The 72089-nt window shown below is 37.0% G+C and overlaps 1 protein-coding gene across 1 annotated transcript; it reads left to right on the top strand.

Moving 5' to 3' along the window:
• Positions 1–7152: 7152 nt before the first annotated feature.
• On the top strand, positions 7153–51745 carry LOC113075903 (collagen alpha-1(IV) chain-like). The gene is made up of 52 exons (XM_026248556.1): positions 7153–7520; positions 31707–31766; positions 32120–32209; positions 32865–32909; positions 33111–33155; positions 33266–33328; positions 33484–33537; positions 33728–33754; positions 35031–35108; positions 35244–35306; positions 35405–35440; positions 35541–35579; positions 35870–35959; positions 36074–36109; positions 36811–36870; positions 37391–37426; positions 37540–37584; positions 37691–37724; positions 37867–37926; positions 38024–38059; positions 38160–38306; positions 38512–38589; positions 38675–38758; positions 38839–38909; positions 39091–39282; positions 39449–39617; positions 39706–39798; positions 39900–40004; positions 40215–40312; positions 40408–40558; positions 41463–41576; positions 41661–41828; positions 41931–42020; positions 42136–42288; positions 42568–42666; positions 42780–42869; positions 43049–43188; positions 43271–43397; positions 43534–43614; positions 43818–43916; positions 44440–44490; positions 44653–44838; positions 45034–45167; positions 45274–45346; positions 45464–45535; positions 46190–46318; positions 46405–46503; positions 46623–46835; positions 46927–47104; positions 47193–47307; positions 47949–48121; positions 49392–51745. Exons 1-52 carry the CDS (start codon positions 7452–7454, stop codon positions 49471–49473), a joined length of 4920 nt encoding a protein of 1639 aa, XP_026104341.1. The 5' UTR covers positions 7153–7451; the 3' UTR covers positions 49474–51745.
• The last annotated feature ends 20344 nt before the right edge of the window (positions 51746–72089 follow it).

A 72089-nucleotide genomic window follows, 5' to 3' on the forward strand; every position in this document is an offset into this window, starting at 1 on the left:
ATAAGCCAACACGTTTTTAGACCCTCTGCATCTTACAAAGTCTACCAAAACCCCTTACTTGTGGAAAAATCACTGTAACACATGGCCTTTAGTGCTTTTTTTGCATAATTCTCAGTAGCTCTACTTTATTACATTTCAAAGTACCATAGTGTTTACTTGAAACTAGACTTTACCACAGGCAAGTGCTGTAGAAACACTGAGTCACTGAGGCAGGAACATTTCGTTTGTCAAAGGTCCATATTCTCTGCTCAGACATGTGACATGCACACGGCACTGCACTAAAACAAGGATGTTTATGCATTCTGGATGGGCACACATGCACAGAAAAGTTACAAGCAAAGAGGATGTTGGGGAATGTAAATATTTAGGCTCAATGAGGGAATAAATCATTCAATGTTGTAAAAGCACACCAGTCACTTCAGAACAGTAGTGCCTCAACACACTTGTTTCCAGGCAATGCCAAAATGTTGCAACCAGAGATCACCAGACATTCATAATTCTGATAAACGGGGATGATAATAGGCCGGAAATGATGAAGTGGTAATAAAACGAATCCTAACATTCTTAAGAGAGCTGCACTTTTGAAAGTGATGTAGAGTGCAGAGTAAATTCCTGTGGACATTTCAGAATTGACCTCTGCTGTATGTCTTAACTTTGGTTATTTTAATTAACCATTTGTGATCCATGAAAGACAACATGTCAAGAGCAGAAACGTTTCCATACTTTTCCTTGTGAAGAAGAATTGAAATGAAATCAAAATGTATTATAGTTTAAATTCATATTAAATGCAGTTAGTTGAACTGAAAACTTGTTTTTATTATTATTATTATTATTATTATTATTATTTTAACTGCCTATGTAAGACGTTTTTGACTACCTATGTAGAGTAGGACTTAAGTACATTTTTATATCTAATTTCAAAATTACTTCTATTGTCTTTGAGGGGTTAAAGTGTACTTCCTAATGCACTGACAAGCATTTATGGTAAACTAAAATATAGTTTAATGCCATTTCTATTCACACTTGTATGTCATGTATTTCTAATGATGGCATTGTTGTAATTTCAACATATCTTTGATGTGATATTGAATAACACTAGACTTAAAATTAGAATCAAGTACTTTACATGTGTTGTAGTATGTTATTTAACACATCAAAATAAGTGTACTTCTTTAAAGCAGGACAAAAGCATGTTTATTACAACAATTTATTAAAGTAAACTTAATTTGATGTTTATTGTTTTGTATTTAAGTGTACTTGCAGTGAATGTGTGAAAACTACCTGAAAGTGTACTCTAAGTATACTTAAGAGGCCTTTTATTTATTAACATTATATATATATAATGTTTTCCAACATGGTGTTTAGCAATTTAACACCTAAAAGCCTCATGATTTGCAAAAAAAAAAAATGAAGATTAAATGTCTGTTTTTTTTATTTTTTTATTCAGTTGTGATATTTAAAATAGATGTACAGTGTGTTTTACTGTTTTGTGCGTGCTGCTCTTTCCCAGCTTTGGGAAAAGTTCACACAAGACAAAAACTTCATACCAGTATAAGGTCAAGAGGGTTGCTTTTTGACACAGGACATGGGTGGAGCCACTACAGCTCTTTTTGGGAGCTACCCTTTCAGTGTGGGCCAACTTCACACTCACTCAGATGCATACACTATGTAGATCTAAAGAATGTACATCTGCTACAAAACCAACACATCCCAAAAATGTCACAGACTGTGCTACTTGCAGTGTCACTCAGACTGAGAGCTTCTCAGCATAGGTCTTCCCCTCTGAACAATTTTACATCCTGCCTCGATCCCTCTAATAGAACACAATAGATTTTACCCCGATTGTTTTGCTTTTTTGACCAAGCAGATCATTTTGGAAGCATTTTTCCTGTCATTATGACCAACAGACATCTTTTACGCAGTGCTGGTCCACCCATTCAAACCAGAATAGAGTGCACACTTTTACTTCATGTGCACAACCTCAGAAACCATGCTGTGAACACATCCATTTCCTCTTCCCTTATATGGGCGAAGGAATTTCCAACAGAAGACACTGCGGAATTACATGCAATGCATAAATACAGTTTTTTTTATTTTTTACTGCAATTATTTTTTAAAGCTCTCTTGCTAAATTAACTAGAAAATCCTTGCGGCACTTTTATATTAATTTTATTTGTGCTGTAAATATTTCACTTTCCTTAATTTTCTATTCAAACATAGGTCAAACAACAAGAGTAATTGACCTCAAGGGATGAACATAATATCATAAAATCTTTCCACACAATCAACAAACAAAAGATGATTCAAATGACCATATTTTGAACTTCCTGACAATCAAACTTTCCCATCCCTTCCCAAAATGCTATTCTTAAAATGTTTCCGTAAGAAAGGGGTCAAATAAAGTGCTTAATATCCATGACAGACAATATGGTATAACTATAAAACATATTTAAGGGTATCTAATGCTGTAAAATAGCTCAAAATGCTTTTCAAATGACAGATCTGAGCATTGATAAATTATGTCAGAGCTTTAATTAAATCATTAATCATGTGTGTATGGCAGGCTAACAGCATAAATACTGAGATAAATGCAGATACATCTGTTTTACCCGCACAAAACTCACACCAGCTGCCCTCCATTACACATGGAAATCATAATATCCAGCTCTCAATTAAAAAAAAAAAAAAAAAGTCAGAGACTCAATGTGTTTATGGGTGTGATCATGTTAGATTTAGACTGAATCCAAATATTTGGAAAACTTCCAAAATGTGCAAAACTGGGTTTAGGAAATTGAATTTTCTTCATCATGCATCATATATTATTTGCTGCCCAAGTGAGGTCACCTACAATGACCATACCCTGCAGGCCGGATCATTGCCTGACTAAAAATAGCTTGGCCTGCATGAAACCTGAAATCATTACACTCCTTGTTCCAGTATAATGCACAACCTCAGCCTTCTGCTGTCACAAGGTTTTGATCAGGGAGGCAGACAATCTGATAAGGATTTAGACAAGGAGGCATCTTCTTTTCACTGAAATTAGTTTAAATTAGTTGTAAAATATTTCTACCTTGTACAGAGAGTTCCCGGCAGAAACACATGTTGCATTTTTTTAGAATGGCTGACCTAAAGACCAAAAGGGCCTCTGAGTAATGAAAAAAAAAGCGATCAGTTATGACCAACTTAATACCATATAAACACTTAAATAGATAAATGTTGACTAATTAAATTAGCAAAAAAAAATCTTTAAAAATAATTGTTACTTTTATGTTCTTTTATACTTTCTTCCAAAACTTTGTAACTACATTCTCTATTCATATGGCTTTACACAATTTTTGACATTTCATCTATGGTATCACTTTGCTGTGTTGTTAAAACCATGTAAAACTTATGAAAACAGCTTTTTCTGAAAGAAAACCTTTCACTGACTGCATCACAATCTCTTTTAGTGCAAACTGCCATTTCAGATGCTATTACTGTTCAAAATAAACATTTGAATCAGCAGACAACCTTGGAATGGACCTGACTGAAACTTGAGAGCAAACTAATACTGTGAGTCTGGGAGTGACTGAATTATGTGGCGTTATTTTTTAGTCAAAAGTTATAAGCGTGTAAGACATGCTCACGAGCACATTGTTATTTCACACGTGCAAAAATTAACCTTCAGCTGGCATGATAAAAGTACTCGCGCACAAATTCAACAACCGAGAGGTGTACATGTAGCTGCGAGCGCAATAGGCTTCTGCTCACCGAGTGCTGGTTTGCTTGCGCAGTGGATTTCTGCTTTCTCGAGTCTACATGGCTTTTAACAATTTGGGGGCGGAAACCAAGGACGGTACTGACCCTCTCATGATTGGTCACTTTCACACAGGGACATCCTTGTACCTTGATTGACAGCTCTCATTACAGGAAGAACAGAGTTGGGCTAAGTTACCACGGAAGAAGAGTGGGAATGAATAATAAAGAGTTTTTTAATATACATAAAATGTCTCTGCACGCATAAAATGCTGTGCAGATCATAGTTACATCAATTACCGTTTATGAATATATTAGCGAACGAAGAAGCCTACGTTTTGTTAAGTAAGTTACCATTAACGTTACATATTTTTGAGCAACAAGTAACGTAACTAGCTAGCCTATTCATTCTGTAGCTAACGCCTTAGCCAACATAACATAATTGTTTTCACATGTAAAAGTACATGTGAAAAACAATTATGTTATGATTCAGTTAGAAAATATGTAACGTTAATGTTAACTTACTTAACAAATGTAGGCTTCATCGTTCGCTAATATATTCATCCATGGTAATTGATTTAACTATGATCTTCACAGCATTTTATACATTCAGAGTCATTTTATGTATATTAGAAAACTCATTCTAATTCATTCCCACTCTTCTTCGTTGGTAACTTAGCCCAACTCTGTTCTTCCTGTAATGAGAGCTGTCAATCAAGGTACAAGGATGTCCCTGTGTGAAAGTGACCAATCATGAGAGGGTCAGTACCGTCCTTGGTTTCCGCCCCCAAATTGTTAAAAGCCATGTAGACTCGAGAAAGCAGAAATCCACTGCGCAAGCAAACCAGCACTCGGTGAGCAGAAGCCTATTGCGCTCGCAGCTACATGTACACCTCTCGGTTGTTGAATTTCAATTTTTGTGTGTGTGAAATAACAATGTGCTCGTGAGCATGTCTTACACGCTCATAACTTTTGACTAAAAAATAACACCATATAATTATTATATACTGGTCTTGTGAACTGAGCCATTGGAATTATGAGATTATAAAATCACCTTATGTAGTATGCAATCTCTTCTTTAAAAAAACAAGGTGCCAAGATGCATACCACAGCTAGATCTACAGCTAATAGAATGAGGTTACAGCTGAAGGAGCTTGTACAGGCGGCTGGAAAACTATCAGCTCTTTTGAACTTGCTGTGTTTGCTGCTGGTGATGGCTGGTTGCCAGAAACACATATGAGCATGTGGATCAGGAAAAGGAAGATGTTTCATGTTGAAATCATCCTCAAGACTGTAAGAAGAGTTCACACACTCATCATAACTCATGTGGAGACTGCTGTCCAGTGGTAAAGCTACTACTATATTGTCCAGAGACAGCAATAAGTCTGTACAAAACATAATTAACATTGATTATGATAACCTATTGAACAACCTATAATCTATACCGTCCAAATGAGAGTCCAAACAGCTGATAAAACATCACAATAAACCAAAAGTAATCCACACGAGTCCAGTCCATCGATTAACATCTTATGTAGTGAAGAGCTGTGTTTGTAAGGTACAAATCCTTAGTTGAAGCATTTTATCTTTTAAACTGTGACTTCAGAACAAAATATGAGTCTGTAATCCATAATGTTTCCTCAAGTGAAAAAGTAAATTCCCTGTTGTCCTCTCATATCAAAATCCACCGAGATATATTGTCTTAAACTGTTTTTCTAGTTAATGGTGCTTGATCTGTGCACATTTCATTCCTGATTCAGACAAGATTATTATTATTTTTTTTCACAGGGAAAAGCAATATCATAGAACAGGACTCATATTCTAGGCCAGTGCAACAGATTGATGTTAAAAAAGTCTTAATGATTTATTTATTTATTTTTTTTCAAACACACAGCTTTTTACTTTACAATATGTTAATTGATGGACTGGAGTGGTGTGGATTATTGTCATGTTTTTATTAGCTTTTTGTACTCTCATTCTGACGGCACCCATTCACTGCAGAGGATCCACTGGTGAGCAAGTGATGCTATGCTACATTTCTCCAAATCTGAAGAAGAAACAAACTTATCTACATCTTGGATGGCCTGAGGGTGAGTCAATAAAAAAAAAAAAAAAATTGGGTGAACTATTCCTTTAAAGCTTGCATTCATCTTTCTCCATTTTTGAGTGCAACACCCACATCTCGACATCCAATTAATAACCGATGCATAAAACTAATTCCTATCCTACAGGTTTTATTTTTCAACAATCCATTATATACTCGGATATGCCTCACAACACAGAAGAAAAGATCTGTCACTATATTATTTTAACAACCTTCTTAGAAATTATTTTTTTAACATTAACATCGAGATTCTAGAAACCAGTTGATTATATTACCACCAACAACCATCGGCAAAATTAAATGTGGCTTTAAAATCAAACAAGCTTTGAATGAAAGGAACATGCACACTGAAAAGATCTGTAAATGGCAAACATTTGTGAATTGCACACGAGGAACTTGTAATACAAACAAGGACACTCCCACTAATCTTAAGGTTTCGTTGAGCGTGTAGGACCATAAATGATACACAAATCTGACAACACAATCTGTACTTAATTTTGTCCACTTCATATAGTAAAATTAAAAGCACACTTACTGCATTGACCTCAGTTGTAAGAATAAGGACTGCAAAGCACAACAGAAAACACCTGCAATATGAAAAAAGTGTGACTTAATATACAAGGGAAAACACATGATTCTACAACACCAAGAAAAAACAGATTTTACCTGAATGTGTTCCAGTGCTGTAGATGGTTCTCACCCTCCATGTGAGCCAGAAAACAGATGAAATCTCTCCTTCTGCCAAATTCCGGAATCTGATCTGAAAGTTGCAGATTTATGATCTGAAAGTTACAAGTTAATTCTCACTGTTCTAAGCCTATCTGAACAGCAGCATAATCCTTGTTCATATTTAAAGCAGTAGATAATTAGTTCATATTTAAATTTTATGTCCTGGTATCTTTGTAGCTCTCATGTTCCTTGTTAATATGCATAAGGCGGTGTTTTGGAACATGCTAACTGATCTCTATCAGGTCAAACATGTCATTAGCTTAAAGACATTTATGGACCAGCAACGAACATACTAGCTCAAGGCTATCACTTTATAGTTGCTAGTCGTTTCTTATAGCTAACATGTTCCAAAACACAGCTACCATGTGTCAGACAGTCTGTTTTGTTATTATTTAAAAGTGTTAAGTTAAAAAGTACACATTTAAACTTCATATTTTTAATCTTAAGCCAACTACTGTCCATTATTGAAAGTGAAGTAACGGCAGAAGTTTACCTCACATAGCGCACGCTCCAGTCTCAAGCGCGCAACCCCGATGCGTCTCGCGCTTTGGGAAAGTTGGTTGTCTAACCTAAAATCCACCGTGCCAAAGCTGTTTTAAGAGAATTACTTATCTCCAAGACTTAAACTTCCCCTAACAATGCTGAAACGCTCTAAACAGGGTTGTCTCGGTGCGTGTTGATGGGTGGTTGTTGTCCTGACAGGGGGTGTGGTGGCTCTTCTACAAGACATTACTTTCCAGAATAGTCACATAACGTCTTGAGCAAAGATGCAGACAAACGTATAGTTCAAGCTCGGGGGAAAGAGAGGCAATTAATAATTGCTCGGAACGGAGAAGAATCCGTCAGCAGCGCGTCCGTTTGGACATTATTCATAGCTGTGAAGATGCGGCTTCCACGCGTCACTGTTTTTCTTCTCACGGTCTCTTTGAGCATAGACAAGGGTACTGCTAAGGTAAGTCCATCTAAAAACTAAGAAATGTTAAGTTTTATGCGTTTTATTAGGAATGTCGTCGGTTTGGACATGAGGAGTTCCGTTATACGCGTCTTACGCTCAGCTTCCACTTTAGATTTCACGTGAGATCATTGACTAAGCTAAAGGCTGTGATATAACTTTTGTGTCTAACGATTCGAAATAGCAAACAGCAAACCAAAATGCAATTTACGGAAGAAACCCTAAAGATTTGAATAGCCTACGACCTACGCTGTAACTACAATAATGAACATTGGTCTCTACATAATTGTCAAAGGCATGTTGCCTATATTAATACTATTTATAGCACGGCAGTTGTTTTGACAGTTTAGTAGATTCATGCACTTTTGTGGTTTGGTAGTTTTATTAGTTCAGCAGTTTGACACAGATTCGATCTTACTTATAATGCCGAAGTATCTTGATGTGTTGTCATGAGGTAAATTTGTTCTGTGGCGTTTCTCAACAGTTTATATTTGCCACTCCTCTTGGTTTCGCCTGAGAGTTGTTAGCCATACCCCACCCTCTCAGTTCACTTTCAAAATACTTTATTGGAATGATTGTTTAAGATAAAATATTGCCAAAACAAATAAAACCGGAGACTGGGAAAAAATTATAAAATAAAACAAAATAGGGTTCCAGAAATGTTTCAGAAAAAAAGAAAAGAAAAATGCATTGTGCAGTAGACCACAATAGAATGACAAATATATTCAATAAGACATTACTGTTACACCAGTAACACCTGCATTTGATCATGTTTGTCTGAATCTGACTTTTTCTTTGGCTAGACCATGGTTAACAGCAGACAAACATGGCTCCTTCTTTCATAGTGTTTTATGCTTGTGTGCACACTGCTACACTTAACACAAATTTGTAAACTTATTTTTAACCATCTGGACCTTGTGTTCTATTTGTTAAAGGCATTTTACCACTCATCTAAGAAATCAGTATAACGTATGAATGAGATCCATTTTTAGCCAAGCCAAAATTTTGTCCTGCATATAGTTGCATTAGGATATAAATGCATTCATCAGAAAGAGCTATACCGGACATGTGCTTTTATTGGGGGAGTGCCTGTGGATGGGTCTCCAGCGTGAAGCACGATCAGATTGAGGATTCGGGAAGTGACAGGTGTGGGCGATAAGACCTATCCTATAGGATTATTTATTGTGAAGATAATGAATTCACAAATCCGTTACATCTGGTGATGATGTGGAATTTCTGAATGCATGGCACATCTGCTGGATGAATCAGCTACCATTGATAATGCAGATATTTGCATGACTATCTCATATTCCAGTAGAATTTGTTGATAGATTAACACATTACTACAAGCAATCTAAACTAGTTTGATTTAAACTGGTGTGTCACATAGCTACAGTATGCTGAATAATCTACACTCACCTAAAGGATTCTTAGGAACACCTGTTCAATTTCTCATTAATGCAATTATCTAATCAACCAATCACATGGCAGTTGCTTCAATACATTCAGGAGTGTGGTCCTGGTCAAGACAATCTCCTGAACTCCAAACTGAATGTCAGAATGGGAAAAAAGGTGATTTAAGCAATTTTGAGAGTGGCATGGTTGTTGGTGCCAGACGGGCCGGTCTGAGTATTTCACAATCTGCTCAGTTACTGGGAGATTGCAAGATTTTGAAATTGCAAGAGCTCACCAAAGTTGGACCGTTGAAGACTGGAAAAATGTTGCCTAATCTGATGAGTCTCGATTTCTGTTGAGACGTTCAGATGGTAGAGTCAGAATTTGGTGTAAACAGAAGGAGAACATGGATCCATCATGCCTTGTTACCACTGTGCAGACTGATGGTGGGGGTGTAATGGTGTGGGGGTGTTTTCTTGGCACACTTCAGGCCCCTTAGTACCAATTGGGTTTCGTTTAAATGCCACGGCCTACCTGAGTATTGTTTCTGATCATGTCCATCCCTTTATGACCACCATGTACCCATCCTCTGATGGCTACTTCCAGCAGGATAATGCAACATGTCACAACGCTTGAATCATTTCAAATTGGTTTCTTGAACATGACGATGAGTTCACTGTACTAAAATAGCCCCACAGTCACCAGATCTCAACCCAATAGAGCATCTTTGGGATGTGCTGGAACGGGAGCTTCATGCCCTGGATGTGCATCCCACAAATCTCCATCAACTGCAAGATGCTATCCTATCAATATGGGCCAACATTTCTAAAGAATGCTTTCAGCACCTTGTTGAATCAATGGCAGAATTAAGGCAGTTCTGAAGGCGAAAGGAGATCAAACACAGTATTAGTATGGTGTTCCTAATAATCCTTTAGGTGAGTGTATATACTCCAGATTGTTCTCCGGCATGATCACATGCAACCGTCTGTCTGCCACCTCAGCCGTATAGAGTGTAATTGATGCCATTTGTGAGTGGTGTAAAAGTCAGGCTTGTGAACACGGTTTAAACAACTACAACAACAATAACCCTGAGAACAATAATGTTTTTGCTCTGAATTGCGTGAGGCCAACACCAAAAGGTGAAACCATTTGTTGTTGTTGGCTTGTTTTGGAGACAGGGTTTCCATGCTCATTGAAACCATCTTTCTATCTATCTATCTATCTATCTATCTATCTATCTATCTATCTATCTATCTATCTATCTATCTATCTATCTATCTATCTATCTATCTGTCTGTCTGTCTGTCTGTCTGTCTGTCTGTCTGTCTGTCTGTCTGTCTGTCTGTCTGTCTGTCTGTCTGTCGGTCTGTCTGTAAACCTTTATAATTACAAACGACTGGAAAGGTCATGATAATCCTGTAAAGGAAAGAAAAGAATGCAGTAAATTGGCATAGACTATTAGGTGAAATGGACTGAAAAGAATCCTTTCCAAATCCTCTCTTAATCTTTGCAGCATCAGTTGTATAGTATGTGTGGCCCAGCATAAATCATATGTTTGTTTTCTCTCTTGAGAGATCTCTAAATATTTGTCAAAAATTAGTTCATGATGACCAAAGATCGGAATGTCACTCTTTCGACAGTTTCTTGCAAATAGAAGGATGAATGATATCCCTAACAAACAAATATTTGTTTATAATATCTATGTACGTCTGTCTATATCAGTGGCACAGAAATAGCCTACATCCCCAGTTTATTCATTCAGAAAACCTTCTTCTTCGTCTATATTTGTACATTAAGGGAAGGGCAGTGATTCCTGGTGATTAGTGATAAGTTTCCGTTGAATATGTCTTTCAAAGCTTGTTTTCAATTTTGACTCTCATAAAGTTCATATCAGATTATTGGCCCTAGCACACTTCCTTTAATTGATTCACTTCATTAGGATGGTAGCACAGAATAGATTATCCACTTGAATGCAGTGCAGAAACAGGCAAAGTACATAAATGAAGGTGAAATCAGTAAACCTAAGTTATCCACAACCAAAATCACACCCCAAGGCCAAAACCACAGTGTGCACCAATAACAACTCAGATGTCCTATTTACATTTCGTTGCATTGCTCTTGATCAGTGACATTGTTTTGGAATTTGATCCGATTATGCACATTAGATTTACACTTCGTGTTATGCTCTGGCTCATGGATAGTCCATACTGTATGACATACTGTAATTTTCATCAGCAGCACAGTGTGCTGAGTTCCATGCACACCATCTGCATGTAGCCCAATTATGTGTCCATGTAGCACTCAAAAAACAAAGGTCCACTAAAAAGTGCTCATGTTGGATGCGTACATCCATGCTCACAGTCAGTGAACTGTACTCTGAAAGGCTTACATGCTCAACTGTGTGCTTGAAAGGGCAGAAAATGAAGTATATCCAGGTCTTAAGAATAATTTAACTCAATTTTTGCTGTATTTAAATTCACACACATCATCCTTATGTATTTTCTAAAGTGAAAACACAACCATTTGTGTACTGTAATCAGTTTTATCACACCCTCTGATGAAAGAAATTCCTCAAGTGACTCGTGTTGTGTATATCTCTCAAGACTGCCAAGCCCATGAAAGTTTCATGTGTGTGGGTTGTCTTATTTTTGGAAACTGCACATGTAGTGATGGGTGTGAGAGAGAGAGTGAGTGGGGAGAAGGAGGATGGAAAAGGTCCAATTGGAGGGAAAAACATGTCGGACCTCACTAGGCTTACACACTGCCCCGCCTACGCCAGATTAGACTGTTCCAGCATCTCCCGAGAGAGGGTGGATGGAATGCATGTGCAGAGGAAGCAACAGTTGCAACTGTTTATCTTGCTGAATCCCTGTTCTTTTACCCTTACCCTCAATATTTCTGAGGTTTTTTTGCTTTCATCTCTGTAGAAAATAACCTATAGTCTCATGAAGCACTTACATGTGCTTGCTCTGCCAGCCAAGCTGCCCCAATAAACACTTTTTAATAGGGTACTCAGTATTTTATATGCATGTAATTCTCTACAAACTGTTGGTTGGACTGTCAACAAAAAGTTTGTAGTGATTGTAGAATTGCCTAAATTCAAGGCTTCCAAGTCATGGATTTTTTTTACATGTAATTTACAGGCCTGGACAAGTCATGTAAGTCTGGCCTCCCCACTCGTGACTCTGTGGTAGAGCATTGTGATAGTAGCACAAATGGTCATGGATTCATTTCCCAGGTAACACACATACATGCAAATGCAAAGCCTGAATGCACTGTAAGTTGCTTTGGATAAAAGTGTCTAAATGCATAAATGTAAATTAAAATCTCAAATAAAAATGTATGTATATATATATTGCAAATTATAACTATGGTTGCTCCAGAAATTGCAAAAAAAAAAAAAAAAAAATGATATTGTGTTCATTAATAGAAATAGTAAAATAATGGAATTTCTTTGGTCAAAAGTTGTCAGAACTCTTGTGGGAATAATTTCCATTACCTTTATGAAACTTTTCCAATTATGCTGCTTGGTGCTTGGCATTCATGAATGAAAAACTCTTAAAATTTCTCAGTTGACTGAGAATTTTGAAATGGCCCTTAAATAACAAACACAATTCACACTAATTGATTCTAATATTATATGCATCCTTTCAAATATTGTTACCCTTTGATTTAAGAAGCAGCTAAAGAACTCTGAAACTTTCAGAAGGCCATTGCTTAAGTTCACAGGGCCTTGGACACAGACCCCACTTGGCTTGAGTCCTTAGTGATAGATCTTCATCTGATGAAGGCCTTGCCCTTACATTTCATGAACCCTGCTTAACTAGATTGTAAGAGGCAAATGGGGAAACCACAGAGGTGATCAGGTGAAACCAGTTTGTTATTATGGTCATCATTGTTTCGTAATAGTTGAGTATAAAATCATCTCAGTAATGTGCTGTTTGATGAATGTACATTTTATTACAACTGACCATGATTTTATGGCAGTGAAGTATAAAGTGAAATGTTATACTCCTCAAAGTGCAGTTCAACAATCTGACCGCACACACACACAACTTGTAAAATGCAGTTTTGTAATGGACTGTAAGGGTATTATTTTCTGGGTGGTCTGGGGAAACACCGTCCTTTTGCCATTAACCTATTGATTTGCTGGACACAGAGTGCAGCAAGTTTTGGCATTACGTCAAGTCTTCACTTCTAAGATTATCTCAGTGGTGCATTAATACCACACAGAGAGAAAGATATGTGATGACTTGCTATGGATTAATGGAAGTAGTGCTGTAGTTTCTTAATACTTATTAAATTTGCTGCCAGAGCATGATGAGAAAAAGACAAGAGCAGTGCTTCTTTAGCTCAAATAGTTAAGTATATCACAAGCCATGAAAAGGTCATGGGTTCAATTCCCAGAAAATGTGTGAAGTGGTTATAACTATGGCATTGATTTATACTCACACACAACTATCTAGGAGCCACTCCCAAGATGGATAAATACTCTGTGAAGCCTGCTCCACATGGCACTACCAGGCAACTGGAATGTACCCTGTGAGCTTTGACATTTTTCACTGAATCTGTGTGCCTTCAAAACTGCATGTGTTTTCTTTTGCTGTAGTAAATCCTGTCTGTTTCACACTGCTATTGATTGCCTCATACTGGGACGAGCGTGAACAGTCACATAGGGAGTCCCAGATATCAGGCTCTCTCTGCAGGAATGTGGGTTAGTGGTCTCAGAAACTGGGACTCAGCCAGCCTTCCTGGCCAATAATACATGAAGGAGCCATCCGCCCTGTCAATCAAAGAGGAACGGAGGATGTCTCAGAGAGGATGTCTGTGTTAATAGTATTAAAAACATGTCATCATTCATTATTATTAATCTGTTATATAAAAAATTGGCACCAGTACTGACTGTCCAGATACACTTGATGGTCAAGGCACAATTAGATGTGACCAGACCTACACAAAAGGGAAGGTGCAATCAATCAATCAATCAATCAACCAGTAAAAGCAAAATATAACATACATGTATAATTAAGTTTAATTAGCTTTAATGTTGCACTACCAAAGCTACCAATTTCCACCATAAAAAAAGAGAAAGTCATGAATGAGCCCTGAAAGTTTAATTGTCAGGTAGTTTTCTAATATTGTCTCAAGTGCTCTAATAGAAGTGTAGCTTACCTCTGTCTGATCTGATGGCCTTTGTTTTTGAAAGATTGGTCCTTCCGTTTCTCTCCATGTATCCAAATCATCGGAACTGGTAGGAGTCTGTGTTGTTCTGGGTGGTTTGTTTATGCAGCTGTCTTTGTGGATATGAAAACATTGAGTAAAAAGTTTGGACTGGTCAGGACCATCTTCACTCCAGGTCATAAATCATAGAAAAAGATAGTGGGAGTGAGCAGCTTGTTACATTTGTCATTAAGAATCAACATTTTCAGCAGACTCTCTAACATTGTCTGGCCATTTTATGCATTGTCTCTTTCCCTCCTAAGACCCTTGAAAGTCACAATGCAGCTGTTTGACCAGACCCTAATGGAAATCAGGTTAGTTTTAAAGGAATAGTTCTCCTAAAAGCAAAAACTAAAAAAAAAAAAAAAACGTTAAAAGTTCTTTGAGAACTTTATTTAATGTAAAATAAGGTCTAAAAGTCTGAGACCACATGAAAATATAAATAAATAAATCTGGATTTGTTTATTAAACTTATATATATAACTTTTCAAAATCTGGCGGGAAAAAACACTAAAGCTTTCAATTAAACTTTTTACTCAAATTTCCATTTCCAAAGTGTATTATATAAAAAAGTCCAACCAGAAGCATTTTCCAGCTCAGGCTCAGTGAAGAACATGAGCACAGTGGTAAAAAGTAATAAGATGTTGGTGCTTTACTGCCACATGTGTGCATTTAAGCTGGAAACTACAGTGAATTTCACACGAAACTGCATGTTTTCCAATCTCACTATGGGCCTCAGAGATTTAGACACCATTGTATATGTAGACAGTAATATTTACTTCAAAAACATCCACACAAATGATTAAAATCACTATTTTCTGTGATTAAAAAGGTTTACAGTTACCTAGTGTCGGGTAAGCTATGATTGGTGGATATCTAGCTTTATCTCTGTACTGTAGGTTTGCCACAGCATAAAACATGCACTTTCTCCTAGGTATATACTGTACATTAGCACAGATTGTTGTTGGTGAATCATGATTTAGATGCAAGCATGCTATTTTGGCCTTTCACAGTACCACGTGAACCATGTTTGCCCAAAATTCATGCCAGCTCTGGTCAGGAGTGTTTGCAGAGAGCAAACTTTATTAGGAAGAATGTCATGTTGTCATCACTGTTAAAGGTCAGATGAACAGGCTGCAGGCAGAAAGAACCACCAAAGGCAAATGAAATACAGTTTATGACTACAATCATTCCAAATTCATGTGATTCCAAGAAACAGAGAGACACAGAAGTTTCTGAACAATCTCTAACCTCACCTCACCTTTCATCCTGAGAGCATTTATAAGTGGGCCCCACAAGCTTCTGTGCAATGTTTTGGAGAACAGATAAAACTATTGTCAGTGACAGCTACTCTATCCAGCACTCTGAATGCAGTGTTTCAAATGCTGTTTGATCCCTTTGTTATTCAATGGACCAGTAGGGGCGAGATCATGCCCATTTTTGCATTGAAGCCATACTGCATGACCATGATGGATGGACCTGTGGATGTCTTTTTTTTTCTGGGTTTTACGCAATGATTTTTTACACTGTCATGTGTCTGTGTGTGGTATTTCAGAAGAGATTTTAATTGTTGTGACAATAATCTCACTATATCTGCACAAAAATCCCCGCTGACAAAGCACAGTGCCCGCTACTCCAGCATGATTCATGGAACTGATAGCAATAAATAAACAAGGATGGTACAAAACAATAAACATGAGGGCAGATAAACAGAGGTCATTTCCTCTGGGGTCTACTTTCCCTTTTTAATCTGGTCTTTATTGCTGTAATTGCTCGCTCCACCTATTGTATTGCTGCATGGAACGTTTGTTTACAGTGTTGATGGATTAACTTGTATAACATTCATATAAGTTCGTATTAACATTCCACTAAAATGCCATAATTTTCTCATGAACCCTATTTTTACAAAATGTGAGTTGTGGTTGATAATTCTTCTTACTGGCCAAAGTCAAAATAGTCCATTCCAAGTCCAACCCAGGCTGATTGGAAAAGCATGTGGCTACATTTCTCCAAAATGATATTACGTTGCTGAGTCAGTGCTGTTAAAAAGGCATTCAGTTTGAACTGAAACAGATGGATGTGAATTGGGGAGTGTTTTATTACAGTTCGGAAATAAAATGCCTGGTGCATATTGCTAGAAAGTTTGTGTGCAATGGAGCTTGTTATGTGACGCAAACAATAAACATTATGGGAGAAGCATTTTGAGGCCATAAAATACTGTTGTGCAAGAAACTGCACAAAAATAAATCTTTATTAATCAAGAATCTGCCCTTGTAATGATAATTTTTGAAAATGTGTGTTTTATTGTCACTAGTGTTCATTTCAGATGGAGATTTTTATTTTATTTTTATCTCCCATAAAGTGAAAATGTAAGTTTAATTGCTTAGAAAATGAATATCTCCACTCCACTTAACAAGCCCTACAATATATATTATAAGGAAATGTAAATTCATAAAAATAATGATGATTTCTGTGGAGATGCACCTTATGACATTTCACTACTTATTTTGGCTTGTCATAAATATTTAAATTTATCTAATATTTTAAGAGACTTAATGGCTTAATACACAGTAATGATGGAATGTAGGCATTTACTACTTATTTTGTTTGTTTATTTATTTATGTTTTTCTTTAAAACAATTTATTTCTTATAACATGTCTTGTTTATGTTCTGCTCCATTTTGGTTTAGTTTTCTCTGTATTTCTGTTCCCCTGCATTAGTTCCCTAGTGTGTTCCCTTCGTTGTTAATTGGCACCGCACCTGTTCTGTTTCATCTTGATTACATTTCCAGTGTATTTAAGCCCTGTGTTTTCCTCAGTTCATTGTCCGCTATTAAATTGTGCCCATTTGTTTGTTCTGTTATCCTAGTGGATTTATTAAAATTATTTTCTTGCTTTTTTACTGGACAGCCCGTGACATATTCATCTTTTTAAAATGTTTACTTTTTCACACACAAAAGTCCAATATATCTCGAATATTTATTTTGACTAATATAATAATGTCATGTAACTGATGCACTTTGTTTGATGCACTTATGCACTTTGTTGCAGATCCAGCCCTAAATATAGAGCAGAGCAACTGACCTGCTGTTCCATCCCAGTCCTTCCTGATCTGTTCAGGACATCACGTGTAATGATTTCCTGTTTATAAAACAATATAAGGTTATTGTAAGCTTACGTATGATCTGAAAGAAAGTAATGGCATTACAATAACGAGTCATTGTATTCTTAACTTTAGTTCACTGCTTTACCTGTAGAAAAGAGAAACAAACAAACGCCTCTCATGGCCCACAGACTCTTCTTGCATGCCACTGTCTCGTCTAAAAACGATGGGCTGTTACAGTTAACTTCTTAAAGCATTTGTTCAGTTTGATATTTAAACCACTTCACTCTGTTCTGTGATTTATAAAACTGATCAGAACATTTAGAGCTGATTGAAACTAATCACCGCTGCTGAATTGTTTAAAAGTGCAGACTGCTTCAGTGTGTTAAGAAAGTGCACTTAAGTGGCCTTTAATTTAACACTTAAGTGGTCTGCAAGGTCAGTTTATTGTTGCACTTTCTTTTAAGATGTCTTTATTACAGAGCATCATCCAAGATGTAAATGAGTTTGTTTCTTCATTGTTTTATCATTAATCCTAGCTCATCTCCATGAAATATGAAGTTGCTCTATTATCAAATTATTGCAGGTGTGCATTTGTGTGTTTGTACTTATGGCAGGTTTTGATGTTGTTTGATAATAGAATGTAGAATATATCGAATTTAATTTTCAGTTCATTACCTTACATTATGAGATTAAACAATGAAATATTGTAATTGTTTGACAGCCCAGAAAACTGTAATTCTTCTCTGCCTCCACTCTGTGCTTTAGATGCCCTTCTTATTAAGTGAAGAATCTTTTTCATCCCTGTTTAGAACCACAATTCTATTTCGAGCAGCTTTACAGGGTTTATTATAGCCAGATTAAACAGAGCGGAGTGCTTGTCTTTTCTTAGCTTTGTGCTCCCTGTCCACTACCTTTCTCTCCTCTCACGTTTCAGGCATTTACTTCTGTTTTAGAGTCTGACCTGTGCTCGTGTTCCAATGGGATCTCCAAAAGTCTTGAACTTTCCCACAAGAGCAAGGAAAATGTTTTGTACAATTAATTAGATTACGTTTACTGCCATCTCTTTGAGTTGTACCAAAAAAATGGAGCACCTCCAAGCATTCGTATGACTTAGATTATTGCATTAGCAGGAATTATCATTATCATATGCTTGTAGTTTCATTATAGACACAAGGTCATGTCTACTTTATCTCATGTTTATAACAAACACAGTATCTGTTGATAGAAGGAAGCATGAAACAGATGAAATTGTGGTCATGTAGAGTTGTTTTTGAACGTTTTCCCACTGACTTCCATTGTATGGAAAGAAAACAGACATTGCGTTTTATCTTCTTTTAATATCCTCTTTTAATCTTCTTTAGAAGGTCACAGGGAAGTGGAATGACGTGGGTGAGGTAACGACAGAATTTTCTTTTTTGAGTGAACATCTTTTGGGGGGAAATCTGCACTTGTCCCTTTAACTGGCCCTATACAGATCTGTGGGGGAGTTTTATCAAAGCATCAAAAATAAACAGCATAATAGTAACTTTAAAAAAATTTCCAATCCAGTTCAAACACAAATGCTAAATATATTATCTAATTTGGATCTATGTTTAATCTTTATGCATATCCCTTTTTGGACTTTCTCCTTTTTATCAGTCTCTATTTTGCATGCAAACAGACTTAAATGTGTATCTATTTGCATCTTGTTTAGCTGAAGTAATAATGTGAGCTATGCATGAGCTTTACAGTACATGAATATAGTTCAATCAATGTGTGCGGAAGTGAAGTCTTGAAAGTTATCTCACTGGCAAATTCAATAGCTCATTGTGCATCATGTGGCTTTAGTTAAACCTCGACACTTCAAACAAGCAGAATCTGATTGTCTGCCCTTACGTGCATGAGTGTGTAGCTGTATTTGCGACAGACTAGTATTAGTCATTGTTTGAAAGCTTGTAGACAAAAAAGAAAAACAAATCCATCCTCTTAAGGCAGGGAAACCCCTCCACGGCTGAAACATTAGTGTGGGAGTTCCTTCCTTTCTGGGGGGCCTGACTGTCCTCCTGCACAGATCGCTGGCCACACAACATGAGACTGAGGAGGCTGTGAGAGGGAGTTGTGCTTCACTGAACGGTTCCACGAAGACACAAAGGATATCTGATATCCAATAAGGGGCTTTTGAAAAAAACATAAACAACAACATACCTCTACCTACATTTTTGGAAAAACATACCGATACATTCAGTAGAATTCACTGCAGTTTCTAGCTGAAATTAACACTATAGAAGCAGTAAAACCACAACCACTTTTATTACTGTTTCACACAACGTATGATTACAGTTAGCTTCATTGACAGTGTTTTATTTCTTAACTGGCATAATGCATTTAACAAAAGAGTAAGTAAAATGTTGCTAGATTCATGTTCTTCTTTTTCGGTAGAAGCTGAACAAGCCTTTAGTGCCACTCACGGGACAATGTGCAAAAAGCAGCAATATATCATTCAGCAGAACTGACATGTATATTGCAAATCAACATTCAGTGCCATTAAGGTGCACAAATTTAATCTTGTGTGTGTGTGTATGTGTGTGTGTGTGTGTGTGTGTGTGTGTGTGTGTGTAGCGTCCATGGGAATTAAACCAATGACCCTGGCATTACTAACCAACTTAACTTTAGTTCTTACTAACATAATGAAGACATGCTTATATATATATATATATATATATATATATATATATATATATATATATATATATATATATATATATATATATATATATATATATAATGTGTGTGTATGTATTTTTTTTTTTTTTTACCAGTATGTTTGTTTCCTGGGAATTGAACCCATGACATTTTGCTCTGCTAACACAATGCTCTACTGAGCCACAAGAACATTATATTATATTATATTATATTATATTATATTATATTATATTATATTATATTATATTATATTATATTATATTATATTATATGAGCTTGTTGCAATAAATTACGTGACTGGAATAAAATGAAAGATACATGCAAACAGCCTTTGCATCTGGAGTACCTAAAATTGTGCACTAGATTTTGTACAAAGCCGAAGTCTTATAAGCACATAAATCCAAACTGCTGAAGGAAGTCAACATCAGAGCTGTAAAGGACATGGTTAACCTGTAGATGTCAGATAAATAGATCCCTCGCTGGACGTTGCCCTTCAGAGGTCAGGTGACAGCTGAAAATCTGACTAGGCTGGAACTTGATATTGTTGGGCTGAAAGTCTTGTTTTTTCAAGTAATGACTTGGTCTATTGAGATTTCTAAGTACTATTTTTGGCATTAAGCGTTCAGTATTAAGAGCTCTGTCTCTCTCTGATTTTCTCTTTTCTGACTGATTTTTCTGGCTATGTTACAATTTTAAGTTCAAATATGAGTCAGTGTTACTGTTGTTAACTGAAACTAAGACTGAAATATTTTCAAATATTCGAATATAGAAAAATGTTGCCTGAAACAACCAATGAAATGAATGAGATGTTGCCTGTTAACTGAAATAACACAGATACTAAAACTACTAAAACTAAAAATGAAATAAAAAAAGAAATCTCCCCAGAAAAGTTCTAAACGGCCATGCATTATAATTTTTTTCCTTTTTGTTTTCTCGTTATAACGACTTAATTTTCTCGTTATCTCGACATAACGAAAGTCATTTTCTTGTTATAACGACTTATTTTTCTCGTTATAACGACATGACAGTTTTACTGTTGCTATAGTAAGGAACTCAACTTTGACATCTGATGGACCATGCAGGCGCTCTTACTGTAGCCTATATTTCAGCTAATTTTGCTTCGCCTAGGTAATAACGTCTACAATACTGTACATACAGTAAATAAAGGCTGATCAATCACTGTTGATTTTTCAAGAGACAGTACAATGAACGTTTTGTTTTTGTAATGAACATGTTTAAATGGCAACACCGCGAACACTTCAGAAGGATCCAGAACTAGATCTAAGATCTTGAGCTGCTTGGATTAAACTCACTTACAATTTTCCATTCATTTGAAATAATAAAATTATATATAATTTGTCATTTTTAGTAGTCATTATATGCTGTGGCAGATATCATGTGCGTTACAAGCTTCTGTTTGAAAAGAGTGTTCATGTGTACATAGTGTATGTGTGTGTGCAGAAAAAACGATTACAACATTATAGAACAAAACTGAATTAAATTAGCCTATGCATTTTACATATACATCACATTTCTCATCACTATGGTTAATAATAAGAAAAAGAAGCACATCACAAATAGCCTATCATTAAATTCCGTCCTACTGTAGATAAACAGAACATCTCTACCTAACTACCTAAGCATGTGCCTAAAAGAAGCACAAATAAAGATATTGGTGCAAACAGAATGCAGTCACGTCAACCTTGGTTTTGACAAGCAGTTATTTTATGAAACAGAACGCATTTGTGAAACTCATGCATCTAGCAGGAACTTAATACACAAAATATTCATATTGATTCAAGCATTTAACATTTATGAATTAATTAAATGTCAGTAATAAACAAGACTGCACAAATTAGCGATCACGAGGAAGGTCCGCGTAGCGTACAGTAAAGTGAACAGTGTACAACACCCAGCCAGTTATATTTAGGTCTATAGTGACACCTGCTGCCGCAACTTTGTAACTTATTAGAGAAAATTAAGTCGTTATAACGAGAAAACGACTTTCGTTATGTCGAGATAACAAGAAAATTAAGTTGTTATAACGAGAAAACAAAAAGGAAAAAAACATATTAAGCATGGCTGCTTAGAACTTCCGTAAAAAAGAGACAAAAATAATCTACAATTAAAGCAAACAAAAAAATATATATAAAAAAGTTAATTCAAAATATTAATAAATACTATAATAGTATAAATAATATTGAAATAACTCTGCCATAAGTTAATAGGGAGTCACGCACTGCTGCGTGTGTCCAGAGTTGTGATGTGGTGGTTTAATCTGCAATCTTCAGACTAATGGTTTACTTCGCTCAGGATGAACTACAAAAGAGTCCTGACAGAAAACACAACGTCACTTAGGTCACTGTCTCAATGCTTTCGTCTGACTGGAGTCATGTGAAAACAGTGAAGTGAAGAAATATGAACAGATATAATTATAATTCTTGTCACCACTGAGTGAGCCAAATGCTGACTGCTGCAGAACATCTGGAGTGTTTTAAGAAGTGAAAGTTTGCCAAGAATCCCTCCTGTAATTTATCTAACTATCACATTTATTATTTATTTATTCATTTATTATTTAGTTATTTTATTATAACACACATTGCAAATAAATTACCATGTTCAGTGTTCAAGGTTACATTATTATTATTATTATTATTATTTTATATCTATATATATGGGGTGTAACGGTTCACAAAATTCACGGTTCGGTTCGATAAGATACACTGATGTCACGGTTCGATTCGGTTTGGTTCGGTACGTTTTAGATACAGCAAAATGTATAAACATCTCAACTTTTCAGAATGCCGCAAGCTCACCGCGGGTCATGTGACAAGAACTAACCAATCAGCTTCATCCTTTCCCGTAACAACGTTGAAAGCTCAGCCAAGATGAAGGAACAGCTGATCATAGTTGTATATGGATTGCAATTTTGAAATAAATTTAGTAGCAGAGCTACTGCAAGCGATTTTTAGAGCTGCAAATCCATTTATCCTTTGCTGAAATTTCCGCGTCTCATGGAGAGAGCACGTCATTGTTATATTCATATATCTGGTCTGTGGTTGTAGTGAGGTCAGTATCACATTTGTAGAGACCGCATCAGACCACTACATTTCACATCATGCCAGTTATCTGAGCAAATATATATGGTGTTGCATGTCCTTTTAAATCTAATCGTAGCTGTCAACTGTTTTCTATGATTATGATTTTTCCATTGTGACTTCATTTGAATTATGAAGACGAAACAGTAGTATGATTCATTCATTAGTCCAGTATAAACCATGTCCACAAACACACAATGGGGCATTTTGTCATTGTTGACTGATGAGGTCATTTCCAGTCTCCTCGTCGAGATTCCAGGCGTGTGTATGACAATGCATGTGGACCATCTGATGGAGGAATGCTTAGCCTATGGCGTGTCAATGTGTACATGTGGAAACAGTGGGACATTGAATGGCGGTGTTTGCGTGTTTAATGTGAACGACTGTGAGAAATGTTCTTTCTGACTGGGCTGCTTTAGTGCCTAGCACTGGATCACAGTACAGCAGTGCACATATGTTAGTTAGCAGCATTACAACAATGCCAAAAATAAGGAGTAGCGATTTCATCCAAAAATGACGGGGAAGTCGTGACCTAGTGGTTAGAGAGTTTGACTCCTAACCCTAGGGCTGTGGGTTCTAGTCTTGGGCTCACAATACCACGACTGAGGTGCCCTTGAGCAAGGCACTGAACCCCAAAACTGTTCCCCGGGTGCCGCAGCATCAATGGCTGGCCACTCCTCTGGCTGTGTGTGCACTTTGGATGGGGTTAAATGCAGAGCACCAATTCTGAATATGGGTCACCATACTTGGCTGAATGTCACGTCAAATGGGATGATCCCAAAGCTGAATCACCAGATTTCCTTCTATTCTCCTTGCTGGAGAGACCTTTCCTCACTGGCAGCTACTGTGAGGAAACAGTATTGTATTATTACCCTCCAGAGGTCTGTGCATGCAGTTGTTCGATAGGCAGATTGCTAAGGCCTCTAAATTATCAACATTATTAAAACTTTGCTTGAAAACTTGTTTTGCACTATGCCCTCTGTCATCTTATTGATCACTTATTTATTTATTTTTATTTCAAGTAAAAGGCCTTTTATTATAATTGTAAAAAATGTCTCGTTTCAGGTTGCGGCCCACATGATTTTTTGACTTTTACATTTTCCTCTTTTTTAAGAAAATGTTATGTTGTTAGTAATATTTCAAGATTGCATTGGAAATTGTCCTTCACAATACAAACTACAGAGCTTTGATCATATCGGTAATCATTTCAATATCATCTTATAACTTTGGGGACATACTGTCTGATGAAGGATATTTACTTGCATTTTATGTAAGTACTGTAGGCTGTTAAAGTGTTAGAATAATTTCACTGATTTACATTACAAGCTGTCAGAATTCCATCTTACTTTTGGCAACATAAATATCAGCAACTGCATCAAATTGCACATTTCTGCATAGTCTGGGCCTCTGAAAAAGTTTTTTAGTATTGAATTTACATGAAACTCAAATGTAGAATTGAACTGGAACCAATGTATATGAATTGAAAAGCACTGACAGACACAAACCACCCATATTTCTTCTTTAAATCAAAAGCACTATTCGGACGGGACTAGTTTTCTAAACTACGTTTGAGTTTCGATTCTTACCACCTGACGTCTGTGATTTTCATGTACCAATTCGGACGGGACTAACATCTCCGTGTTTATTACAGAGGTGGGAGGGTCTGATTTGTGGATCTGGGCGTCACAGAGATCACGCGCTCTGTATGTGTGCATTGCATTCATTCAGAATGACTGCCTTAGTATTATTACACAATAAATACTAAATGGCTAGTATAACAAAACCATATTAATGTGCGGTTCCTTTAGTTTAACTTGTTTTCCTTCTTTTTTTTTTTATTAAATGTAGTTAAAACATTATGTAACTGAGTACATAAATGAACGTGAATAATCTTACCTGATGCTGATATTACAATAGCCGGTATTAACAGTTTACGCGATCTTGCTCTTGATTTTATTATTTGTATTATTTTTTTATTATTATTTATTTGCCGCTAAGCAAATATATCAAACATGCGCGTGGTAAGAGCATCTACGGTAATTCACGTTGGCCAAAACACACAAGGAACCGCGTTGTGAAATAAAATATCACCGGCAATCACAGACATTCGCATTCGGACGGGATTAGCTTTCTCAGAGGATCACTGAGTTTGCTGAAAAACGGTAGGTAATTTGCTCTGGAATTATCACAGAGGTTGTGTGAGAAAAACACAGACGTGGCAGATTCGGACGGGATTAAAATCACCAAGTACGTCTGTGAAACGCAGATTTCTGTAACGACCCGCTGTGAAACTAGTCCCGTCCGAATAGGGCTAAAGGCGATGAAACATCATTCCAGCCTAATTTACTTCTCATAATGGATGTGCTTGATGGTCGCCTCAGTCCTGCTTCTCCATATTAGGAGCATGGCCTAGTTTCTCACAGTAAACTCTGACTGTTACGTTTATGGGCAGTTCGGATGTTTCACAGCCTCAGTTTACATCTTAAACCTAATATGTTGCACTTAGCTTTGACTTGCTGAAGACATCTTTAGCAGAGCCTTATTTATTGTGGTAACATTATCTTAATGGCCTTCATATGGCGACTATAATCAGAGGGCTGCTGACAGGAATGTCATGCTGTTAGCCTGATTTTGCAGCCCTGTTATGGTGTGAGAGAAATAAAGACCAGACATTCTCAAATCCTATTGCAAATGTCAGTTTATTTAATTTATGAAAGGTTAGCACTTTTATCGCAGTGTTTCTCTCAGTGTGTTTCTATCTCTAAAGGAAGAAAGCACGCCTAAGCTTTACAGATATGAGCGGCAAAGGGACTGAATGTTACATTTGGCAGGGCACCAACCGGAAAGCTTTTGTTCAAGTTGTTGTTGCTTCAGAAAGCATAAACAACAACAACACTCGGATTCTCTTTAGTTAAATGACCCACCCAATAAGGAATCTAGGTAATCAGGCAATCTTCGAGAAAGCTCTCTCATGCTCTACACAACTGTCCGCTTGTCCACTTCAGATCAACATTTCCATACAAGGGTTTCAATCATGAGGTCTCTAGTGGCACCAAACAGAATTGCAACAAAGAGAAAGGCCAGCCTAACATATGACACAAGCTGCTTCTCTCTTTCTCCATCTTACATTCATTATACATTACATCTGTCTTCCGCACTGTTTAAGCCTTTGAAATCAGACATTGCATTACCATGAAAATGGTACTTTTGACAGTTTCCTCTCCCTGGGCAGTGTTAATATTACAAAATGCAATATAGTCTTTTTGAAATAAACCTTTTTATAATCTTGACAAAAAAACAAACAAACATATTATTGGAAAAGTCTCAGGATTCCATGTTTGTTGGATTGGAAAGGTCTGAGTCTCAGGATTCCATGTTTGTTGGTTATTTTGAGATAGATGTAATATTTACAGAGAAATCTTAGACATTTTTGACAGAAAAAATGCATACAAAAATTAAATGGCGTTTGTAGTATAACTTGCTAACTAGAACCTCTTTTTTCATATCAACTTCAAATTTGGAGCATAACTTATTTCGACATAAGGCTTTAATTTTATACCAATTTTAGAGTAAAACCTGTTATGTAAAATATTTACTATATATAAAATATAATTAATATAGAGTATTTTCTTTACAGTAACTGTAAACTTCAATAACTTTTTGATTCTTTAAAAAATTTTAAAACCACTTTTACAATAATTTGCTGCTTTTCTTAGGTCTGTATTCCAAAGTGTTCATAAATTACAACAATTTAAGTTTTGATAGTGCACTTTCATGCCTATTTTAGAAAATTGGGGTGACAGTTAAGGGGTAAAGCAAAAGAAAGTTTGTACCGGCTTCTCACATGGAACACACAAGGAAGGAAGCCAAACCAACAGAACCCACCCAAACTGTTTGTACCTCAGGGATTTAGGGGTTTCATTTCACAATCTTTTTGACTGTTTTACACTCCCTGCTCTTGTTTTCTGCACTCATCAAGTTAAAATACTGAGAGGTGCCTCAAAGTGGCCTCTAAATGCTCCCTCCTAAAACCCCCTCCCTGCCGTTTTTAATTGCATGTGTACATCCCACAACTTCTTCAGCTTTTAAAATCTGCTTGATTTACAATAACAGTCAGAAGATGTCTTCAGACTTTTTTTTTTTTTTTTTTTTTTTTTTTGAAATAAATGTCTGTTCCAGATCTTTATACAGGTTTTAGGTCATCAAATATATTTTATCCAGTTTGACCTATACAATTTGTTGAAACCTAAAAACCAGTTATCAAAGTTGTTTCATCCAAAATAATAGCAAATTAATTCTAAAAGCCAAAGAAACTATAGTACATTAGGGTTTGTGTAACAGCCTTCTTTCACAACTGACGGTGTCAAATATCTTGTTTATATGTACTTTAGACAAACAGAAAGGTAAAGTTGAGGACAGGTTGTGTCTTTGTGTTTTCATGCCTGTTTTCTCACTTTAGGGATTGTTTGTTCTGAGAGCAGTGCATAGAGACCCTAGACAAATCCAGAAGAGAGCTGGTTTGTGTATCACGGGCCAAACACAGAATCTCACGATAATGCCTTTGAAAGCAATGACTTTCAAGCACTCACATTTTCCATGTCTATAAAAAGCATGACTTGTTAAGAGTTTTATCAGCACTCTTGTCTGCTTTTGCTATTTTTCTGCTCATGTCATGTTTGAGTTTGTTGGAATGCAAGACTGCCCCGACAAGGAAAATGTTGTGCTGATCCAGGCTTCAGATTAAGGCCCAATCCCAATTCTATCCCTTAGCCCTTCCTCTTTCCCCTACCTCTGTTTGGTGTTCACGTGAAGAAGTAGGGGTGTCTCCATTCTCTTTTGGTTGGAGGGGTAGGGGTAAGGGGAAGGGCCAGATAGCCCTTCAAACGAAGATTTTTCGGGACCACACTTCAAACGAAGGGGTATGAATTATCTCGGCAACATGGCTGCTACAGCGAACAAGAAGACACATAAATGTAAGCTTTTTTGGCATAAATAAAGATTTTAATGAAAAGTAATTATTTGTTTTATGTTGCATTCAATTGTGAATTCATATTAATGCTCATGTTACTCAAAAAAAATGTCTGCAAAAAATCGCTAATATTTGCTAACGTCATATCATTACAGATTGTATGATAGTGCCACAGCATATGTCTGATCAGGGCGATAACTGCCGTAGACATTGATGGGGGCTAATCCCCCCAATAATTAGAAATCGCTAAACCATTTTCTCAAATATTGCCTATTCGAGAGAGAACGAGAGAGAGAGAAAGAGAAATGGAAGTTGCGTGTATTCGCATCTATGCGTTTATCTTTTTAGAGTGAGTTTACTTAAAAACAGCGATTGTATCCTCTCGACGCTGGAAAATATAATGTAGCGATTCTGTATGTATTTAATAAAAGTAGTGGGGCAGTGTTGACAAGTTTATTTTTTCCTGGATGTGTGAGCTGCGTGTTTCCGATATGTGTGTGTGTGTGTGTCAGTAAGCAGCTCATTAATACAGAACGACAATTAAAGGCTCTAATGCACACCAGTATATGTGTGTATTGTAAGAGCTAGACGACGAATGATGATGTGTGAAGGCATTGTAGTGGTGTCCCAATCCTTAGGGGAATATTTTCTAGGAGAAGGGGAAGGGGTATAAAATAGAATTGGGATTGGGCCCAAGACTCTGTGGACTGAACTGGGCGATAGTCATCGCAGGATCTCTGTGTGCTAAAACATTGAACGATAAAGCAATATATACACATGTACAGAGACCACAATACTCTTGTATATCTGCAGCGGTGGGATCTGACTGATCATGTGTTGGACAAACTGGGATGTCTGATCCTCAACACATCTGACTTTGGTCTTCAGAGATCTGCTGGTGGTTTCTAACAACATGAATTAATTAGTTTCACTTTCCACGAATACAAAACTCAAGTTTATCTTCTAGAAACACTAGCTGGACATACAAAATCTATGCTCTTTTGTGCATGCAAAGGATTCAGTTATTTAATCAAATATACAGTAAAAACAGTATTATAGTCAAATATTTAAAATAACTGTTCCCTTTTTAAATATATTTAAAGATGTAATTTATTCCTTTGATGCAAAGCTGAATTTTTAGCATCATTACTCCAGTCTTCAGTGCCACATGATCCTTCAGAAACCTTCTAATATGCTGATTTGCTGCAAGGGAAATAGATATTTTTCAGCATTATGAGATTGATAGAAATTGCAATAGAACAATATTTGTTTGAAATACAAATCTTTTGTAACATTATAATTGTCTTTATTGTCACATTATGAACTTTTTTTTTATTAAAGTGTTTCTGTAAACATTTAGAAATTGGACTTATATTAATCTACTTGTTTTCTCACCTTGCTAAAAAAGGAATATAATATAATATAATACATAATGAGAGAGAAATCGTGCAATTACAGTATTGTACACAAAAGTGAAATATCTAAACTAACTTTTTTGCAATTAAAATGTACAAAATAAAATGATTTAGTACAATATGGTCAAATTATCACATATAATTGCATTGCCGTACTATTTTAACTGTTGGTCACAGTCAAAAAGGTTTATGTTTCAATGACCTAATTTTCATAGTAACCTATTTAATAATGTTGACAACAGAAAAAGTGTAACAGGAAAGTGCATATTGTTTTACTGGACCGACTGACTGTTCAGATGTAGGTCAGCACTATGTTAAACAGTTCTAAAACAGGCGTGATTGTGTGCAAGTGTGTGTATTTTGTGGGTGGGTTCCGTACAAGACATCCAGTTCCCTTGCAGAAAAGGTACACTTTTGTAAGCTTCTCTGTGGCTCTGAGATTGCATTATGGATTGTCAGATTTGTCTGTTCACATACGGAAATTACACTCCAGGGGTGTCAGGCTTTTGTAGAAATGGCCAGAGCAGGTTACACAACAGGCGATATTTGAGACCGAAAGCAGTGATTCTCATGGTCCTCCGCACACACATGCTGATTCAGTTAGGCCTTTAGGAGGGCTCATGGGTGGGGGCAGCCGGTCTCAAGCCGACCCCAGCAGCTGGCGCTAGTGCTTGCCAGACCTGATTCTCCAGATGTGCAGACATTTGACTGCCTGCCCCTAACGTGAATGAGAGAAAATCTGCAGTGATAGAGGGATGTGTGGATGGAAGAAATGGGTTCCCAAGATCCAGTACCATGTTTAGACCAGCTGTCCATCTAGTGGGACTTTAGAGGCCTGTATTTAAGTCATAACAGGTGAACAGGTCTGTTCGATTCTTGGCCTGATGCCACTCTTTGAATGGGATCTGTCATTTTTCAGGATAGACCAAACAATCTGTTTGTTTTTTTCATGGCAACATATGCATGTACTGTATATAAGTGTGCAGTATATATTGTGTGTGGTATGACCATTTTATACATCAGTCCTAATTGCTAAGATTCACGGGGGACCATACAAACAAAAAATATGGGCCCTCTCTCTTTGGCGTAAATGATTAGGAACTATTAGCTGTCTCCTGTATACCTGTAAAACAGAAAGCTTGACTTGACCATTTTTGCATCCTTTTAACTTATATTTACACAGTTAACTGTAAAATAACAGAACAATTAAACTGAATCTTAAATATTTTATTAATTTGTTTACAGGAACCCTCCAAGCTAACCAATAGTAGCTTAGGAGAATAGTTTAGGACAAACCAATTCAGTAGAATGAAGCAGACTGTTGATTATAAAAGAGAGGAGCACTTCTAACAAAGCAGTTCACCAGAATGAATTGGACTTTCCAGCACTACATTGGAAAGAAAGCTAATAAGGGTTTTTGTTTGTTTACTTCTGCTCGTTCAGAAGAGAAGTTGCGTGTGCAAGTTTATAGTGTAAAGTGGCTTTTGGTTGCGCCACTCAGACCAATAATTGTTGGGAAAAAGTAGATTGCTTCTGGAAAAGCTACACTGTTTTGAAAGCAATTGAACTACTTTTCAGCTGCTGAAAATTTAGCATTGGAAATGTTAGTTGTTTCCCAACACTGCACTGCGGCAGGAATAAATCAAGACAAGAGTAGCCAAGTGTCCCATGTTTGGAATTTGTGCTCTCAAATTAACCCACCCAAGTGCACACACATAGAAGTGAGTAGTGAACAAACACACATACACACCATGAACACACACCCAGAGCAGTGAGCAAACATGTTTTGCTGCAGTTCCCAGGGAGCAGTTGGGGGTTCTGTGCCTTGCTCGAGGATCTCACCTCAGATTCAAACTCACGACCTTTGGGTTACAAGTCCGACTCTCTAACCATTAGGCCCCTATACTACTATGCACAAGACTACTATTACTTCACTTTAACTGTGTTATTCGCTCTGGTGGTTTGGTGAATGTTTAAAGCATTAAAAAAAAGGGGAAAAAAAGTGCTTTTTCCTAGAAACACCACAAAAAGACCAAATTAACATTTACAAAAAATATATATATATATTAATAATAATGATGTGCATATATTAATTTGACGTTATTTCCAGATCATTATTATTCTTCCAGCTTTAATTTACTGGTCTGATGATACCCTTGCGTCTACTATAATTTGGTCCAAAGCTCTTGTCCTTGAAAGGCATCTAATCTACTTTATAAACCTCTTTCTGATGCCAATATTATGTGTTTACTGCCTCCTAACGGTTCAGTTTGGAACCTGACATTGGCTTACTGCTTGCAGGGTGGATGCTCGGGGTCTTCATGTGGTGGATGTGACTGCAGTGGTGTTAAAGGGGCGAAGGTGAGTTTGTTTTCCTCTGCTTGCTCCTTTATAGCTATTATTTCTGTCAGACACCTTTACTCACATTAACTCACTCATAAAACCGATTCATTGATAAATAATGCCTAGAAATTGGGGGTAAATTCCTTAGAAGTTGTTGCCTATATTGTATGCATTTCCTAATGTCAGAGCACTAAACTGACATAGAAGGATCTGTTGCACCATCTAGTGGTGCGATTATGTTAACAGCATACGCTCTGTCCTGTGGATGTGGGATGCATATGAAATGTACGGTACTATGTGGAAAATGTTGCTTTATGTAGAAAAGGTGGATAACACTAATTCACTTTAAATCTTTTGTTCATTCTTATTAGGGTGAGGTTGGGCTCCCTGGTTTAATGGGCCTTGTAGGATTTCCTGGATTGCCAGGGCCTGAGGGCCCCTCAGGGTCAATGGGACTAAGGGTAAAGTACTATACTGATTTGCTTCTCAAAATATCCCTTTTCTTGAGTGTGTGTATGTCCTACATACTAGTGGATCTCAACTGGCTTTGCTTTAGGTTTTATAGGGTGACCATATGTTTTCACACAAGCGTTACACTTGATTATTACATTTCACTCGTAGTAACAGATGACAGCAGTATTCACACTGGGAGCATGAGTGTGTCTCAGAATTTGGCCAGTTCACCGTAATGAAATAGCGTCGCTCACACAGTTTGTGTAAGACCTATGTGAAATGCACTGTACAGCTTCAGGTACAATCTACATACCCAAACAAAAATGCTAATTCAGTGAAGAATTAGCCTATTTTTAGAAGCACACATTACTTCAGCAAACTGTAACAAACTAGCCAAAGGATTGAATTTGTAAGCTAAAATGATGATAGAAGGATTTGGGTTTTTACCATTATAACAGTTTGCCTCTTAGTTTTTTTTTTTTTTTTTAACGGCTCAATATGGTCACCCTAGGTTTTACAAATGGTGACCAACACTTTGCAGTTATGTAAGTTAAATAAAGGTAAATGACCACCAAATTAACTAATGTACTTATCAAATGCAAATGGGAACAAGTAAACATGAATTGCAATATTTTTTCAATATGATTTTATGTTTTCTTCCAGGGAGATACAGGGGAGCCAGGAACTCCAGGACAGAAAGGAAACAGAGTAAGTGTCCATAAATATCATGTGCTAAATTGATAATGTTATAATATAGTCATTTTCTGTAAGGCAAATAAAAAATACAAATAATTAACTGTAATTAATTTTACAGTAGCAACACTATGACACTGTATATTACTTTTACAATATTATATATTATAGAGGGTATTTTATTTATTTATTTATTTTTATTTAATTTTTTTGTAGGGCCCACCAGGTGTGGCTGGTTTCCCAGGACACCCAGGTATTCCTGTAAGTTAAACTTCTGTTCAAACAAAATTGATCATCACTAATGAATTTTAGGAGAAACATAATCTCTCTGTATCTCTATGTGTTTCTGCGATTGTTTTGCTTTTCTACAGGGTCTTCCAGGTCTAGAAGGTGCACCTGGACCTCAAGGAATCCCAGGCTGCAATGGAACAAAGGTGCACCATGTTTGTTGTTTTTATGAGACATCTGCATTTTTTTATCCTTAAAATGCAAAGTGAGCATAAAGGGATACGCCTCTACTTTAATTGTCTTAAATTATTCAGAAAATCCAAGGTGGGATTGAATAGAGGGGTTATTTTGTGTTTTGCAGGGGGACCGGGGTTTTCACGGAATTCCAGGTGTTCCGGGAGTGCAGGGACCACCGGTATGAGTAGTTTTATATCATATATGCCTCTAATATTTCAAATGTGTATCAGTGCTTATGTATTGTGCCTTTAGATAAAAATTTACATTTTACATTATGTGTTAAAAATCACTGTATGTTGTTAATCCAGTCCAACAAAAGATTCCTGACTTAACAAATGTTTGTTTTTTTTTTTCTGATTCTTACTCAGGGTTTTCCCGGTTTGAGGGGAGTAAAGGTATTCAATTCAAATCAATTTAATTCAAGTTTATTTTATAGTGCTTTTTACAATACAAATCAATACAAAGCAACTACAGAAAATTATGTTTCTGCAATATTTAGTAGTAGTTTATAAGTGGTGCCTGTCAGTTTGTGTGCATATGATAGGATTTTTCAGAAAAGTGTATACAGACGATGAACATTATTAACAGCAATTATTATATGATGCAGTCATACATGTAGCAATAATTGTTAGTTCAGTTTGTTGATTCAGGGTTAGCATCATCTGGGGTCCTCTGAGGATCAGCATCGTCTCTTCTCAGGTGTTCTGGATCCAGACTGGAGCTTGTGTAAATCTTAGTTAAATATAGAAACAAAATAGAGACATCATTAGCGTAGCTGCCGTTCCAACAAAGTAAAATTAATTTGTTTTACCCAAGCTAAAGAATAAGAATGTGCATTTGATCAGATCTCACAATTTAAGAGACGCATTATTCGAATGCTTGGCGAAAGAGATGTGTTTTTAATCTAGATTTAAACAGAGAGAGTGTGTCTGAACCCCGAACATTATCAGGAAGGCTATTCCAGAGTTTGGGAGCCAAATGTGAAAAAGCTCTACCTCCTTTAGTGGACTTTGCTATCCTAGGAACTACCAAAAGTCCAGCGTTTTGTGACCTTAGGGTGCGTGATGGATTGTAACGTGGTAGAAGGCTAGTTAGGTACGCTGGAGCTAAACCATTGACCGTAACTGATACAGAACTTAATAGGTAGCCAGTGCAGAGACTGTAAAATTGAGGTAATATGATCATGGAAAATGGAATACATTTAACTTAGTTTTGCATAATAAAGCATTAAGTCAAGAACGGCCATATATGATTTTACCATAAAGATGGGGTGTTCTTAAAGTGGTAATTCACTATTTGGCTTTTAATTAAACTTTGCTGTCTATGAAGCACAAATTAATCTGGGTATGGGTAACATGGAGTAAGAGTGCACATTGATAATTTAACTATGCTACTGACATTGTCACAATATAAAGCTGGTTGAAAATTGGAAAGAAGCTTAACGTGAGTTAAGAAGAACGCCTAAAACAACCAAAACCATGGTAAAATCAATAGAACGTACATTCTCCCATGCATAGTTGCTTTTATAAAACAGTGGTAATATGATAAAAGACATCACTAATAATGAATTATGTTTTCAGAATAATGAATTCTTAAGTAGCATAGTTCATTAGTTATTGACATGAAAATGTTTTAGTGAAATTTGTGTATGCTCCTATTACACTCTCATAGGGAGATCCAGGTGGTGTCATTGGAGTACCCATCCCTCAGAAAGGAGACAGGGGCTTGCCCGGACCACCTGGTTCACCCGTAATGATTTTAATGCACTACTTTGTGTTCATGTTGAAAATACGCATTTACTATTGATAACTTTTATATTCTGTTTTATATTCTAACATGTTCCATTGTTTCCAAACTTTGTCTGATTTTTCTTTTCTTTTTTAGGGACAACAAGGATATCCTGGACAACAAGGGCCAGTCGGCCCACCTGGACCAATAGGACCTCCTGTAAGTCTAAAGTTAAAAAGTAGTTTAACCTAAAGCACAATTAACCAACACCAGTGAACCTGCTCCAGAATCTCACAATATGCAATTGTTCTTTGAAGGGAAGGTCTGGTGAACATGGCCAAAAGGGAGAGCCGGTAACCCTTTCACTCATTTCAAATCTATTGAATATATGATAACTTTTGAGTCTAGACTCACTGAAGTGACCAGTGTCTGTCTTACCCATCCTTTTTTTAGGGTGACAAGCTGACATTTATTGGTGAGAAAGGACAAAAGGTGAGGAACCCTGGGCTCAAAAAACATCCTATAATACCTATAATAACACTTGCAGCATATGCTTGAGCCAGGCAAACACAAAGTAATAAACTAGATCTAAACTAAGTACTTCCTGCTATTGAACATGACTGGAAACTGACAATATGATACAAACAACAAGCATAAGCATCAAACTCTGTAGCCCATTTGCACTTCTCACCTGTTGCATCACCAAAGCTGATTGGCATCTTTTCTGTTTTAGTCTCACTAAATATCATATCATATAATTTCCTGTTTCTTTTTTTCTTCAGGGAGAAATAGGTTTATCCGGTCCTCCTGGTCCACCAGGGAGACGAGAGGAACATGGAGTCTCTGAGACTATTTTTATACCTGGACCACCGGTATGATATCAAAAAGAAATTATTTGTGGTTTAAGTGTCCAAAATCTTGGAGGCTACATTTCTTTTATCTAAGTTGCCTTATTAAGTGTTCCATGTATCTTTTATATTTTCTAGGGTGAAAGAGGCTCTAACGGAGAGAAAGGAGAAAAGGTAAGTGGAAGCACAAAATTGTGGACTGAAATACAAATAGAACCACACTGTACAGAGTCTGTTCTACAATTGTATATATTATAATATTATATGAGTTTGTGCATACATTATATATGATGATATATCATCTCTGACCTGTAATAGAAAATGTAACCTTTTGTTTAAATCATTGACTCTCTGAGTTTATCTAATCATAGCTGCTTTGGAATGATGTGTGTTGTGGAAAGCGCTATACAAATAAATGTGAATTGAATTTGAAGGGGATAGTAATAACAAAGGTGACTATATGAGCCAGGATTTCTATATTGCCTAAAACATCCAAAGTAGTTTGACCAATAACTTGCAGGTATGTTACATAATCAACCAATCGTATGGTGTGAGAAGGTCAGATCTACAGAGGACGATCAAAGCAATGCAAATACATGCACATGTTAGGTGTTTGTTCGTTCATTCAACTGTGCACCGATCATTGTATGACACAAGAGTACTAAGAGAGTGATTTGAATGCACAAGGAGCCGTCTGCTCTGCTCTCTATAGCTCTTATGAATGTCATACAATGATCGATCTGCACAGCACAAACAGCCAAAATCTGGATATTTTGGGCAATATAAAAATCCTGGCAAGGACGCGTCCTGGGAAAATGGCTCATAATGTCACCCTAGTAATAACAATTATTTTTGCCTTTGCCTTCATTACCAAGGGTTTTTGTGAACCACATCAACATGGAATCAAAGGTGAACCAGGACCACCGGGACCAATCGTAAGTGACCTGTACGAGAACACAACTGAATATTTACTTATTAAATATATTCATCATAAATCAGTCAACTTTAACTGTTACATTCAGTGGGGTCCAAATTTCATACACCACTAGCGAAAATTTGCTTTTCTAATTTAATAATACTGTCATCATAAAATCCACACATTTTTATAGTTTTAAGAATGCTGTAGTATTCGACTTATCCTTATTTTGTGTTAGACAGCAGCAAACAAGCTGCATTAACTCCACACGTTTGCATAAAACCTCATCTTCATAGAGCATCTTGAATATCTGTAAAATTAACCTTATTATCAATGTCACTCATTTACTTTGTGTACTATTTCAAGGTTAATAATCAATCTTAACTGTATTCATCTTCTAAGCCATAAAGTGTCTTAAGCCATACAATAACTGGTCATCTTGATTTGTTTTAGTAATGATTGGTGACCTATCTCATCATACTGTATGATAATGTTTTATATATGATGTGAAATCTGAGCTTCACTTTATGTTTTCAAAGGGGAAACCAGGAAAAGATGGACAGAATGGAGAAAAGGTCTGGTGATCTTCAGATCTCATCAGCAATGTGGATACCTGCTAAATTCGATTGTAGTTAGTCATACTTTCTTGTTTGAAATACTTATTTTTAAATCCCTTTGATTGTGATAGGGGGATCGGGGCATAACGGGTAATCCTGGCTATCATGGCTTTCAGGTAAGAAATCCCATCTTGAAGGGCCATGGGGTACCTCTAGACATAAAATGCATTGCTATACATTTTTATTTTTATTTATTTATATTATGACGTTTGTTCATGTTAGGGGGAAAAAAGGAGACAGAGGACCACCAGGATATGTAAGTGGTTACACAACTCCATAAAAACTCAGATTATGCCTGCTGTACTGAATCTTTACTGAACACTTACAAAACCACGCACTACTTCTGCACCTGATTGGCTTAGATCAATGTTATGAACTGGTAGCCGCTTATCTTACAGGGTGGTGGTCTTCCTGGCCCTCCTGGTCGTCCTGGCCCCCTGGAGCACAAGGAGCGATAGGTAATATCTTCAGAATGTCTTGTCAGTATCTAGTTGTCCTGTCATAGTCTGCACATAGTCTGTCTTTATCTGTTCAACTGTTTTCTTCATTTATTAGGTTCTCCAGGAGAGAGTGGAGGTCCTGGACCCCCAGGTAAGAAAACACTCTGATTAAGTGTTAGGTTGAATTAGGTCAGCATAATGTAGTAGTTTAAAATAATGACCGTTTCCTTCATGATCGTGGTTTACTTTAGGCAGGTATATTCCTGGTCCTCCTGGACCTCCTGGCGTCCCTGGAGAGATTGGCCATAAGGGAGATAAAGGAGCTGATGGACTGTCTCTTAACGGTTCAAGAGGAGCTGATGGACAACCAGGCCCCCCTGGACCGCCAGGACCAATCAGTAAGAACATCTTCAAACACAAAATTGCTTTTTTTCATGCTGTAATATTAAACATAATATTAAACGAAGAAAAAGTCTTTGATATTTATGATATGCACATTGGGTTAACATCTGGTAGTGATTAGACACAATGTATAAAGGGTCTTGGGTGGTTTCTTTGATTGCCCGTTCCAAAGTCTCATGGGCATTGTTACTTTTATTTTAGATGAAACATGTAATATCGAAAAAGGAGATAAAGGCCCTCCTGGACCTCCTGGGTTGCAAGGAGAGATAGGACAGAAAGGTAAGGAGGTCATTCAATCATCCATTTGTTTACTGTAGTTTTGGTTTCGTTAAAATTGGTTCTGAGTGTTTTTTGGCTCTTTCAGGTGATCAAGGTGAAACATGCACAGATTGCACTGTTTTTGGGCCACCCGGTTTGCCTGGTCCTCCAGGACCAAAGGGTCAGCAAGGTGAGAAGCAACGAGCAAGGCTTTTTTTTTATGCATGTTCTTTATGAGATTATGCATCACACTGGATGTTTTCATTTTAGGTTTTCCTGGACATGTGGGGAGTAAAGGAGAGAAGGGTGTAACAGGACCTCCTGGGTCTGTTGGAATTCCTGTATGTATATTTTCCATTATAATTTAACATTTATTACTTTTATATGTTTTTGTGGAAGCAAAAAAAATTCCTGGATACAAATGCATGAGTAGTGCACTGTGCCCACTATAAATGAGGATGCAAACATTGCAGAATCTCAGTATGAATTGTACCTTTCTTCTTGCTTTTCCTTGAATTTTAGGGTCAGGAAGGCTCTCCAGGTTTAATGGGTGCCCCTGGTGCTCATGGTGAGCCTGGTGATATCTTTGTGGCTCCAGGGCTGAAAGGAGATAAGGGTTTACCTGGTACTACTGGAGACAGAGGATTCCCTGGTGTTGATGGGCTCCCAGGAAACGATGGTCGGTCAGGGCAACCTGGACCCAAGGGAGAGCCTGTGAGTACAAAGTCTGAGAGATCTGACCAAACAGACTTGACAAATAGCTGAATCCACTTTTGCATCTAATTTACAGTGTATCTGAATCCAACTGTCTATACTGCAATGTTTTGTTAAACATGTAATATATGTTAATTTGACTCAGAAATCTTGTTTCTGTTATTAGGCAAGATTTGGTATTAAGGGTGATCGTGGCCTAGATGGAGATCGTGGTCTACCCGGCCTTCCAGGTGAGAGAGGTCCCCCAGGTATTCCAGGCATAGGTCGGCCAGGGGAACCTGGTGAAAAAGGCTCAGAAGGTTTGCCTGGTGCACCAGGAAGGCCAGGATTTCCAGGTCAGTGATTTAGAGTAAAAATGTGCTTATCCACAGGTTGTCATCGTTCTGTTCTTTAAAACAGTCACAATCTCAAATATCTTTGTAGGAGCTAAAGGCGAAGCTGGTAAAAGTAAAAGTTTACCTGGACCTCAGGGTGCCCCAGGACCTCGTGGAGAGACTGGCAGACCTGGTTTTCAAGGTAAATTCAGGTTCTGCTAATGTGTCATCCTGCTTATAATTATATGCAATGCTCTGATACAAAGCTGGTTGTGTTGACGTCTCTTTCACTTTATCACTCAGGTGACACAGGTTTTCCAGGTGAACGTGGAAATCCAGGATTCCCAGGAGACAAAGGTGACCCTGGACTGTCAGGAATCGGCCCTGCTGGGCCCCCAGGGCCAAAAGGCAAGTAGTGTCTATAGGCGTCAAATTTAGTTTAATGGTGAAATGTGTTAATCCTCTGCATGTTTAATAATTAAACCTGAAAGTTCACTATTGATAAAATGGCAAAGAATAGTTGAGACTGACTTTTGCATAAATTGGTGTCAAATTATGTTTCAACTATTCAATCTAGACTGTAATACCTTTCTGACTATCCATCTTTCCCTCTTCTAGGATACTCTGGGATTCCAGGTCCTGCTGGGATTCCAGGAGAGCCTGGTCGACCAGGTCAGGATGGCCGGCCTGGTCGTGCAGGGACATCTGGTCAAAAAGTATGATGGTGGATGTCATTTAGACTTTTTAATGTGTTATAGTTATAACGAAATGGGTCACTTTTTTAATTGACCTTAAACTTTATCATATATAGGGTGAACCTGGCATGGGTCTTCCTGGTCCCAAAGGTGCCATAGGTTATCCAGGAGTGCCAGGATTTCCAGGGGAGAAGGGTATTCCTGGAATGCCAGGGGTTCCTGGAATTGAGGGGCTTACTGGGCCACCTGGATTACAGGGATTCAAAGGTACATTTACTGTGTAGGTTTCTCATAATACATTTGAATAGATTACTGAACAGATGTTCAGAAAGTATTTCCTTTAGAACTGACTAAGAAACTTTTAGCAGACGCTTTTGTTCATGGGAGTTGAGTTCAGAAATTGAGATCAAAAGAGTAAAATCATATGAGCATTAGAAAAAACATCCCGTTGGTTTCACTGATGCATTGCCAAAAGTAGAAAAAAATATGTGTTGTGGCTTTATTAAACTTAACATTGTAGGGATTCTCTTGGTGAATTTAAATAAGGACAAAAGCTAAGGAAGGTGTCCCAGTGTTCCAGTCTCATTTCAGGTTAAAGTACAACCAGTTTGATCTTCTCCTGAGAAAAGTTGACCATACAAAATTGCCAATAACATGTATATAAATATATATTTTTAAAGGAAATCATACCAGCCAATACTTTGCATAGGTTGCATTGTGTATGCTTGAAGGACAGTAGAGCACTGCAGTAGTTCATCTGTAATGACAAGCGCCTGGACAAGGAACCATCAGATCTTCATGTTGAGTGGAAATCTATGTACATGATCAATGCCAAACACTTTCCTCAGGTTCCTGGCTGTTTTCGTTGATGTTAGTGTTTTTAAACTGGCAAGGCATGCAGATTTTCTCACAATGACTGTGGGGCATTTGAGGGTCAGGTAGAACAGTATGCTGCTTTTTAGATTTGAGGTAAGATTCAACAAATGAGGTGCAGTTTTTATGATGGCCAGTTCAGACAAGTGGATGTATTCTTGTAAGGAAGGTGTGAGTCAATGATTTCAGTGCCTCAAGTGTTTTCACCTCCAGGAAGAGAGTGTTGGAGAAATGGCTTGAAAGAAATGAAAGGGGATGTATTCAGGGTGTATAATAACATTAATATTGACTTTTGCAGGTAACCCTGGACCACCTGGAGCTCGTGGTGCGATGGGGCCACCAGGTCCTCCAGAGCTCGGAGAACCTGGACCACCTGGACCAATGGGCCCACCTGGACGCCCTGGACCCTTTGGTGAGTTTTTCAATTGAATAGCACCCGCAAAGTTTTATGTAAGGTATGGTACATGGTATGTAACTTGTTTGGATGATGCCCTAGGCCAGATAGGTATAAAGGGTGAGAAAGGTTATCAAGGCCTACCTGGTGTAGACATGCCTGGCCCTCCAGGTGACAGAGGTAGCCCTGGTGTCCCAGGTCTAGCAGGATATAAGGGTTTGCCAGGAGAACAAGGACCTCCAGGAAGAGATGGCTTCCCTGGTGAACGTGGTGAGAGTTTCTTGATACCCATTATTCCTGGTGTTCTCCTCGCACATGTTTGTTTACCTTAAACTGATTCATATGTTGATGTTTTTTTGTTTGTTTTATCAGGTCCAAAAGGACAAATTGGAATAATGGGAATGACAGGACCTCCTGGGTATTCAGGGCCTGATGGGAACCCTGGAGAACCTGGACAAAAAGGTATTAGAACACAATTCCTGTTATTTGGAATAAATAATATGTTGTTATCTTCATTTGACAGGGTCATAGTTAGAGTTGCATAAGCTAAATCTTCAGTTCGTTCTGTCTCTTTCAGGTGACCCCGGTTTGATTGGGATCAGGGGAGAGTTTGGTGATCCAGGTATCAAGGGTGAGAGAGGAGAAATGGGTTCACAGGGGCCACCTGGAAACATTACTGATTATCCAATGGACAACTTTAAAGGGGACAAAGGAGACAGAGGAAACAGAGGTATGGAGAGAGAGGTGTTTGTCATAGAGGTTTCAGGACCAAAACTAATTTCCATGCAACAGAACAACAACAAAAATTTTCAAAAAAAAATGTTAACAGTGTTCTCAGACATTTTTTTGTTGTTGTTGTTTTGAAAATGATCTAAATGATCTAATAATTTTGCAATAAAAGAGTTTCAAGGAAGCACACATCTCTGGATTGTTTGCTTCCATTGGTGTCTGATTTAAAATCAGTGAACTATAAACTGATTTGTCTTTATATTTTATCCTTGTCTATCAGGTGATCCTGGTCCTACTGGAGAAAAGGGGTTTCCTGGAACACCTGGAGACTCTGGAATGCCAGGAAAAGATGGAATGCCTGGTTCACATGGACAGCAAGGTTAGTCCCTGATAATAATCTGTACTCAAATTAAAATGATGGTAGCTGTTAAGTATCATGATTCAGTAATGTTATTAAGAGAACATTATTTGATTATTGTGGCTTCACTCCAGGTGAGAAAGGAGACACTGGAGTCCCTGGGGAGCAAGGAGGAACTGGAGAACCTGGAAACCCAGGTCAAAGAGGAGACATGGGATACCCAGGTAAATATAGTGCTCTCCACTTCTGCATGTGGGTTGAAAACAAATAAAGAAAAGAAGAAAACATATTAAATAATACAAATTAGTATTAATCATTGAGGCAGTTTTATTATGAATAATAAACTCTAGTATTGTTGATTGCCGTTTGATCAATTTTAAGTTAACATTTTGTGGTTCTTTAGGTTCAGTGGGACCAAAAGGTATTCAGGGTGTTAGTGGGTCTCCGGGACATCCTGGATTTAAAGGTGTTGATGGCCCCAAAGGAGATAGAGGAGAGCCTGGTTTACCAGGAACGGGAATCCCCGGTCCCCCTGGAGTGAAGGTTTGTGTTGTTGTTTTAGTATAAACAAAAAGTACATTAACAATACAGTATAAGTCTTACTTGGTATTTCTCATACTTACAGGGAAATGTTGGCACCCCTGGTTCCCCTGGGGAACCTGGACAGAAGGGACAGAAGGGTACAATGGGCATCCCAGGAGCTCCTGGAATTCAAGGACATAAAGGAGACACAGGATCGATTGGTTACCCAGGCAAGATGATTATAATGACTAATGCAAATTACACTGAAATACACTGTTTATCAGCCAGTGTCTTTAACACATTGAGACACTAATACAATCATTTTTCTTATAATACACTGTACCAATCATATTATTTTCTGAGCAGGCAGTCCAGGGAGACCAGGTGAGAAAGGTGTCAGTGGGTTGCCGGGGTCTCCAGGAGAACCTGGGTTTCACGGACGTCCAGGTAAGTCAAACTGAAATTTCCCTTGATATATGTTTAAGGCACCCATAATGTTGCTAGACACACTGAAAAAGTCTCTTTATCTTAGAAACCTTCTTAGAAACACAAGTGCGCTTGAAGTTTATTTAATGCAAGCCTCAAATGACCTCTATACATTCAGTGGTGAAAATTCCTAATAATAATATTTATTATTATTTTTTGACTAGGTGAGCCTGGTCTACAGGGTCCACCAGGTCAGCCTGGGGAGAGAGGCAATGCAGGGGTAGATGGCATTCCTGGATTCAATGGAGAAAGAGGAGAACCCGGTAAGATTATGTAGCTCTCAAAGTGAAAGGTAGCTCAAAAAGTGCTTTAGAGTAGTGCACATATCTTGGACTCTTAAAAGACTCTTTTAGGGACAGTGGGTCTCTAATTCAGCAACGATTGCATAGTCAGATTTCTTCATTAGGAGGATAGGGCGATGAACCAGCAATGCAAAAGCAAGGAATTTTTTTTCTGTCACATTCAACCACAGCTATCACTGTTCTAGACTGTTTATTCTGCCTCTGGATATATAGTCCAATCAGCATCAAGTCAAATTCTGTGGAGAACCGCCCCTTTTTGGATGATTTAAAATTTGAGCTTTATTGGTTTGTCTTTTTTGCATATGTATGGTTTTAGTTCTTCCTACACTTTTAATACATTTTGATTGCATTTTAGAACACAAGTAACTGATGCATCATGATCTGTTTGTGAACATATTTGTATACTGTTGAAATGCACACATTTGTGCATATGTACTGTTAGTGAGACCCAGCTTCATGACAAACAATTGTTTCTCTTCTTCAGGTATACCTGGTATAGGATTGACAGGAGCAAGCGGAGAACCTGGCAGCAAAGGTCAGAATCACATATCCCTAATAATTAATCATAATAATTAGGTTGTCATTTATGGAGCACTGGGAGGTCTACTTAAAATGAATGATTTTCAATGTATAAATTAAGGATAGTTTAGTGAAAAGAAACAAATTTGAATTAATACTTATTCTTATTTCCACACAGGTGACAGAGGCAACCCTGGTCTTCCTGGTTTGGCCGGGAGTCCAGGTATTCCTGGAACCAAAGGTGAGAAGGGACTGCCAGGATTCCAAGGGAGCCAAGGATGGCCTGGAGAGAGAGGACTTCCAGGAGCATCCCTTGAGGGCCCTAAAGGGGACAGGGGAGCTCAGGGACAGCCGGGAGAAAGAGGTGAATCCTTAACACCTCACTATTAAGGACATTCTGTGAAAGAATATTCCTATTATTAGTTGTAAGAAAATGTAAGGGGATCATTATGGTTATAAAATGTAGTTGTCCCTCCTGTTAGCCAAAGAATGGTGTGTGAAACAGGAGTGACAGATGTGTTCTGCGTCATCTTACGCCCACATCACATTTTTACCACAGGTGTGACTGGTTATCAAGGCCCACCTGGAATACCTGGCAGTGCTGGAGCTAAAGGAGAAAAGGGAGATGTGGGCTTCCCTGGCCCACAAGGTTCTCATGGGTATAAGGGGGACAAAGGTTTCACTGGTGTTCCTGTGAGTTTAAGGCTTCGTCTTCTATAATAAAAATAGTGCCTTTAAAAGGATAGATAGTAGATCATAAAAAGGATAGTAGATCATTTAATACAGCTGTGCTCTGTAGGGTGAGCCCGGATTGCCTGGTTATAATGGACCAAAGGGTGAGATGGGACAACAGGGTGTTCCTGGTTTCCCTGGTAAGAAAATTGAACTTGACAGGATGTTGCAGTGCATTTTCTGACTATCATACTTCATATTTATAAAAGGCAACGTTTGATAGAGATGGAAGTTTGAGTGGCTCTGTGTCATTCCAGGTATGAAGGGTGAGAGAGGAGTGATCGGCTCTAAGGGTGACGGAGGTGACAGAGGATTCCCTGGTCACAGAGGTATGAACAAAAAATTCGACTCAGTTTTCCATTGAATTATATTAATAACGTCTATCCACATTTATTCATATGAACATTTGATTGATATACGTAGCTAATGTCATATTGGTAGTAGACTTTAAATGTATTGCTTTATGGTTTACATTATTGTACATAATAATAACAATAATAATAATAACAATAATAATAACGGTATTCTTTTTATTGTTATTATTATTATTATTATTACTGAATAAAATCACAATGTAAAATATAACATAATTTAATGTCAATGTTGTAGCCTTGAAAATATAATAATCATTATTGTATTAAAATATAGTGAAATATTTTATAATAAAAATAGAAATATTTCACAGCTTTTTACTTTGGATCTGTAGTTCTGTAAATTCAATGTGAAAAAATTGTCTAGAATGTATAAAAGAGGAAATATACATCAGCCACATAATGACAAATGACATAACTCAATATATTTACACACACAAAGTATGAGATCACATTTTGTGTGTCCACCAAACTGCTTCTTCAAATCCGTATTTGAGCGTGAATGTGTGGTGAAACGTCTTTACTATAGTAAATGGGCAGTTCAGGTGTGAATGCTCTATAGCTCATTATAAACATTCTTCTAAATTTCTGCTTTTAACGTTTTAATATAAGGAAGCGAAGGCCCCCCTGGACCCCCTGGGCCGAAGACATTTATAAAAGGAGATCCTGGTCTTCCGGGACCTCAGGGTCCCCCGGGTCTAGTTGGAATCCAAGGCGTCCCTGGACAGAAAGGACAACAGGGTGAGTGTTTCAGTTTCAAATATCTGAACTTCCAAATTTATGAAAACAGTCAGTTGACATGTCTTAATGCACAACCATGCTCCTAGGTGTGATGGGAACTCAGGGTATAAAAGGATATGATGGGACACCTGGATATAATGGACATCCTGGATCCAAAGGAGAGCCTGGACAAACTGGACCCTCTGGTAGGTGCACAGACACATCAAATATTAAGAGATCCAAGACAGAAGAAAAGTTCTCAAATGACTTTCATTTATAAGATTGCCAATGCTTGCTAATTTATTTCCTAAATATCTTTCTGTAGGCCCCAGAGGGTACCCTGGTCCTCCAGGGCCTAGTGGTATCCCAGGTCGCATCGGCCATCCTGGCCCTTCCTCCATGGACCACGGCTTCCTCGTAACCCGCCACAGTCAGAGTGTTGGTGTTCCACAATGTCCAGAGGGAACGACGCCAATCTATGATGGATACTCACTGCTATATGTCCAAGGCAACGAGAGGTCACATGGACAAGACCTAGGTCTGCACAGCAGCCACACTGATCATGTATATATTATGAAATATTAATCAAAGTAACACAATCTCTCTGTTCTGCTCTCTTTACCCTATAGGGACAGCTGGTAGCTGCCTAAGGAAGTTCAGCCCAATGCCTTTCCTCTTCTGCAACATCAACAATGTATGTAACTTCGCGTCTCGTAATGACTATTCGTACTGGCTCACGTCTCCCGAGCCCATGCCCATGAACATGGCCCCTGTTACGGGTCAGAACATCAAACCCTTCATCAGCAGGTGTGTGATCTTTTATGAATCATTTGATGTTTTCCGTGAGAAAGAATTCCTCGTCCTTCTCATGTGCATGCATGTTTTCCTGTGACAGATGTGCAGTTTGTGAGGCTCCTGCTATGGTGATAGCTGTTCACAGTCAGACCATCCGGATCCCTCCTTGCCCTCAAGGTTGGGATTCTCTCTGGATGGGATACTCTTTCGTCATGGTGAGGAGACTAAAGAAGCTTGTTTTTAGGGCTGGGCAAAATACCAGTAGTCAAATCGCTAATACCGCTGTTTAATTAGATAGGTATATGTGCTGTCGGGTTCAGAGATACGGTGTTTCATAGCATCTTGGTTAATATAGCCTACTATAAATGTTGCCACTGAAACACTGTATTATGAGCTGCAAATGTATAAATGAACAGTGCTGACATTAATTTAGAAACCAGCAGCACTTATCTTTATTTGCTTGCAAATGCTTCAAAGAAAGGCTCAATGTTTTAATAAAAATTATTATAGATAAGATTATAGATATATTAGTATTATAATATAATTTTCCAGTTGTACTGTACTATATATATATATATATATATATATATATATATATATATATATATATATATTTTTTTTTTTTTTTTTTTTTTTAATTATTATAATTATCACCCTAATCATTCTTGATTTCCCCCCCAAATATATCTATATATCCTATATAAAAAAATCCTGTATTTAATTTTTTTAAATTCCAAACTAAAGTACAGGATGTTCAACCCTGTCAACCAGTACTCAAAGGTCATTACAATATGAGCTAATAAACAGGATGATATGAGAATGTGATCTTGTGACTTCCGCTGTCTCTGTGTAATAGCACACCAGTGCTGGTGCCGAGGGCTCCGGTCAGGCTCTGGCCTCTCCAGGTTCTTGTCTGGAAGATTTCCGCTCGGCTCCCTTCATCGAGTGTCACGGTCGAGGCACCTGCAACTACTATGCTAATTCCTACAGCTTCTGGTTAGCCACCATTGAGGACAACGGAATGTTCAAGTAAGCTTTCACACACTTTATATTCTTTGCCTTGTAGGTTCTTACTATGTTTATGGATGCACTATTGTTTCTTCAGTTTAACACAGAATATATCATGTACTAAGGCTTATTTGTTTATTTGAAATACTTAAGCTACAGTATATATGCTACACCCATAGAGTACCTCAAAACCACAGTAAATCCTCTCTTTTACCACAAGAGGGCACAATCATTTCTAGGAGCGTTTTTATAGTTTTTATGTCTCAGTATGGTATTGAAGCATTAATAAAAATGAAAGTCATCCTTCTTAATGTAACCAATAACCAGGTCAATTGAAAAATATTAGAATAATAACAAAAACTGTTATATGCAATTAAAATATTGGTCCAGAAAATAATTACTTACATGTTAAGTGTATCTTTTTAATTAATATTACTTACTAAAATGTAATTAAAAGTACTTACTAAAAATGTACAGAGTACAAAGATTACAAAACACTTATCTTATTTTATCTAATTGTAATATTTTATTTAGTATAAATTTAATACTTATTTGATCAGATATTTTAATAAATTACTTAATAATTATATATACAGTTTTAGAATGTTACCCTACAAATATTATGCAGATCAATATGACCTATTATTGCCATTTTCTACAACAGAATAAAAATAAAAAATTTAATGACAACTTTTTTATATAAACAATATATGTGACCCTGGACTACAAAACAAGTCTTAAGTGTCAATTTTTCAATATTGGGAATTTTACATCATCTTACAAAAAACTTTCCATTGATGCATGGTTTATTAGTATAGGACAATATTTGGCCGAGATACAACTATTTGAAAAATCTGGAATCTGAGGGTGCAAAAAAAAAAAAAAATTCTAAATACTGAGAAAATCACCTTTGAGTTTGTCCAAATGAATTCTTAACAATGAATATTACTAATCAAAAATTATGTTTTGATATATTGATGACAGGAAATTTACAAAATATCTTCATGGAACTTGATCTTTACTTAATATCCTAATAATTTTTGGCATTAAAGAAAAATCGGTAATTTTGACCCATACAATAAATTTGACCCGTACAATGTGTTTTTGGCTATTGCTAAAATAAAAATATACCCCAGTGACTTAAGACTGGTTTTGTGCTCCAGGGTCATCTATGGTTTGATTGCTTTAATATTGAATGCCGAGAGAAAAAAGTCAGAATTGCAAGATGTTAAGAAACAAATATATAAATTCTCCTGTCCCCTTGTTAAATGTCTGTTTATTGTGGTTACAGGAAACCCGTCCCCACAACGCTAAAAGCTGGCGATCTACGAACTCACATCAGCAGGTGTCACGTGTGCATGAAGAGGGTCTAGACCAGCCTCTGCACTCTGTCTGCTCTTTATATTCCAGTTTTACAAACAAACTACAATCGTATGGTGCTACTTCTGGGAAACCTTCAAGAACCCACAGAAAACTACCCGTCTCATCATTTATACCAATGGAACTTCAAGATCTGCTGGCACATTCGCCTCATATAACTAACTCATGTTTAACTAACATTGTTCCATTGTGTCTGATGGATAACACCTGTTTACACTTGCACTGAGTTTATGTATTAGTAAGCAGGTAACCATATTCATCAAGAGCTCACATGGATCGGATGCTATTCCATCCAGCCCTTCTCGTGCTCTCTTTTTTCAGCATTATTTATCATCCCACTTAAAGAGATCAGATGCAGATATCTTGTTTATTACTCTCTAAAACGCATAATCGAGCAACACTACTGACATTATAGAATTAAATATAAGTTTTCCTACTTCACAGTCAGTAAGTTTGTCAGCACCCTCTCTGTATGATGTAGGAAAAGCAAAGATCAAGCTTTGTTGTAAATATAGTGCTCTATTTAGTTAACACTCTGTCACTTAATCTTTTCAGGTAAATGCCATTGGTTTTGTTATACTTAATTATTTATGGAAACGTAAGAGATGAGAGTTTAAACACCAAGGGGTTTTTCCTTTCTACACTGATTTCTCTGTGTTAACCACTGCACAAGACAATCGTGGCACATAAACTTTAATGTTCTGCACTTTGTTTTTTAATCAGAATGTGTCCTTCAGACTGAAAACTTACATTTATGAATCTGTGTTTTGAAGTTTGTGCTTGTTCATATGTGCTGGTCCACCTTCCTTTTGGTGCAAATGTTTTCACATGATGCTATTTAACTTCATTTCCATTCACACATAGGCATACCGTCTCTTCTGTATCTGTTCAATCAGACTAGAAGTGCACTAGAAAGTCACCTTTGCATCTTTTTGTTGACTCCTCTGTTATCTCTCTGTTGACTTGAACTCATCAGCAAGCTCACCTGACTTGATTTCAACCACATCTATAACAAACTTCAAGAGGTTATCCAGAATGTCTGAAGTAAGCATCTTTAATTTGAACATTGTTTATGGATTCTGTTATATGACTTGTGTTTCTTTTGTCTTAATGTCCCAGCAACCAGACCAAAGAACCGGCACATGTCCCCCTTACACAATGGATTTGTTGTTCATGATTTTTATTTTTACTTTATATTTTATTATTTTTCCTTTTTTTTTCCTTTTTTTTTACACTGATAATACTTGACTTCAGTCTACACTACTCGCTCCAAAACCTACCACGCAGTAGGGGTTAAATGACTATAAAGTTGACTTTTATGTGATGAAAGTCGAAGTCGACTAGTCACTGATGACATCATTAATGGAAAAACAAGTCTGGAGCTGAGACTAGAACACCTTGTGCACAGCTATGGCATATGACACAGTGCTACTGCCCATGTGGCTATTGCTCGTATAACAACTCATTTTTATCAGTTCTTTTCTCTTTGGGTTATTATATTTCTCCCAGATTTCTGCTCGTTCTAAATCAGATAAAGTAGCACAGCAAACATCACATTCATATGACTGCATTAGTGAGAGCAATTGCGTTTGAGAAATAATTCTACCTGGCAGCGTGTCTTTACTAGTAGTGAAGCTGTGGGATCTAGTTATTAAGAAATATATGCTTGCACTTTTCAGTTTCTAAGCTATTTCATTGAGAAACCACAGAACAGTGTTTATAGATTTCCGTGCTGAATGATTCTGTGTGTGTGCGATCCGCGAGTGATGTACGCACTTCTGTCTGTAGTCTATGTGTGTGCGATACAGTGCAGCACCGTGCATTATCCTGTTCAGTTTTGAGCATCCAGTAATATAATCACACCGCACGTCTTGTAGAGCCTTTCAGAGTATGCATTTATTTGTAATTTTAACTGTTTGGAAATTGAGCGTAAATGAGGTCTTTCAAAGATTTCTTATCCTGTTGCGCCCTCTATAGGACAAGCAACTAGTCGTCGTCAAGCTTAAAGCGTCATGGCAGACCACTGAAGTCGACTAGTCGTTTAATCAGTGCAACCCCATCCCCACAGTTGACCTTTTAGCAGAGTTCATCAAATTGTTCCATAAATTTAAAAGTGCCTTACAAGAATTTAATCATGGATGTGAGCCAATATATACGTACTATAATGTCACTGATCTCACACACTCGCTGTATCTTTGATTTGCCCATGAAGTATTAACGAATAATATAAGTTGATTGCAATTTTTTAAAATATATATATATTTTTTCAGTGTCAAATGATTTCAGTGATGCCCCCACCCTATAATTTTTAATGCAATAAAATGTTTGTATAAATGTTTGATGGATTTGTCAGTTTTATTCACGAAAAAAAAAAAAAAAAAAAAAAAGTCAAACAGGTTTGGAACTACACGAGGGTAAGCAAATTATTTTTGGAAAGTATGTTATTATTATTTTAGTGTTATTTATACATTATCATAGTATTTATTAATGTTTTGAATTAGCTTTATTTATTTTAGTTTATTATTTTTAGACGGACGGACAGACGGACGGACGGATTGATAGATAGATAGATAGATAGATAGATAGATAGATAGATAGATAGATAGATAGATAGATAGATAGATAGATAGATAGATAGATAGATAGATAGATCCACCCTTTCTTAGGTTGGCCTGGAGAGGGCGATCCAAGTACACTCAATGTGGCAGCCCTTACTACAATTCAATCCTGTCAAGTGTATATCATTTTACAAAACAAGGCTTAAATTATTTTTTCAGAGTACCTTTCTTAATATTTACATTGCTTTACAGCTCAGTATCACAACTTCCATCCTCTATATATTCTCAAAGTCAGTCATGTCAATGATGAAAGCCACGCTAACTTTTCACACTTGTATCTCTCATACAGAATGTTTCACTCTGAACCACAGGGTTTCTGTTGAAACTATCTAGAGATACAATAAGTGTACTACTGAAACCGGATTTCCAGGAATATTTTTCCAGCATACTCTGAGAAACTACCTTTCTAACTTCACATTTTCATTATATTTGTGCCCTTCCTTAATTCTGTTGAAGAAAAACGTTTTCCACCAATACCTCCAGTCTGACACTGTCACGAAAGGCCATTTTTTGAAAGCTTTCCTTGTTAGTTTTCCTAGTAATGTTTAAAGATAATATCTAAGGCCTCGCTGGCCTTCAAACATGTTTACTCGCTCATAATTATTGATCAATAAGCTGACTCAGACTTTAAAACCCTCCCTCTGCTCAGAACGGATGACTGCATTAGGGGACAGGACTGAAGTGTGCTACTTTCTGTTCCTCTGCGAGCTGGTTGTAGTTTTTTGGGGGTTATCAGCGTACTCTGATATGTGTAAAGTGGTGTGTGAGAGCACTTATGTTCTGGGCTGCACACACAGATCAATGAGCATGAGAAGAGATAAGCTTTCTCTTTCATCTCTCTACTTTTGTAGGAATCTCATTCTCTCTCTGTTGGACAAACATAGCCTTTTACCCCATTCAGTCATGGGCTACTGTTAAAATGACGTGTATGAATGGATGACCTTTGACCCTGAGTGAAGTAAACTAGTTAGAAGAGTTTCATGGTGTTGTGAAACTCTATCGGTCAAAGGGAACACCTCTAGGAATGGGGACAGACACAATAGATCAGATTGGAAACGGACAAACTTCAAGGAGAACTGGTACAGAGCAGGCAAAAACATTTCGAACTCAGATCTTCAGAATATCGTTTAATAAATTGTTTAATTGTTAATCAATTTATTATTTGTGGTTTGATCCTGTGTCAAATAATGTTCTCTTGTGGACCTGACCTTCATTTGTAGTAAATATTCCTTTGACATCACCCTACTGGAAGTTCAACGTGATCTCAAGATAATTTGTATGTATTTTACGTAATTTTACGTACATTTAAATTTTTACAGGCACTAAAACATACAATACTGACATATTTTCAGCATCTAAACATACAAATACTTAACATACGTATTTTCAGCATTAAAATGCAAAAACTGACCTAATGATGACATCTAAAAATAAATCTTTATGAATATTGAAATCGCGGCATTCATTTTATTATTAGTTGTTTTTAGTTGTCATATCAAAACCATGTTTTAAATTGCTATTTAAATGTTTTTTTCGTTTTACTTAATATTTTTTGTTGTGTCATTTCAGGCAGCTCGTTTCCAAGAAAAGGCCTACATAATTTTAAACAAGACTTCACTTTAAACCTTAAAATAAATTACATTTCTGCATTCGTTTATCTTGAATTACTTGTCATGTAGTTTGCCGTGGGCCACAAAAGGCATTGTCTTCACATGCTGTGACTTACAATACAACTATAAAATACACCAAAAACGAAACATTATTACGAAATTTTATTCGTGCACTATAATCTAAATCTTCGAAATCCATATGACTGCGAGAAACAGACCCAAATCCAAGCCTTTAGGTCTAAAAATCTAAATTGCTCACTGATACAATGCTAAAAATGCATTTATTCAAATATCTTGATACAAAAGATACGTACATATTTTTACGATTTTTAACTAAAATACGTAGCGATTTCTAAATTTTAAATGTTGAGATATGTCTAAATTGTTAGTTTTAGCATCGATAAAAACATACAAACATTTATGTTTTGTGCTTGTCAAATATTACGTATTAATACCTACATGTAAACATGAGACCAGGCTGGGAAGTTACATCATTTTGGAGGGAAAACAATAGCAGATTCATCAATAAGTTTAAGCAGTAGATTTATTTTTAAAATGTTTTATTTGTTTCACTAAACAATCCTGTTGGATAAAATTACACGAGTCAGTGTAAATATAATTATATTTAAAAACAGATTTAAAAAATATATTCAGATTAAATTCTTTTAATAAAGCTAATAGTCAATACCGCATCGAGCAATGGATCAGGTAATATCTTGTTTATTTTTTTATTTGTTTACCAAGATGTTTCTGTACGTCTAAATACTTTTAGAAAATACCTCCTTAAAGGGATAGTTTACCCCCAAATAAATATGTACATGTTTTTACCGTTTTACATTTTAGAAGTTATGAAATTCCCTCCTATGAAACCCATTGTCATTGGTCAGGTTTTTTTTTTTTTTTTACAGGTAGTATTTAGACATACGCTGTGCCTAAAATCCCATTTTGAAGCGTAAAGCTAAACTTCTCTCTGTTGTACTGACTGTTGTGTATAATTATCTGTTTTCACTTGGACAGTTCTGATCAGATTATTGCATGCTGTGAATAAATCATATCCTAACCTTGGCTAAGGCTGTATTGGTTCTGGTAGCACCGCTGTGCATTTGATAAGCTTTGGGCATTTCTGGAGGCTTACGTTAAAACATGTCTATCTGATATGATGGTTCTTTGCCCTGAATGCTCATACTATGGATTTGCAGCATGTTCCTCCTCCCACTGCTTATCTTTTGCCAAGAGTGCACAAAGGGCATGTCTCAACACTCCACACTCTTCTCCTTTTTTCCTAAGGTTACTCCATTCTTCCAAACAAAGAGCTGTTTCTGCTGCCCTATGCTCATGGAGCTGTGAGTCATGAGGGAAGACTGAGGTACGTTTTGGTCTGCTGCAGCCTAAGGCTTGTTGGCATTGCCAACTCCCACTGCTCTGTCACCTGAGTTCACCTGCGACTGCTGTGGGCATGTTCAGAAACATACATCAACGCCAATCGTCTATATGTAAAATGTTCTATTGCTTTTTATCCTCGAGTTGATTTTAGACATTCACGTAATCAAAATGTGTGTTTATGTCATACTGTCATTGTACAGTATGTGTATGTGTATATTTTCACCAATCCCGACTATGCCAAAATGTTAGAAAACCATTTGTGGGTTGGTCCCACAAACAACTGTGGCTTTGTAGCACAATTAAAACCAGAAGCAGAAGAATGCTGCAGTCATGTTCTGGATGTAAAATGCAATTCATTTTCTCCACGGGGGAATTGATGTTTAGTGTAAACTTTTAAAGACAATAAGTTCTGAGGTTGTTAATCAATGGTATATTGATATTATGTTAATATTATTTTACAGTTTTGAGTACTTTGGTTTACCCTACAGAATGGCAGCCATGATTGTTCTCACTCCAAAGTGCCCTACATAGGTGGCTAATATATCCCATCTGACACACCATGAGCCATGTATTTTTTTGTAAGACTAGTTGTGTCATGCACACTTGATTTGTCTACAGAACCTGTCTGACAGAAGCATGGCAGCTGCAATGGATTCAATTGTTTTGCTGTAAAGTAGGTAGTATTTACATTCTGCAATTTGGGTGAAAAGGTCCAGTCGGGGTCCAAAACTAACACCCACTGGCTGCCAAATGTGAGCAAAAATCGACTTTGGTGCGTAAACATCTTACTCAGCAGTTGGCAGGTAGTTTTATTAATGTAATACATGATTTGGAATTGGATAGTAAGAATTAACCTCACTAATGTGAGTGAAATAAGCACATTTAATTAAATGGATAATTATTTTAATATAATTAATCTGAACATAATTCTACATGTTAAGAGAAAACAGAAAAGGCCTGGACCTTTCATTTCACTAGGAAGGTAGGGAAACTTCGACACCCACAATGCACTGGGCATCACCCGTCTGTAAATCGAATTGAACATAGTCAACGATACAAAAAAAAAAAAAAAAAACTATATGATATATATTTATATCATGGTTTCCACAAAAAAATATTGAGCAGCACAACTGTTTTTCAATATTATGACAAAAAATCATAAAAACATGTTTCTTGAGCACCAAATCAGTATATTATAATTATTTCTGAAGGATCATGTGACATAGAAGTTGGTTTGACCATGTCTATTTGTCTGAAGCATGCATGACTCTACTAATTTAAGCTCTGTTACTAGGGGAGGGTGGACATAAGGTCAGTTTATACTGACAGAGCGTGTCCTTCTATAACCCTCTGACCACATGGCACCAAGCATGTGCTAGCCACAGCTTCAAATCCCAGTTATATGACCAGATACAATATGCTTACGTGTGTGTGCACTGAATCTTTAAAGAAAAATCCTGCAGAACATTCAACATTGTTGTTCATATTGTAGTGTCATGGCAGTTTTCTGTCAACCTGCTCTCATAACACTACAGCATGCTCTCATTTTATAGCCATGGCTTTCTTTGCCTAGTGTGTAGAATAGGTCTGTAAATCGTTTTAAAGGCTGCCTTTCATTTAGCGTTCAGACATTAGTGTCGCACAGCCTCTGGTTCAGTGTTGACATGTAGCAGTTCTATAGCCGCATGGGTGAAATGTGGAATGGCTGGAAGACTTGGTTGTGTTGAATTATTAATCAGGTGTAGCATTAGCTATATGCGATGCTGCCAGTAAGGCATTCAAAGTCTTTTTCTCCACATCTTCCGTCTCTTAATTCTATATTACGTTCTTTTAGAAAAACTGAAAACTCAAGTGTTTTTATTCTTTCTTTAGCTCTTCAGCTTATTGTTACGGACTCTCGTCTTCCTGGTGTGCGAGTCACGGAAATAGAGTATGGCTGCAAACCCTCTATGTCTCATATTAGAATACTGCCAGGTTCAGTCAAGATATTTGTTCCAGGACTGGAAGCTATTGGAACACTCTACGTGTGTGTGCCACACAGCTCTCAGTCTGCCAAATAACTCTGATGTTGGCAATAATCAGACAGAAACCTTCCCCCAGCACACGTGCCGAAAAGACCAGCAGGCTGCTTTATGCTGGTTAAAGCTGGTTTTGTGCTGGTTTAGCTGGTGGACCAAAATACTGAAATGTTTAACTACAAAACTACAAACCAGCATTGTTTTGCTGGCCATGGCAAATTGGTCAAAGACGTATGGCCTTGCAGATTCATGACCCAACATTTATATTGTTATAGTTTTCATGTTTTTAATTAGCTATTTGTTGGCTAACCCTGCTGAAAAGACCAGCTTGAATTCCCATGCCAGTATATGCTAGTTCGGTGCTACAGTAGTTTAGCTTTCATTTTGTTCACCAGTAAAATTAAGCTGGAATCTCTCCACTACATCAATCTTACCAGTCTGGCTCTTGTTGTAACCATCACACAAACTCATTCAGAGTTTTTTAATTTTATCTATTTGAACTTGTGTTGAATCCAAAGTAAGATAATATGTCACATTCTGTGCTAAAATCTCAAAACTGCATCCAGAATGCAAGCCACTGAGTGTTATACAGTATATCACACTAAATGTTTGTGTATGCAGCACAATTTGATTTGGCTTGGTAGTGAAGTCATTGACAGATTGGACAGGTTGAAAAGATCCCTAACCGTTTTCAGCCTATAACATCAGCCAATGGGTTCATGGCCTTTAAAGCTGAATCCACAACAAACAAACTGAACCTTCTCTTTCTGCACACACACTATTATGATCATCTCTCGTTGTGTGAACTGAAAAGTGTGTACTTTATAATTGTGTCGTGTATAGTATTGCATTAGTATCCGTTGAATTAATTAAAATGATTAAATATTCATGAGCCCCGTGTAGAAAGAAAAAGGAAAAGTTGCACAAATCATTGGTGATTAATTTATGTACTTGTGTAAAGCTACAGTACCATGATGGACGAGGTTGTTTTCTCATTCAGTGCGTGTGTTTTAATATCTATGTACAGTACAAATCCCAGCAGACCTTAGAGGTGAACACAGTGTGGCCGATTGGAGAGGCTATGACCTTTGATGAGTCCAAATCAAGTGAAAGGCTCATCCTCCAGATCATCACCTAACCACTTGAGCTTTTCTGATCAGGATTACCCTTTCATACATAAACAAACAAACACACACACACACACACATTCCACAAATCACACTGCTAAACTGCTGGTGAGCAATGAAAGTTTAGGTCATGAAGTTACAGGGTGAAAGTGAAAGGATAGAAGTGTCACTGGGAAGTGCAGCTTGACACAAGGTCACATAAGAGCATGATGGGGGGGGGGGGGTGGCTAGACTTTTCAGGACTTTTCAGGAATTTAAATGTGTAGCATAGGATGGTAATACAACGCAATGGCAATCACAGCGTGGTTGAATTTCAAAGGGTCACCTTTTTAAAATTCCCAGGGATTTAAATTTCTAATTTAATTTCGCCTAAACGCCACGCAAGGTCAAGGTTCACATATACAGTACGGACATCCTTTAGTTGCCATGGAGACGTTGAAAATTGACCTTTATTGCACGGCTTCCTTGAAAGCACTTTAGGTGTAGTATAATTCAGATTATCACTAGATGATGGCTGTTAATATATATTTATCCAGTAGTGCAGCATATATATATATATATATATATATATATATATATAAACAAAATAGGATGCTTATATTAAAATACTATAAAAAAAATATGGTTTGAAAACTTTTCATCAGGGGAATTGTGCCATCTATTTATTATTTTAATTTTTTTTCAATATTTCTCACCAAGTAAAAAAAAGAAAATAATATATTTACATTTGAAATATTATTAGATTATAATATTTATATTTTCATAATAATTTATGTTTATTTTATTTAAAATTGTGGTTTTGTTTAACTGAAATATGAACTAGATTATTTTTCAGACTACAGTCAAAAATCTGAATTTAATCTCACTGATGTCTAGGATAAACGAGTGACATATTAAAGAGAGCTTATTAGTGATCTCTCTTTCTTTTGGTTAGTGTTCTGAAGCCAGTGGAGAAAAAATAAATGAATGAATTTACCAAGGTTGGCTCACATCTCACTGGCTGGAAGTGTAGACTCTGATTAAACAACCCTCATATCACACTCTGTACTGTACACATCACTGACTGTATGATTACTGGACTAGGGCCTGCAAGCAAATGGTCTGTTCAAAGCTGTGTGTTGAATAATTGAATAATTGTATTTATTCTTTTAAAGGGTACATATATTATATAATGACAAAACATTTTATTTTCCAGCTATTATTTTCCAGAAGTTGTTAAAAGACACACAAAGCAAACAGAACTTCATGCTCAAGCAAACAGTCAGTGTACTTTTTTTTTTACATAAATGTATAACTTGTCAATAAATCCTGCAGCGAGAAAGAATCTCAGTAGATGAAATTGCACTTATACATGACATGTCAAACATAAGAAATGTCTGATTAACAGGAAAACTCATATTAAATATAATTAAAATGCAAAGATCAGCACTTGGTGTAACATACTATCAAAACCTCTATCCATCATGCTAACACCCGACAAGTATGTCTTTAAGGCAGGGTGTGACAAATAGCACAGTTATAAAATATAACTTTATAAATGTGCTATTTGACATCATACAAAAGCCACTAACAATTTAAATGACGACCGACTTGAGATATACCAAAGCTGTGTCTCAAGATGTCTGCTGCTTATACAATAACTGCAATAACACAGAAGAGAGTCAGACTCACAACTCCTTTAATAAGTGAAATATGATAATGACATCAAGTCAGATCACGAGCAACTTATTTATTTCCAAAGCCTATGAGCTCCCTTGCTGCCTAATGCCTACTTAGGTGCCTTCATCCTAACTGAAATGAAAACTCTTAAGTAACTGATTTGCGAGTCTATTTGTTGCACAAAGAGGAACTCTCAAGCGAAATGCACAGGAGATTTGACTTTGAGTTGTCCATTAGCATGTCGCTAAGCTAATGACATGATACTCCAATGAGCACAGAAAGGCACACCACGCACATACTGGACAAGGTGGTCCATTTTTTATTAAATAAAAAAAGTTAATTGACTTTATCTTTATGATGTTTGTCATGCTGAATGCGAAAATCACATTACTTTTTGTGTATCATTATTAAAAGTGCTCATGACAACTAATAAATTATGGTTAACACTTTTTATGGACCAATTCTTATTATTAACTAGAATGCATATGACTTACATATTGGTTGTTTATAACTACTTATTAAGCACATATTAATACCTTATTCTATATTAATACCTTTTAGATCCCTTAATCCTATACCTACACTTAACTATCTTACTAACTGTTAATAAACAGCCAATTAGGAGTTCATTGAGGCAAAAGTCATAGTTTATAGTTAATAAGGAGAATTGGTCTCTAAACTAAAGCCTGAAAACAGGTTAACAGCTTTTACAAGCTCATTTGTTATTACTCATGCATAAAAATTACATTGAACATGCATAATACTGAGTTAAATAACAGTTTACAATAAAGAGTTACCAAAACATCAGGAGTGTATGCTGGTTGATTCTTGTTGTTCATGACTAGTCCCACAATGTTCTGGAATGTTCCACCAGAAAGCACTATAATGTTCTTCTTTTTCTTCTGAATCTGCTCTGGAAGTCTTTGGCAGCCCATAGAACACATGCAAGTAATAGAGGACACCATAGAAGTTTGGAGTCTCAAACTCAATCCTTCTTGCGCCACCAACTGCAACAAAGTTGCTCATATATTTATGCGAATAACTTTTGGACCATAAAGTTTAAAGCAGAATTATTTTTCCCCAATTCCTTGGCTCATGCCAAGTCAAATGCACATCAATATGTAAAATGCTATGGGTCAAGATTATTCATAGCTAAAATGAACTACTTTTTTTTTTTAACTCGTCCTAGAGAGTTTGTCTGATTTTCACCTAAATTGGCTCAGATCATCTTCAGACTATGCTGGCAAACAGTTATAGAATTCAAGCTGATTACTTCAACCATTATCGAAAAACGCACAACAATAACGAATAACACTCATACAAATTTGACAAAGAGCATGGCAAAATGGATGTGAGACTATATCTCCACAAAGCTTTAGCCCATTGTGACCAAACTTGATGTGTGTAGTAATAATCATGATCGGAGGCTACCTGCACTGTTTCGGCACAGCACCACCCAGTGTTGAGGAAATACAAAAAAATATTATATTTTTGCTAAGATCTTCTGAAAAGGTGGCTAAAAAGCCACATTAGATACTCCAATGTCAGCCATTCTGGGCATCAGCCATTTTGAGTTTTGTCATTAAATGCATTTACAAATACATTGGTGTATCTTTACAAAACTCTTTGTCACTATGCCCTGACAGTACTCAAAATGTTTTGTGTCACCTTGTGGTCAAAAGTTAAAATGAAATGTCCAAAAAATGCTATTGTAATGAAACTGGTCTCAATATATTCTTGGGCTCATGTTGAGAACATAGGGTGCATCTCAATCAGCTCCCTAGTTAAGTAGTCAGGGCACTGGTCAGGGAGCCTCAATAGTAAAATCATTCCAGTGCCCTGGAACCTTTGCTCCCTGAAAAATCCCACAATGCACCAAAAAAAACCTAGAGCACATCGATACTCACTATGCTCTTCTTATACTGAAAATTACATCACATTTCTGTAGTACAAAACATAAACCACAGGAGCCAAGTCAATAAATATAATGATACGCAACAGAAGATTTAAGAAAACAAAAACTTTTTAAAGTATATTTACGCATAAATACAGATTGCAAGGCAGGTAGTGAACACATCTAGTTAACATTTATAAGTGGTGAAGTTTTATGTTGTCTGTGACATTGTACAAAGTCATGTCACCATAAATGGAGTAAACACTGTCCCAATATGCACAATACCGATTCATGATCTTAGGAGCTAGGGAGCTGAATGAGATGGACTCGGTATAACAATTTTGCCATAGTCAGACGAACTTCCTGTTCGCCATTTTGATTTACTGTATGTTGTTAAAAAAAATATATTTTTTAATTCCTCCTAGAACGCTTGTCCATTTTTCACAGAATTTCAATCAGACCTTTCATGTCATAATACAAGAGAATTGGATGGAATGATGCCAAACGGGATCTGAGGCTGTATCTCTGCAAAGCTATGATATTTTGACACCAAACTTTGTATGTGCCATTGTCAACTCGCACTGACAATGTCGCATCAATTTGGTAGAAAACAAAGCCAAAACACAGAAATTTTAGGCAATTTTGAAATTGCAAACAGCCTGTGTAGTCAGTGTCACCAATAGTTAACTGCTGTTAATGTGTTTATCCACAGTGTTCTGTTTTGAACTGGTTGCATAAATGGTGTACAGTTAGTACTATGGTGTAAATAATTATATGAAAGGATGGGAAAGAAAACAAATTACCCTGCTCTTTGATTCCAGTAAATTCCTGTTGATTTACTGCTCTCTAGATAGGAATGAAGCAAGGTGTGGCAAGAGAAGGCATGGTTTAGATTTACAAACATGCAAACGCTCACACACACACACACACACACACACACACACACACACACACACATTAAAAGTAAACAGGTTTCAGGGCAGGGTGGAGCTGTTGTCCCAGGTGTAATGTGTCTTGATTTTGGTGCTTACATTCCAAAATCATAACAATAAGCTTCTCGTCTTTTAGCTGTTATGAATAGAAGATATAATATACTACCACAAGGGAAGAGGAACAGAGAGGAGCAGAGACCCATCGAAACTAGCAGACAGTGGAGACGGTCATATGTTTTCATCTTATGAGTTGACTCCTAAACAAAGAGCTAGGGGTTAGTTGAATTATGTATGTACGGGGGGTCCAAGAGTCTGAGGCCCCATTGAAAATCTGGGATTCAAAATCTAGTTTTAACCTTAAAAAAAAAAAGAATAAGAACTGTAGAAACGTTATAAATAAAAAGAATATTTAAAATTCTGACATTCTGTATAGATGTTTACTCTAATGCTCACAATAGCATCCCTTGTAGCAATGCTTATAATATAATGTGTTGCATTATAAACTGCATTCTGACAAATGTCCAGCTTATGCAGATTGAAGCGAATATTTGGTGCTTTAGTAACAAACGTTCACGTTCACTGTAAAGCAAATATACAAATGTGCAGTACTTTTCTGTTAAACAACACTTTCTATATCTTCAAATCTGTGTCCTTATGCATTTTCTTCAGCCTTTCGTTTTAGTGAAATTACAGTCTTCATACCGCCACTTGAATTTCATAAGTTTTAGTCATATACTAACAGCACGTGAGCTGAAAGAAAACTGTTAATCCACCCACACAGAGTCCAGAAGTTGCAAATTAATTCCCGACAATGTAATTACAACTCGGAAACTAAGATAATTTTGATTTGGGAGAAGTCATTAACTTTTAACATGAAGGAGTTTAAATGGTAAATGGTCATTTAACTGTGCATACTGTATATCGCATTGTGCATTTCTTAAACAAAGAAAATAGCCTGTATTTAACCAAAATTCCAATATTATCAGCAAGCTGACTGGCTTAATAGTGTAAATGTACTGAAAAGAGTCTGCAAGCACGGGTTATGGCACATTGTGTGTTTTTCTTTACTAAAAGTGACTGTAAACAACATGCGTTTGTATTGTAATGCTATATTTGTCAGTGATTCTGTGTCGAAGTGGGATTTCCCCAAGAAATATGCTAGAATAAAGCACTTCGATGTGACATACCAGTAATTAGATTTCAGAAGTGGGGAGTAGGATCATTTAGAGAGCATGTGAATGCAGCATTAGTGTCAAGTCAGTGGAAAGTTCTCATTATTAACAGTTGCAGTGTGAGCCCAAGTCAAGTAATGGAAAAAAAAAGGTCCATATGTGGGATGTTGCTCCTACTTCCTCGTAACATTAATTCTTGCTATTAATGAGTGATTGTGCAATAATCCTCAACATTGTGCGACCATAATACCACAGGAGACATCATCCCAAGAAACAAGCTGGTCTCCACGGAAAGTGTGATGTGTGCTTTGATAGGATTATGAGTGAGCTTCGGAAAAGGCTGTGACTCCTGGAAACCGGCCAGTTGAAATTGAAGCCTGGTACATCAGCTTGAGGTTACATTAGGACACTGATGAAAGATGGAAGCATCTAAATTTGGCTGATACAACAAAAGCTCTGACTTTGGAGAATATAAACTTTTTATGAAGTACATTCATGCCACCAAACATGGTGCGCTTTCCTCTTCCAACTGCGAGCCCAGAGCGTGTGGCACTTCTGCTCATAGAAACCATTGAGAGGCTGGAGAGGAGGATGAGAACAGCGTGTGAAGCGGAGGAGTGCGGATGAATGGGGGAGCAGACGCCCACGCAGACGTGTGGGGGATTTGAGTGGACGTCACAGGAACAGAGTGTGTGTGGGAGAGGAAAGGAAAAGAAAGTGGGCGTCTAGTAGGCTTGCTGCCACTGATGCTCTCGTATAGTGTGTTCCTTTGCTCTTGTTCCTTCTGTTTCTTACAACCACCCTCTGAATTGGGTCAGAATACAAATTCATTTTCTGTTCATCATTTCATCTTCTTTCTTGTTTAACATGTACATTTTTATATATAGCATAATATCATTGTTGAAATAAAATGTGAATCTGTTCTGTTCCATCTGTTCTGTGAATGGCTGTTGTACAGTATGTATATGTGTCAGACATCTTTGGCTGTTGTGTTGCATCTCACTGTTTCAGCACCTGCGGCATGTACATTTCAGTTTTAAAATGATAACCGTTTCACTGTTTCCTCCTCTCTCTAATAATTCTCTACATTATACATCAATATTTTAATACAGTAATACAATTAGCTTTTAATGAAGCAACTCATCGTTCCTTAGTTAATAGTTCCAAAATGAATTAGTAGTGGAGGCTTGGGCTCAGCTGTTAAACTGTCAAACTTTTTTAAAACTCTTTTTTTTTTTGTCTCTTTTTTTTTATTTACACACTTTTGCTGTTTAACTTTTGTATAAATGTTGAAATACAGCCATATTGCAAAGCAACTGGTGGGGTACTGGTCAAACAAACCCACACACACACACACACACACACACACACACACACACACATATATATATATATATATATATATATATATATATATATATATATATATAGTAATTTTACATACATTTGTCATTTGTTAACAAGTTTATTAACCTGAAATCAGAATATCAGAATGACCCTTTTTATCTGCCTTATTTAAAATGTCTCTTTTCATTTTCCATGGGATAAAGGCATAGTGTTTTCAAGTATCATAGTAGTTTGTAATTTATGAAAGGATTTTAATATTCCTGTGAGCTGTCCTTTTAATGCTTGGCACTGCTTCTAATGACTTATGGGGTGTAGATTCAGCTCTCTAGACTCACATCTGCCATCCTATAAGATGTGTCTTCCATTCTGACTGGCTGATGTCTGATATTCAATGCATGAGAGTCTGCTTGAACCTCCTGTTATGCAACTACCATCAGATGGTTGGGGTGCCCATGCTTTACCAAATGTTTGGAAGCAGACGCTCATGTACCAATGCGTATACAAACACACACTTACAATGGTGAGGCAGACGAACTGGGGAGGACGCAATCTGTCTAGACGTGTGCATGGTATGTTGAAGAATAAAGTTGTCCTCTACACAGTGTGTTCAATTTTAGCTTGTACATTGCAAAAAATTTCACTAAATGGATTGAATGGAGCCTTAATATAAATACTCCTATAATATAAAGGATTATCAGGGTTCAACATGAGCTTCTCATGGGAAAACATTACTATTTTACAAGGTAGTATTTGTGTGTGAATTCATGTTGTTTTAAAAATTGGAACGTACAAATTCATAACAACCATAACCACCAATTAGCCAAACATAAAACAGTGTAAAAATTGCTAAGACACTTTTTGTTACACCTGCAAGTGGTTGGGAGTATTGAGAAAAAATACAGTTTCTAAATTTTTCTAAACATGAGATTGTATTTTACTGTGTGAAACAATGGATCAGAACTAATGTCATCAGCTGAGCAAGGAAGAGAGGTTGAGGGCAAGGAAACTAGCAGGATCTCTGAGGTGCTGATATTGATGGTCAGAAATAGGATGGTTCCTCTCTGTCTGTTTAAAAAATGATCAAAGCACCGATGACCTTCGAAATCTGACCTAGACATAGGCATCAACATCCTGACGGTGTGACTGCCCTCTTAGCATAAACACAGCTCTGAAAGTCTGATCAAAGTCCTCTCCTAAATGCTGCCCTTCACCCTTGCAGTAAGTCTTTGAGTAAACACTTTGGTTTTTACTTGGCCACCTGGGGAACTTTCCAAACACGGTGATTTTTGTGATTTTGTTACACAGTGTGTTAGCCCCTTAGCATCTAATAAACTAGCATGCAGGCTTTATGGCAGATTTTGTTCTAATGCAGATTTGCTTGTGTTATCAGATACGCGGTACTTTCTCTGGGACTTTTAAATGCTCGTTTCCTGGTGACTTTGAGAGGTCCTGCACCACCAGCTGTGCTGAGAGCCAGTGTAAGATGGCCGCAGCAAATATATTCTGTTATGATAATGCAGTTGTTTTAATTTTGTGGCTGCTGAAATATTTAATGTATGTTCCCACTGGCTCATTTTCCTCAAGGTTGACGATTTTCAATAGTGGGTGGAGCAAATAACAACAGCAAAAAGCAACTACATAACCTGTAGCGCACCTGAAAGAAAAATTCTATGCTGATTTATATTCAATTCCAGTATACATATGTTTGTAATCCAATGCATGCATCTGAGAGATTAATTCCCATTGTCTGTATGTTTGTATGTGGTGAAAACATGTCAGCTATTCAATTATTTAAGAGTTCACTTCTATACATAATGTATAAGAAGTGGGAAAGGCTAGACAGGTCTGGTGTGCTGTCTATAATGAACGGGCCTAAGGTGTGACACAATTTGTAGCCCTGGAGAGATACAGCCATACAGCAAGACATTTAGAGTCAGTAGTTTCCCATTAGTCCTCAGACTGACAGAAATATACGAACATGCTCCTCCCATTAAAGAGAAAATTTAAATTTTAATCATCTACTCACTCTTATGTTACACTATTCTTTATTCAGTGAAACAAAAAAGCAGATAGAATGAACAATTTATGTTGTTCATAGCTACACTTACAGCAGTTATCTAATTCCATTTTAATTATACGTAAAATTCCAATGTAACAGAATGGAAATAGATTATCGGGAAGAAAAAATGTAGGTCAGGACATGATTCAGTTCATCAGTTGGTGATTGGATGGAGGCAGAACTGAATGTGAGCTTGCAAGAAGCACACAGACACAACACATTTTACCAGAACATTGAGTTATGATATTTTAATTGAAAAATAATTATTTTTGTTGAATAAATTATTCGCAATAAGATCAATATGCATTAATTAATAGTTTGGAGAGATTTGCATTTAAATTCAGATTCTGCCTTCTCATTTGCCAGCCCAATTCAAAATTACTCTGTTAAAGTCAAATTAATGAATTATTTTTAATGGTGCACCACATCAAAAATGGTGTCTTTAGACTCAACGCTCCAATTTTGGCATTGAATCCAAGTGGGCCTGTTTCTCACGTGTCATGTGACCACTTTCAACTTGGCAAGTCTAAATATGTGTGACGGCACGTGAGGTTTGATATTGAAATCACCATCCACTTTAGCGCCCTGATATAATCAAGCAAAATTTAAGAACAATCTGGTGTAATGTCATTTCAAACAAAATAAGGCTGAAAAATTATTTCTTAGGAGTTTGTTTCCGGAGTTTGTTTTAAACAGCTTGTCTAGGTGAACTTTCCTGAAAAGTTCACTCATGCTGGTAAACACCTTTGAACAACCATTGGTCTGTGGTGATTATGAAATAGGAAGGTGTGGCTCTGTTGCTCCGCCTACTTTGACATGGAAATCTTCTCCAGTTAATTTCTTATGTTCTGTCCGTCAAGGTCAGACGTACATGACTAAGTTAATAATACAATGGAGAACTGCTTTGTAACAAATATTGAAGTTGTAATTTTATTTGAAAGGGACACTGACACAGTTTTTCATCTTTAATACTGTAAAGCTGCCTGCTTTAAAGAAATTTATTGTATGAAATGCTATATAAATACACATTACATGACTTCACTTGACTTGACTGGAGTGCTGAGTTGCAGAACTGGTGCAAACATTCCCATATCTCTATGATCAGATGCTTTCTTAACTGCTGTTTTCTCACTACTGTCATTCTTGTTGCGCTAATTGAGAGGAAAGATTGGAGCACATATTAACATATTTATGGTGTTGGGATGTTTGCTAACAGTATATTGGTTATTGAGTGTTTTTAATTGGTTTTTACCCCTTAACAAAAACTAAAAAATAACTTTGTTGGGAGTATATCAGGTCCTTTAGTTGCAGCTTCTAACTTTAAATTTAGGTTGAGCAGATTCTGGGTCGTAGCATTAATATATAAAAAATATTTTGTAAAGTTCATATTCTAATCTCTGAACACATGCAGACAAAATTTTGGCAGAGATGTCCTTGCGTTATCCTGTGGGTGGCGCACTAATGTTGATTAACAGGGTCAGATGTTACAAGTTGTGGAGCAATTCGGGTGAGGAAAGATGATCATATGTTTATTCTCAGAATAATAAAACAAACACAATATAACCATATAAAGGCTATTCATGTGAGGACATTTAAACTAAATGATTTATACTTTGGTAATTTGATCCACTACTCCACACAGAAAAAAGACATGTCAACTAGTTACTGACCTGTCGCAGACAAATATTTGTAGCGGAGTGATATTGTCTTGGTGGTGCGAGGTTCACGTAAGGTAATGTGAAAATAAGCGGGACAGTCACAAACTGCCCCAATGGCTCTCAATTAGAGCATACTGCAGTTCCCCTTTTCACCACAGTTTTATGTTGATGTTGAGCTCGGGAGGTCTCAGGCACCGTATGCCCTGCTAGTATCATGTATGCATGCCTGATAAAGCCATGTGCGGGATTTTAACATATACTGCTTTCTTCATGACTTAAAATAGTATAGATAATCAAAAAAATATTTGTTGCAGAATGTTGAACACATTTACAGTTTATTATTGCTTCAGTTTAAATAGAGGTCTGTGTTGTGGATGAATATTTTGTTGGGACTCTGTGTCTGTCTTAGGTTGATGTAGGTGTTTGTGTCAGCATTCGCTCAAAATGTCTGTCTCTCTGACCAAACTGTCTCAGGGGAGTGGAGAATAACCCACAATCCTTCAAAAGGATGAATTAATACTGTTCGTTCCCTCCCCTAATCTTTTCTTCCCTTTGAACCACGGGCAGCGAAAATGCCTCATGCCCTGTAAGGAGGACTCACAATGAACAAGCCACCTGGGAGCTGAATGCCGATGGAGGGCGGACAAATCAGTAAATGTGCTTACACAACTCAAACACATGCTGGCTCGACACTCTTCAAACAATTGACTGTACCTCACTGTCTCCAAAGGAGCCTTTAGGGTAGAAATGGGATTGAAAAAATGTCTTTCCATCATAAGCTTCACAGCTGACCACCACAGTCACATCCAGACCTTTTTTTTTTTTCCATCTACAATGCTAAGAAACTGAGTTTTGTTGTGCATTTCACCCACATGTGTCTTTGGCCCACATAGCATTATTTATAGTTCTGAGTACTTCACGTGAACTGAGTGAACATGTGACTGAAACATGCTCACAGCATTCAAAAGTAATGTTATGATGGAGGTTCATTTTATTGCTGTAGCAGCAAACTTCCTTACATTAATTTAAGGATGCTTGTGTGGTTTGTAGTTAAATTGTCGAAAAGCTGGTGTTGGTTCATTCCAGGGCCAGGTCAGAAGGTCAAGGTGAAAAGCAGTGTGCACGTGTTGTCAGTTAGTCATTCAGGAGAATTGTGTAAATCTGTCATCTGTCATTGGCTTCAAGATGGAAAGCAAAGAACGGATGATAGAGCCAGAGACATCGTTCCAGCAGCCACTGTCTATGTTCAGACCACAGGAGGACAGCAGACATGTACTATAACAAGAGCTGTTGAGAAAATGCTGGTCCCATTTTCCTCTGAAAATACTGTTCTGTTCGTCAATATTATAACAATTATAAACTGTGCCAAGTTTGTGTGTGTCTTATTATCCCATACTTTTGTTAATGTGTCTTGTAAATACCATAGCAAATGAATATAGTAATAATTTATCGTACCATTGATGCCCAAATGTATGTTTAGATCCAAACTATTACCGTTATTCATTCAGCAGATGTTTTTATCCAAAGTAAATCACAAGTGACCGCAACAGCAAACTTTTAAATGAAAAAGTACAGGCATTGATATGGAGAGTTGGTCTTCCTTTTGCTTCCACAACTCTAGGAAGATTTTCCAATATGGTGTAACATGGATGTAGGATTTGCTCCCATTCAGGCACAAGAGCATGAGTGAGCTCAGGCATGATATTGGGTGATGGGGTCTGGCTTGCAGTCACCGTTCAAGTTCATCCGATGTTTTTGCATGTGCACCAATGCCATCATATCAGAGGACAGACAGTTGACTGGGGTGCCGTCTTTCTGATTGTCTGCTGCACTGACCTGTGTGGCTCACGGGTCAGCTTTAGAAAACAGAGTGTTTCATCCATCATACCACAAAGCTGACAGACCCAGTCCAGCCTTATCTAAGAGTCTGCCTCTCATCATCACCAAAAAAACCCTTAACAAAAAACCGAACAACTGCGTGTTACATGACTGATCACTAGCCACATAGGAAGTCATTGTTCTGAACCAATAAATCAGCCCATGGGAGCTTGCATGGCGTGAGGCTAGCTTGTCTCTCTCAGAGACTGACAAATGCCCCTTCAATGAGAAAACAAGATGGATGAACTAGCCATAATGACTTTGGACTGGCTGTGAGCATGTGCTCTCCGTTTGGTGCCTCCATTTCACACCATTGTTAGGGATGTGCAAAGCTGACTGACTTGTCACACATTTAGAAAAATATTGCTCTCTCTTCCCTAAGAGCTGATTTTGACTGTGGATTCTACATGGTGAACTGAATGAGTCACATTGTCAGAGGCATTCAAGTTTTCAGATGGCGCTGGTTTGTGTTAGTGCAAATGCCTGGTTGTCTCTGGTTGTCTCTGTTCTGGCACGTGTGTGGATGAAGTTATGGTGTGTTGTGAGAGTTGCTGTTTTCACTTATAGGTTGTATTATTGTGCCTAAACAGGCATGAAATGAGGCTCCTGCGTTGGATGCATGCACAATGTGTTCAGAGCTGCTGCGGCACACAGTGACAAAACTACTTCACATACAGATCTTGGTGTACCTTCAGCTAACATCTTTGTGGAACCTTTTGCGACAAGTGATTTTTATTTCAAATATGTTAGTGTAACATTTGGACCAATCAGACACACAACTATTTGTTACATATAACAAATAATGGTAACACTTTAGAATACTGTTTCTTACTTACTACATAACTACATTAGGAATTATTGAAGAACTTACAGGTGATTATTCATTAACACTTAACTCACTACTGTTAACTACTAAGGAAGATGTGTTAATTAATCAGTATGTAATATAATTTTATGATTGTGTTAAGTAACAGTTAGCTAATCAGTAACTAATATATTCTGTGATACCTCCTGACATAACTACTATTAATTATCTACTAGTTAAGGTTCAAGAAAAATAACTATGAAATAACTACTTCTGAACAGTTATACGCAAAAAAACACTATAATAATCAGGCTGTGTCCCACAAATCAAGTACTTGAGTAAAAGTACAGATACCCCAATAAAATATTACTCCAGTAAAATTATAAGTAGGCTTGTTAATTCTTCAAAAATTACTTGAAGTAAAAGGACAAGTACAAAGAACTACTACA

The sequence above is a fragment of the Carassius auratus genome, unplaced genomic scaffold (genome assembly GCF_003368295.1).
Source record: "Carassius auratus strain Wakin unplaced genomic scaffold, ASM336829v1 scaf_tig00017957, whole genome shotgun sequence".
Lineage (NCBI taxonomy): Eukaryota > Metazoa > Chordata > Actinopteri > Cypriniformes > Cyprinidae > Carassius > Carassius auratus.

Coding starts and splice junctions, on each gene's coding strand:
- LOC113075903 (XM_026248556.1), top strand. CDS start 7,452: ATGCGGCTTCCACGCGTCACTGTTTTTCTTCTCACGGTCTCTTTGAGC. Junction 35,109..35,243: donor CCGGACCACCTGGTTCACCC/GTAATGATTTTA, acceptor TTTCTTTTTTAG/GGACAACAAGGATATCCTGG. Junction 38,060..38,159: donor TGGAGGTCCTGGACCCCCAG/GTAAGAAAACAC, acceptor GGTTTACTTTAG/GCAGGTATATTCCTGGTCCT.